At 49.9% G+C, this 70,605-nt stretch overlaps 1 protein-coding gene across 2 annotated transcripts; it reads left to right on the top strand.

Annotated features, from left to right (window-relative positions):
• The first annotated feature begins 7,023 nt into the window (after positions 1-7,023).
• On the top strand, positions 7,024-53,484 carry ST3GAL5 (ST3 beta-galactoside alpha-2,3-sialyltransferase 5). 2 transcript variants are annotated; one of them, XM_040993586.1, is made up of 7 exons: positions 7,024-7,153; positions 28,382-28,505; positions 31,457-31,568; positions 45,082-45,425; positions 50,356-50,542; positions 51,223-51,381; positions 52,336-53,484. In XM_040993586.1, exons 1-7 carry the CDS (start codon positions 7,063-7,065, stop codon positions 52,582-52,584), a joined length of 1,266 nt encoding a protein of 421 aa, XP_040849520.1. In that variant the 5' UTR covers positions 7,024-7,062; the 3' UTR covers positions 52,585-53,484. The 2 variants fall into 2 exon arrangements, with proteins under 2 accessions (XP_040849520.1, XP_040849521.1); XM_040993587.1 differs by lacking the exons at positions 7,024-7,153; positions 51,223-51,381 and having other exon boundaries at positions 28,210-28,505.
• The last annotated feature ends 17,121 nt before the right edge of the window (positions 53,485-70,605 follow it).

The following is a 70,605-nucleotide window of genomic DNA, read 5'->3' on the forward strand; positions in this document are numbered from 1 at the left end:
AGCGGGTGGTGTTACTGATCTTGTTCATGTGTTTTGTTTTAGGTTAGAACCTGTCTCTTTGGCCCTTCCTGGTGAGTGGCATGTCTTAGGGGGGCTCTGGAGTCTTTTCTGTGTCTTCCCCTCGAAACCCTGGACACATTCTTTAACCTCTAAGTCTCAGTTTCATTTACTAAAATATGTGGATAAAGAAATTGAGACGGGATCCCAAAATAGGCAGAGGACAGGCACTCAGCTAGTGTCAGTGCAATAAATACACTGGGATAGGGTGGACAGCACAAGAGGACTTGCTCAAATTATCCACTTTCAGGACTTGGCCTGCAAGGAACAGCTTCCTGGGCAGAGCCTTCCTCTGTCCACAGCCCCACCTTCCCAGGACATTTCTGAAGTCTCTTTCCTTCCTTTTTTCTATTTCAACTCCTGCCTCTCCCTTGATCACTTACAGGAAGCATTCCTAGAAAAAGCTCCAGGACATTGCTTTGTGCTTAGGGCAGCAAACAGCCTGTGCTGTTAACTATGCTGGGCTCAAGGTCCCTGGGGCCCTGGGGAAAGAACAGCAGGGGATCACCAGGATAGGCATCCAACAGACAGTGAAAGCTGACCAGGAGGGCAAGATGATGCCATACCCTCGTGCCCCCCATCATCCAGTGAAATTGAGATATGTTCTCCTTTTCCCCCCTCCTCCACTGACACCCTGGATTTGGCCTGCCTGTGGCGCTTTCCTACCTTCCTTTCTTCCTTTCCTTCCAGTCCCCTCCAAAACAGTCCCATCAGCACAGCCAAGAGGCTTCCAGGCCCTGTTGTGGTGTGGGCTGAAGGCCATGTGGCAGAGGGAAGAGAAGCAGACCATCTGGAAAAGCCACGGAGACTTCAGTAATCTGAGCCAGTGACTCCCCTTAGTTTTGCTTATTGCAAAAAACAACTTCATAACAACATTAAAGGAAATTTTTTAAAAGAAAAAAAAGAAAGAAATGACTCATAAATCCAGCACCACTCACACCACAACTGTTTGGTTTTTCCAACTTCTCTCCCAGGGGATTGCCCCAAGCTTTCAGCTGGCATAAAATTGGCATTCTCATTTTATGTTTTTGTCACTTAATATCTTAATCATTTTCAAGTATCAATGTCATCATCTTCACACTAGCCTTGTTTTTTAGTTATTCTCTTTTTTTTAAAAAAAAAAGATTTATTTATTTTTATTACAAAGTCAGATATACACAGAGGAGGAGAGACAGAGAGGAAGATCTTCCATCCAGTGATTCACTCCCCATGTGACCACAACGGCTGGTGCTGTGCCAACCCGAAGCCAGGATCCAGAAACTTCCTCCAGGTGTCCCAGGTGGGTGCAGAGTCCCAAGGTCCTCGACTGTCCTCGACTACTTTCCTAGGCCACAAGCAGGGAGTTGGATGGGAAGTGGAGCTGCTGGGATTAGAACTGGCATCCATATGGGATCCTGGCGCGTTCAAGGCAAGGACTTTAGTTGCTAGACCACTGCGCTGGGCCCAGTTATTTTTTTTTCAACTGCAAATATTTCAACCAATGTGATGCACAAGGAATGATTCTTTAGCCCTTGGGGGAATCTTGCTGATCCACTTGAATCTGTGAGATGGGATGTTGGCAAGACTGTGAAAGAAAGGACATTTGTATCTTAGGCCCATCTACAAATCTTACAGATCTTTTTTCCCCCTGCTACCAGTTTTAACTCAAGAGTTCTCTCTCTTTCAGAGAGAGTTACAGAGGGAATGGGAGAGCTACAGTGAAAAAGACAGATTTCTTCCATCTACTGGTTCACTTCTCAAACATTGCAGCAACCGAAAGCTAGGCCAGGCTGAAGTCAGCAGACTGGCACTCCATCCTTGTCTTCCACATGGGTGGCAGGGACTCAAGCATATGAGCCATCTTCTACTACCTTCCTACTGCCAACAGCAGGGAGCTGAATTGGAAAGAGCAGCTGAGATTTGAACTGGTATTCATATGGGATGCTGGCATTTCAGGCCACTGTACCACAATGCCAGCCTCACTCTTGCCGTATCCCAGTCTCTGGCCTGCTCTCTAAGATTGTGCCACCACTCTGCTATTAGAGAGATAAAACTATAGATTTTATTTTTTTTTCCTCAATGTGAAAGCAGCATACGTTCAAGGTGTCCAATTTGGAAAATACAGAAGAGCAAAAGAAAATTGAAATCTACTATATTTTTGCTATTCAAACTCATATGCCACTGTTTTTTGTTTAAGATTTATTTTTATTATTTTTTTTTTATTGGAAAGGCAGATATACAGAGAGGAGAGACAGAGAGGAAGATCTTCCGTCCGATGATTCACTCCCCAAGTGAGCGCAATGGCCAATACTATGCCGATCCGAAGCCAGGAGCCTCTTCCGGGTCTCCCATGCGGGTGCAGGGTCCCAAAGCTTTGGGCCGTCCTCGACTGCTTTCCCGGGCCACAGGCAGGGAGCTGGATGGGAAGCGGGGCTGCTGGGGATAGAACTGATGCCCATATGGGATCCCGGTGAGTTCAAGGCGAGGACCTTAACCACTGTGCCACCGCGCCGGGCCCCATTTCAAACTTTTTATACCACGTAAATTTATAGTTGAATTGTTTTCCATAAGATTTTTAAAATATTTATTTATTTTTATTGAAAGGCAGATTTAAGAGGGAAGGAGAGACGAAGAGAAAGCTCTCCTGTCTGCTGGTTCACTCCCCAAGTGGCTAAAATAGACAGGTAGGATGGTCTAAGGGCAGATTTGACAAGTGACTCAAAATGTCATAAAGAAAACAATTTCTCATCTTCTTAACTTCTCATGGCATTATTTCTTCCTAAAGTAAGCCCTATTCATAGTCCAAAATGGATTGCTGTCAGTGCCTGGCTCTTGTCTAACAAGAAAATGGAAGCAGCTCTCCTCCCTCACCCAATAAAATGCCCAAGGTTCCCTCTGATTATGATGGCTGGTTCCCGGGGCCACTGTGAGCTGGAGGCTGAGACTGCACGAGCAAGCTTCAACTGGCAAGCTCCCAGAAATTACTGAGGATGCCAAAGAACCTTTCATGTAGGGTCTATCTCTTGATCATTGTCAAATTATAATTCAAACTAAGACATCTTTAAGAGCTTTATTAACTCATAAATAATAACAAGTTTAATATTCTGACAAAAAAGAAAGTTTTCCAAAACAAACAAGATTGGTGAGAATAATGGTGTTTAATTTTTTTTTTTAAGTTTTATTTGAAAGGCAGATCCAGAGAAAGAGGGAGGGAGATCTTCCATTTGCTGGTTCATTTTTCCATTTTTCCAAATGGCCCCAAGGGCAGATATGGGCCTGTCCCAAATCAGGAGCTTCTTTGGGGTCTCTCACATGGGTACAGGGCCCCAAATGCTTGGGCCATCTTCTGCTGCTTTTCCAGGCCTGTTAGCAGGGAGCTGGATGGGAAGTGGAGCAGCCAGGACTTGAATTGGTGCTCCTATCAGCTACTGGTGCCACATGCCCACAATGTCACAGTGCCTACCCCTGAATGGTGCTTTAAAAACAAAACATCTTCCTCCAGTCTCTGAGTCTAGCTTAATATAACACAGCTACATTTTCATATCTGCTTCTGTATTTAATCTGTTGCAAATTGTTTTGGTTGAAGTATGCAAATGAAATCTAATCTCATATTGATACATAATTTAATGGGGAGTTTTTTTTAATAACAATCTCTAATGATAATTGTAGATTCTCTGACATGGCAGAGCTTCAAAAACTGTACATTTACTATAAAATTCAATAAGAGCTACCTTCTTGTTACCTTGTCAAATGTGAACTTCATCTATGAACTTCTCAAACTACTAAATTAAAATCCATGGCCTGTATGTAGTTTTTTTTAAATATTTATTTTTAACTTTTTATTTGAAAGACAGAGTTATACAGAGAGAAGGAGAGGCCAACAGAGGAATCTTCCATCTACTGGTTCACTCTCCAAATGGCCGCAACAGCCAGAGCTGGGCCGATCTGAAGACAGGAGCCGGAAGATTCTTCCCCATCTCCCACATGGGTACAGGGTCCCAACGACTGGAGCCATCATTTTGGCTTTCCCAGGCCACAAGCAGGGAGCTGGATTGGAAGTGGAGTAGCCAGAATGCAAACTGGTGCCCATATGGGATGCTGGCCCTACAGGTGGAGGTTTACCTATATTTCACAGCACTGGCCCCCTGTATGTACTTTCAGTGTGTTTTTATCAATGTGTAAGCATGATTGAGTAACATCAGGCACTAATCATTTACAAAGCAATGATTCACGGTAAACAGGCATTTCAATGTCAACACACTAGATATTATGCAACATCCAAAAATCCGTAATATTTAATAATGTCACTATTGATCTCATTGAGAAGCTGTCAAGCTTAAGGTAATGTCGTTTTCCAAAATCCTGTGTTTGTCTTCAAAGTTGATATTTTTCGGCACTGGCTACAGGCAATAGTTTCCCTGGAGACACAGGCTCTCTTAGTTCCTTTTCAGGAAACTGCCTGCCGAATATCCCAGTACAAATGACCATGGTCTGTCAGATGTGTCCCTGAATAAAAATGCATGAGGAAAAGCAGCGGGTACAGCTTGCAGTTCCAAAAACTGCGCATGCATTTTTCCTTATAAAGCGATCTGACCTCATCATCTCACATTGGCATGCAGCAAAAACACTTTTATGTGTGCTGTTTTGTTATGTAAAATATGAAAACTATGCTTATGAGAGATTTTGATGACTCGGGTGCCCTGACTGTGTAAAGGAGGGGGGCAACTGTTTTGTCCATCTTGCTACCATCAGTGTACCAGGGAATCTCTTAGATTATTACTAGATGGTTTTACCTCCAGATCCTTAGGAACTTTAAGAGAACTTTTTAAGAACCTCTGGCTTTGGCCAAGCACAGTCCCCTATACAGTAGGACAAAGGCTATGTCACCGGAAGCCAAGGTGGATGTTGGGAGCAACTACCATGTCTGCTATCAGACTGACAAAAGTAAGAAGCAGAAGAAATAAAGAATCATGACATCACAGTTGCTGTCCTAGATTTATAGGTAAAAGCAATGTCTAGAAGCTTGTCCCGGCCAGCAGAGCCGGTAGCATGGACACGGCGAGGGTCAGGGAATCAGACACCGACAGGAGACCAGTAGTGGTGGAAGAGGTCTCTCACTTTATTCACCCATATATACTTTCCCCCCCAAGCCTCTAGCAGAACAATCGGATGCTAATGAGTCTGACAGACCAGGTACCACTAGCCTTCAAGCCCATTTCCTGCAGGAGCCAAGTTTAACAAATGCTAATCAACTCCTTAGCCCACAACAGAAGCTTCTCTGATCCCAGCCTCCGAGTTCGAGACGTGCCAGGAAGGCTTTGTAATCTGGTGGCTGATCCTGTGTCCTATTTGAGGATCTCTGCCTGTACCCAGAGCAGCAGCTGAAGATAACTCTGGGGCTGGGAGACAGGAACTTTAGGGACAGAACTGCAACTCTCCTCCCATCCAGCCGGTGGAGTGAACCAGGTAGCAGGTGCTTAACACACGTTTCAGCCGTGAGACTGGGACATAAAGTAGCGATGCATTCGCCACCCTCCATCGCGCACCCACCTTTCCAAGCCAGGGTGCTGCTGACTTCCCTGGCAGGCAATTTATCAGGACCTGGCTCTAATCCCAGGGAGAGCCTGGGAGACACGCACAGGCGCAGCCGAGGCAAGGCGTGCTGAAGGAGCATCTGGCTGGTGTCCTGGAGAAGAGAGTGAAGTGCATCGCATGCTCTGCTTTGCAGCTGTCGCCACCCCAGGCAGCTGCTCTCCCTGGCTGACCTTGACAATCCACTGGATTCAGATCACCCAGGGAGGGCTTGTCCTTCAACCTCACAACATGCATCCAGTGGAATCATTTAGAATCACCTTGGAATCATTCAGAGTGTGTCAAAGCAGAGTTCCCTCACTCTTTCTCTTCCCAAGTTTCCCTCCTGACCTCCATTACCCAGACACTCCATTTCTTCCAGTACCACCCCTGCCCCATGGGTTGGGGGAGAGGTGCGCAGAGCTGAGGGGCTTGGAGGGGAGAGCAGAGATAGGCAAGCTACTGCAAAGAAGTCTGGTAAAGCTCTTTGGTTTGTGCAAATGTAATGGGCTTGGTGTCTAGGAAGTTCCCCGGCACAAGGCACCGATGCTCTGTGGCTGGTGGCCTCCAAGGATGTCTTGAACAATTTACCAGCTTCATTCAAGAGCCAACAAAATTTCAGGCACAAAAATGCTGCAGGCCGTTAGCTGGGTTACAGCAGTTAACAGGGTTCCAGAACCAAGGGAGGGGACTCTGAAAGCATGGCAGTGAGTACCCTGAGTCCAGGTTCTGATCCTGGCTCTGCCACCAAGCATGCTCAATGACCCAGGAAAACTCAGTTCTACTCTGGAGGCCTCAACCAACCGCACAGGTCAAGCTAGTGCATTGTCCGGCCATTAGCGCTCTCCTTTTCTCCTACACGTGGAACTCCAAAAAAAAAAAATATATATTGCAAGTTCCCAGACACACATAGCCGGCCCTCGTGGATGTCCTGCGGGGCCCCAACAATCTGCTGAGGAACAGGAGGCAGCTGGTAAGCAAAGCACGTGACTGTATAGAGTCTTCATTCACCTCCTCTGCACCTACCAGTCCTATGCGCAGCAGCGAGCCCATAACCCGTATCTTTTGTTTCCTTTGTGTCCTCACCCATGCAACCGCGTGCAGAGCGCAGGACGGCGGTGAGCGCCCGGGACCCCTGCCCCGACCCTGCCCGACCCGAGCCCGCGGCTCGCGGTGCGTTCCCGCTGGGGGCGCCCTGCTCCCCTCCAGCACCGCCGGGCGGATGGAGGGATGGCGGGGAGCCCAGCGGCCCGGGGGCGGAGCCGCCGCCGGAGCCCTCGAGCGCTCCGATTGGCCTCCTGCGCCCTCGTGACGCCCCGCCCCGCCTCCCGGCCCTCCTCCGCATCCGCGCGGGGCAGCGTTCGGCCCCGGGCTGAATGGGCGCGAGCGCGGCTCCGGGGGCAGGCGGGGGCTCGGGGCCCCTGGCTGGCGGCCGGCCGGCGCCCCCTGCCTAGTATGCGCGCGACGGCGGCGGGCTGCGTGGAGTGGCCTCCCCTGCGGTCGCGCAGCCAGGCGGCAGCGGCGGCGGCGGCACCTGCCGGCCGAGGTACGTGGCGCAGCCCCCTCCTCGGTGTAGCCGCGGCCCGCGGGCTAGGGGCGGCGGCCACCTGGACCCGTTCCTTTGCTCGCCAGGCTGGGCCCCGCGGCTCCGCCCCGGCCTCCGCGGGCAGCACCCAGGGCACGGCGCCCCGAGGCGCTTGTGGTAGGGGCGCGGGCAGAGGGGTCGCGCGCGTGGCCTGGGGCGGCGTGGTGGATCGGGTCCGGGGGCGACGCGGCCGGCGCAGGTGTGGACCGGCCGGAGGGAGGGCCAGGGCGAGCCGCCGGGCTGTCAGGTCCCTGTGTGCGGGTGGCCCCTTTCTCTCACCGCTTTGCGTAGCGGCCCGGGGTTTAATTCATTGCTGGACGCTTCCGAGCCTGCAGCGCCTGAGTTCAGCTGGTTTCTCTGGGACGGGCTTGGGGAACCTTCCTGTGCACCTCGCCGGCGGCTCCTGAAAACCGCCTTGCGCATCCAGGACGAGGGCGTGATGTGTGTGGTGTCTGCCGGTAGACATTCGCCAGTGACCTTCCCCGCCCCCTCTCTGCGGCCAGCCCTGCGGAGGAGAACGGGTTGGGGCGACCTTTGGGTGTCTCCGGCACCGTAAGCGGCGGCGCTGGCTCTTTGGGCAAGGCTGCCTGCTAGAGCATCGCTGCAGAAGCGCAGCGGAACAGAGAGGATCGCTGAGCCTGCCCCACTCCGGCTGCTGACCTTGGCAGACAGGATAGGCCCAGGGGGGCGCAGGGGTGGTGGGGAGGGGACTCAGGCTCCTGGTCCGTCCTTGGTGCGGGGAACTTCCCCTACTGACGGCCCATGACCCTTCTGGGACCCCGGTTTTGCAGTTCTGGCCTTGAGCAATATGCCCACGAGCAGAACTACTGACTCCCACAACACGTTATAGATTCCCGTTTTAATTCTTGGCGTGGTCTTTGCCTAATCAGGTGTTCGGTCGATTGAAAAGGAAGAAGGTTTTACCTGCGGGCTTTGTCTGAAACCTGTAGGTTCCTTGTTCCTGGAGTCTAGGTCTGTGCTGGGTGTTGGGACCACAAGGAAGAAGGAGGCTGGTCTCTTGCTAGTTAGGATGCAGCCCATCCTGGCGTTGGCTTAGGACTGCTAATCCTGTTCTGGGGCCTGAAACTGGGAGATAGACCCATCTCTCTGGGTCTCTTTGCTGGGTGCAAAGGTCCAGACGCAGACCCCCTCAGGTGGGGTTGTGGTTGGTGCCCTTGGGTAATCCTGAAGGCTTGGCAGCTCAGGATGGTGCCCAGCATTTCTGGTAGCAGAGCCAGAAATCACCTGAATTCCAACTGGTGCTAGCCCCAAGACAGTGAACTGTGAAAGTAAGTCATCGAAGCTGTGTGAGGTGGGTTTTTTTGTTTGTTTTTTGGTTTTTGTTTATTTGTTTGTTTTAAGGCATAGTCACATACATGAAAAGCCATCTTCCCATTGGTTGACTGTCCAAATACCCACAGCAGCTGAGGCTGGGCCAGGCTGAAGCCAGGAGTTGAGAAAACTCATCTAAATATTTGAACCATTACCTGTTACCTCCCACGTGCCCATTGGCAGGAAGCTGGAATCAGGGCAAGACTGGAACGCAGGCATTCCGGTCTAGGAGGCGGGCTTCGAACACCTGCTCATGTTGGGAGTCTTTTTCGGGTATGTCAAACATGGGGGAGCTGGAGCTTGCTGAAATGATCCTTGGGGTCTTGGTAATGACTGGGAGTGTTCCTTCCTCCAGGCAGGGAAAGAAATGGGTCAGATAAGAAGACTTACTGAGGCTTATGGAAAGAAAGTAAGAGAAGGATTTATGGGAGGTGGAATGTTCTCAAAGCTCATATCTACGACTGTTTTGAAAAAAACTTATAACTTTGGCACAAACTGCAGATTGCTCCATGTTATCAAAATAAATGGGCGGTGTAGTTTTAAGTTGTCTTCAAGGCAAAATAAGAACTTTGTCTTTGTTCTGTGGGCCTCTGCTTCCAGTTCCCCCTGGTTTTCCTGTGGGGCTGTTTGTAGCAGTGAGGAGATCTTGAACAGGTAGGATTTGGCAGCTGGCTGGGCAGTAAAGAACTTTATGTGAGGCACAGCAGGTGCTGGAGGCCAGGCTGGGTATGTTGGAGGTGGCAGTTCCTGGGAGAAGGACAATGCTGGTCTCCTCTGTACTTGTCGTTTCTGATAGTTAAGATTTAATCTGTGGAGGGCAGGTTCTGTGCTTTTGGTCTAGCCCAGAAGCTTTGGCAGAATAAAACAACTGGGAGCAGCCACACATTGATGGTAATACTAACTTCCTCAGTGCTGAGGGCAGAGAAACAAGGGCTGGCATCCCTTGCTTCCCAAGCAGATGGCATGAGTGAGGATATCAGCCCTGAAGGTACATCATAGTCCTGGTGTGGGAGGAAGCCATAAATATGGATGGTGACCTGCAGCTGTTCTTGGAAAGACCCCGCTTAGTCACATGTGATTTGGGGGGAGGGATGTGGTACAAAGGGGAATGTGTGTGGTACAGGAGAAAAGCAAGCCTGGACACTGGCCAGCCAAAGCTACTTTTTAAGGGTGCCGCAGATACTAGGCAGTGGACACTGCAGTCAAGTTTCTAAACTGAACATACTGGTACACTCAGATTAAGAACCAGAACATGGGAGGGCCTTCAGGGGCACTACACATGCTCCCTTCCAGGCGCTGCCTCCCTCAGGGGCACCCCTGCTCATCCCTCTGCCTTCTGCTGTGTGCTGGGTTTCTGAGAGGAGTCGTCTCCCCCACCCCACCCCCATGCTGACCGTGGCTAAGGCATGATCCTTGTTACTGCCCATGCACTGTCCGTGGACAGCACGACAGTTTTGTCTTTGGCTGTTGTTGTAGTGCTGCCTGGGAGCTCACAGAAGCCTGGATTTACTAACACCTGACTATGTGTTCCTGCTGGGTCCCTCCCCAAGAGTGGCACTGCCAGGTCACAGGTTTTATGTGTTGCTCATTTAGGGGAGCCACAAGTGGAATGACTTGGTTCTAGTTCCCAGCTCCTGCCTTCTGGAGGTAGGTAACCTTTGTGAGGAGTCGCTGGGAGAGTCAGGGTGAGGCTGTGGCCATGTGCGGGCTGGTCTTGGAAAGCACCCTCACCTGTGGCCCCTGCTATCCCCCAGTTCAGGTGGCAGGGCAGGCTGAACTGTGAGGAGCCATTTAGCTCTGTGAGCTCTTGATTTTGAGGGAGAATGTGATCAGACTGCCTGATCTGTCCCAGCTACTCACTCCTGCATGAGCCTTTATACCATGGAACTTTTTACACTTTGAATCTGTGTCTTACACCTGCTGCTTGCAATTTCTGCTACAGAATGCCCCAGAACCATGCGCAATGCACAAGCTCCTTTTTGGTTTGGGCTTTTGAGCCATAGAAGACTTCTTTGTTCTCCTATTCTCTAAGAAAGTATCTGACATTATTTTCAGGTGGTCTATAGGCTCAAGTGCCGTGCTTTCTCACACACACACACCCTTTTCTAAAATTTTTCTTTCAGTCTTTCACCTCTGGAATTATGTAGATTTGGTAGATTTGATATTAAAAAAAAAAAAGAAAAAGAAAATAACACAATCAAGGTCTATTTGGGACCATTAAGGCTATTAAAAACTGTGTGGCATTTTCCTAATTAAGTGGGTATTATGAATATTGAGTTCCTAGTAGCGGTAATTTTTCTGTTAGACATGTGGTTTTTCTTTCCCCAGCATTCCTCTCTCCTCAGCCTCTGCTCTTACATTTTCCTTGATCTTGCTTCTGCTTTTTACAAACATCTTGGTCTTTCTAACCTAGACTCGGCAATGATGTGACTTCAATGTTGCCTTCTCTCCAGTTGTCGTTTTTTGTATTCAAGTTCTTTGTCTCCTAGAGGTTAGTGGCTGTTTTGTGCTTAGCCTTATCCATCCACTGGAACTGTTACTTGAGCCACACTTGTAATTTAAAAACCTCTAGCAGTTATGTTAAAAAATTAAAGCAAAGAGTCAGGTTTTCCCAAGAAGATGAAAATCTTTGTTTTTTTGTTTTGTTTTGTTTAAAGATTTATTTGTTTTTACTGGAAAGGCAGATTAATAGAGGAGAGAGACAAAGATGTTGCATCCTCTGGTTCACTTCCCAAGTGACTGCAATGGCTGGAGGTGAGCCATTCTGAAGCCAGGAGCTTCTTCCGGGTCGCCCATGCACACGCATGTGTGTGTATGTATAGATGTTATAGATGCAAGTAATAGCTTCATTTTCACCATAGCACTCTGTGGCTGGGTACTGTTACTATCCCCATTTTTCACATAGGCGTATCGAGGCACAGAGATTGAGGGACTGAGCCAGTCTGGAGAGCCAAGCCAGGATTCAGGCTTAGGCAGTCCAGCCTGGGGGTGGTCTCTGGAGCAGTGGTAGTATGTCTTGGTGACTCATAGGACACTCCTACCTGATCAGGATAAGGAAGAGGATCTGAGTGGCTGAGATGCCCTGGTCCCTGGCCAGGTGTGCATGCCCAGGCACCACCCTCATGGCTCCCCTGGGTCTCTCCACAGCACCCTCCAAATAGGCCTTGCCTCACAGGAGGACTTGCCCACCTCAAAAGCAGCCTCAAAAGAGGTATTTCAAAATCCAGCTCTGCCATAAACCTGCCCCCCACTCCAGGTTGCATCTTTTTGTTCTTGGGATAGTGTGCCAACTCCCTAAGGCACGGGATTCTTGCTTTGTATGCCCTCAGTATATGGTGCCCTCTGGGGCTTGCCGCTTCATCTACACAATACTCAGAATTCTGCCATTGGGTGACACCTGCCTCTTCCATCCTATTGAGATTCTCATTCGGTTCCCAGCAGAAACCTTTCTTCCTCAAGGCATCACACACACACACACACACACACACACACACACACACTCCTCAAATCTGCTCAAACATAAAAAATGAAACTGAAAATAACACTCACTGGGGATTGAGCTACTTGTCTCTTTTGAAAATGAGATTGTGTAAGCTTTGTGAAGGAGGGACTTTGTCCAGTTGCTTCTTGCCGTGTCCCCATGCATGCACTCCATATTGGATGAGATATGGCTTGTATGATTTAAAAACTGGCATGTCTTGGGCCTGACATGGTAGCGTAGCGATTGAAGTACTCACTTTGCACGTGCCAGGATCCCATATGGGCGCCAGTTCTAATCCCGGCAGCCCCACTTCTCATCCAGCTCCCTGCCTGTGGCCTGGGAAAGCAGTTGAGGACGGCCCAGGGCCTTGGGACCCTGCATCCATGTGGGAGACTTGGAAGAGCTCTTGGCTCCTGGCTTCAGATTGGCTTAGCTCTAGCCATTGTGGCCACTTGGGGAGTGAATCGTCAGACGGAAGATCTTCCTCTCTGTCTCTCCTCTTCTCTGATAGCTGCCTTTCCAATAAAAATAAATAAATCTTTAAAAAGAAAAAAACTGGCATGTCTCTTCTCCAGCCTGTCCAAATGCTGGTTTCCCAAATTTGGAGAGAGGAATGTCTGATTGACATCTAAAAGAAAAGCATGTGTCTCCGCCGTGGCTCCTGCAAACCTAAATATATTTTGCTGGTTTTAGGCATTTGAACATGTTTAACTTGTTCTGATTTCAAAGTGGCCCAAAGTCTTTTATTTCCTCTACCAAGTCTTTATTTTCCTCTTAACCCTCAATTGCCAAATGCTGTCAAACTCCAGGTTGTCCTCAGCCACTGTCCCTGCAGCTCCTTTCCTGGGTCATCACTGCCTTGACTCCAGGCTGTGTGTGACTAGTCTGATCCTATGGGACCAGTTGGATAACTAAATACCACAGCTTACCATCAGTGCTGCCTAGCAACTCACACACCGTCCAGTCCCCTTCCTCACCCACTGGCCAGTTGCTGCCCAAGAACGTTTTTCCAGGATTGGCACAGTAACATTCCAGAACCTTAGAAACTGTCACTCTTCATCTTGCAGAGATAGCTAGTCTTGGCTGTTTTAGGATTTGCTGGCAGATTTCCCCTATCATCTTACCCCCTGTTTGCTAATCAAGTTTCAGGAAAGGTCCTGTGTCTGAGGCTGTTCAGACCAGGACCTTGGATTGTTTTTTTTCAGCTGTCAGTTTCACTGACTTGCTCTTTCTTCCATCAGGTGTCCTCTAGTGTACCCAATGACTTCTTTAGGTAATGGGGGAAATCATTGTGTCAAGTCCAGCTTCCAGATCTTGCTTGTATTTGCGACATCCATAGGGTTGCCATCATCTCCTGTGTGCTGTCACATGGGTCCCCATCTGAGAGCTGTCACGTGAGCTCCAGGCTCTGGAGGGGGCAGCTTCCTCCCTTTGTTCCCAAAGCAAATCTTGCTCCCTCTGGTCTTTTTCTCTTTGGGGGCTGCTCTCACCTCTGTCCTGAATTCGTCACAAGGACACCCAGCGTTTGGAGCCTTCTTGGATGACCCCCGCAACTCTCACCATGAGCAACCTGAATGTGTTAAGCAGGCCAGATCTCCACTGGCCTAGCACGTAAAGCACCTCCTCGCTCAGCTTCTGTGACATCCATCTCTACCCCTGGTCGCCTCTTCGGGACTTATTGGCTTTGCTTGGCCCAGTGTGGTCTCACCACTCTCCCTATGAACTGTTTACCTCCACCTGCCCCCCACTCAGGAGGGTCTAGTTTCCCTTAGTGCCTTCTGTCCGCCCTTGTCCTAGGCCCTCTGCGATCTGGCCTCTGCAAACACCCACCTTTTCCCTTTGCAAACCCTTCCTGCCATCTGGAACAGCTGCTCCTCTTTTCCTATCTCTGGTGTGTTACCCATCCTGCAAGGACCCATGTACACATCACCTCCTCAGGGAGACTCTGTGATGGAGCCCATGGGTACCTATCCAGGAAGGTCAGGCAGATGGTGATGACTCTGGCATAATATCGTTTGGTATTTTTGAACATTTGACTAATCTCACTATTCCTCCTAGATTTTTCATTTAAAGAGGAAAGGTACTGTCATCTTTATGTCCCCAGTGCCTGACTCCAGGGCTGTGGAGAAGGTTCCCATTCAGTGTTTGTTTAAAGGATTATCAGGTGAACAGAACAAATTCTAGAACAGACCAGCTTCTCAATGGAGGCTCTGTGAGAGGCTCAAGCCCTGACACTCTAAGGCAGGAGCAGGGAACCCTCACCCAGTGGGTGGTATAAGGCCTGCAGTATGACTTGGTCTGGCCCTGCCAAGGCAGCTGCAGCTAGGACTGTCTCTAGCAGGTTAATCTTTAAGTTGAGAATGTTGTACAGCCTGCAAATAATATCATAAATACCCAAATGGTCCTTGGCAGAAGAAAGTTTCCCCCTTTGTTCTAAAGCAACCATTGTGTATGGTGAAATTACTTATCCCTAGTGATATTGGAGTAATTCTGGTTATAAACCATTCTTGGGACAATCAAGAAAACTAGGCAGTCCAGTCCTTTGTTGTAGGACTTCATTCCTGTTGGAGCCCACCTTAGCACCTGGAGCAGGAAGCCTGGGCCCCCTCCTGAGGACGTAGAAGGTGCCTAGAGCGGGGCTGATAGACCATAGACCAGAGCGTTCATGGTGAGTGTCACTGGATGGTCAGATAGCAGTGGTTTCTGAACCTTATTTCTGCATTTCTGTGTTTTCCGTATTGTCCAGCTTTATGATAACAGAGTTTAACAATGTTTCTTGGATAAGGCACCTTAGAGTTCCTAAGGTTAGTTGTGTCAGGCTGAGGCAGTAGAGTTGAGTTGTTTTTTGGCTTTCATTTTGACTGATTTATTCAAATGGCTGAAGTAGAGAAAGAGAGGGAGCGAGTGCCCCCTGTCCTCTGGTGTACTCTCCAAATAGCAGCAGTGACTGGGCTGGGCTGGGTCCAAAACTGGGAGCTCACACCTTAATTAATCACACATGGGCAGCAGGGACTCAGTCCCTGGAACCCTTGTCACTGCGGGCCAGAGAGCCAGCTATCAGAGCCAGGTATTCTGGTGTGGGACTTGGGCACCTTAACTGGCATCTTGCTTGCTAGGCCAAGTGTGTGCCCATATTCTGTGTTTGAATGTGGTTGCCTGTACTGCACCACAGTGGATTAGGAGTTCCTGAGTATAGCCCTCCGCTCCCCTACACAGCACTGCAGCTGCTGCTGGGATCTACAAATGGAATGGCAAAGTTTCTAGAAGGTAGAGCAGACCAAGAAAGAAACTGGCATCCTCTCACTCCTACATACTCTTCAAAACAGGTTGTGAGGGTGTGTGTGTGTGTCTTAATAGCAAAGAGTGAACATTAGTTGAGATTTTTTGGATGAAATCTGATGAGAATCTCACATGTTCATTCTTGTTCTCCAGCTGCTTTTGTATCCAGCTCTCGTTTTATTCCTGAGGTTTGAATGTTTTTGATCACACACACAATTTTATTCTTCTCCCTTAAGAATCCATCAGTCAAGACTGAAGCATGTATGTAGACCTGATGAAAGTCAGGCTCTTGCTAATTTCTCAGTCTCTCCCATCAAGGTTTTTTATAAATTTCCAAGGGAATATAGCAACTTACAGTGGAGTAACCTGCCTTACTCCACTTAATCAATCAGTCACTTGAACAGCCCTGTGTTGAGACAAATCAACATCACATCCTCCTGAGAAATGCTTCAAGAAGAGCACATATTCCAGCTCCCCCTCGGAAAAAAAAAAAAAAGGCAGCAGCATGACTAGACTGTAATCATGGAGAACCTTAGACAAACCCTAACCTAAGGACATTGTGCAGATCCATCACCCTGTGCTTTCCAAAAATGCAGAGGTCATGGAAGATCAAGGAACTCGTTCAGATTTAAGGCAGCTAAAGGGACCTGCCAGTAAATTCCACATGTGATCAGGGGCTGAACTACTCTGGAACAGAAACAATGTTTTTGTTTTTTTGTTCCAAGACCATCACTGAGACTACTAGAGACATATGTACAGGGTCTCTAGATTCAATACCAATATCCAAGGAATGTTAATTTTCTGATTTCTGTCATTATGCTGTGGTTATATAAAGGTGTGTCTTTAAACTAGGAGTAAGTGTCAGCATATTCCATTTTCAGAGGCTAATAGAAAGAGAGCACACGTGTTAACAGACAGGGATTTTAGATACAGAGTAGCAGGGGCTGTCCTTGTTCTTCGGAAGTCTGAATTTAAGATGATTTCAGAAACAAAAGGTGAAAGGCTGCCACCCCGAGGTCCCGTGGTCGTAGTAAGGCAAGCATTTGAAGCCTTGACCAGGTGTCCCAGTGTCTGCCCTTGCTGTGGTCATCACTGGAGTCATTTCCTTTGTCACTGAACGCTCTTTAGGATTTGTTTGGTTTCCTCCAGCATCCACAGACAGCCAGGCAACCACTAGTAATGTGGCTTCTCCAAGACAGAAAATTTCCTTCCCCATCCACCTGTTCCTAGAAGTTTTACTGCTGTGGCTGTCCTGAGCCATCTGGTCAACCAGCTCCAACCCAGTACTCCCTGGTGTAGGTCAGACCCACAACTGCCTCTGATGGAGACTTCCCACATGGAGCAGGGTAGCAGTGGAGGGGGTGTATGCACAGTGTTTCAGGGTGCATCTCCAAGGGACTTTGGCCAAGCACCTGCAAAGCTTCAGCATTTGCCAGCAGAAGAAGGGCCTCCCTGCCTGGCACAACAGACTGTGTGTTTCCATAGAACATTCGGCATGAGAAAGGGGTCCCTTTCCCAGCCCTCACTTATTTAATCCTGCCTTGTTTCTGGCTGGCATCCCTCCCAGGAGCAGGATTGGTGTCAGGCAGGTGGCAGGGAGAGTACTTGGCTGTGGAGAAGGATCTGTAGTGGGGAATTTGGACAGATGTGCGTGTTGGGGTATCGGGTGCAGGGGAGGGGACGTGGATCTGCTGATGAGAATTTAGGCCTCTGACCCTCCTTAAGCTTGGAGGGATGGGGTATGATGTGGGATTTCTGTTCCTTTTCCTTCCCATTTCTTACTCTATTTTCTTTGCCTTTTGCTCCTGCATATTTCCTTTCCCTTTTATAATCTGAAACCAGTCTTCTCCCACTTCCTCCAGCTTTCTCTTTATCTCCCCCTAACAGGCTGTCAGGTGTTTGCAAAAGCTAAGCTTTATGCTTCCTGATGTGACACTGAGAAGTAGTTGAGAACCGTAACCTTGTTACAGAAGAATGAGCAGTAGCTGTGTCCTTGCCCAACCTGCTTTTTACTGACTAGCAAATGTGGTCAGTAGTGACTTGGCTGCTGGTGACAGCTGAACCGTTAAGTGTTTGATCTTTGTCTCCCTTTCTGCTCCTCGTTCTTTGTTCCCCTGGGTGGGACAGGCTCTGGATCCTGTTTGTGCGCTTCCTCTCCTGAGTGCACCTGGTAGGTGTTGTGTGCAAAGGGATCCTGGCCCGGCCTCCGTGTGCCTGACTTGCACACCTGCACATCTGGCTTCTTGTCAGGACAATAGTGAGTTTGGATGAACTTAAAAAGAAAAAAAAAACTTTTATTTGCCTAATTTTTATTTGTTTGAAAGTGGAGAGACAGAGAGATCTTTTTTCCATTGGTTCATTCTCCAAATGTTTTTAAAAGCCAGGCCAAAGCTGGGAACCAGAAACTCCATTCATTTTTCCCATGTGGGTGGCAGGCACCCAAGCTCTTGGGCCATCGCCTGCTGCTTCCCAGGATCTATCAGTGGGAAGCTGGACCACACATGGAGTAGCCAGGACTCAAACTGGCACTCCAGTACGGGATGAAGGCAGCTCATGCAGCAGCTTAATTTGCTGCACAACAAAACCCATCCCACTTTGATAGTTTTAAATTGTAAAAAGCAGGTAGTGCTATGTTGGTATATGATACACAGAGAATTCAGAAAATATGTGGGGACTGGCATTTGTCTAGCTGTTCCAAACGCCAGTTGGGACACTCACGTCCTTCTTGGTGTCTGGGTTCGAGTCCTGGCTCCCCTCCCAGTTCCAGCTTCCTGCTGATACATGCCATGGGAGGCAGTAGATGATGGCAGTCACTTGTTTGATTTTCTTGGCTCCTGAGTTCAGCCCCACCCAGTGCTGGCTGTACGGTGAATTTCAGGGGAGGTAAACCAGGAATTAAAATATAAGTCAAGGGGTGGGCATTTCTTGGAGAGAAAACCTCTGTCTCTGTACCTTTCAAATAAGCACAAAACAAAAATTTGAGAAATGTATCCCCAGAATAACAGATGTGCTTGTCTCTTGGTGGGCAGAGGTAACGCAGTATTTTGGAAGAGAGTTCTCATAACTTCTTCCGTGAGTAGGAGCATCTGAAACTCTCTGGGCTGAAATCTGCGGATAATTCCATGCTCTTTTCCCTAACTATGAGAGATCTACTTGCTGGTGAGCAGGATTTGTCAAAGTGCCATGTAGGTAGTTGAAGAAGCATTTTGAAATGGTCCTCTCCTGGGGCATTGGCATATGAAGGTGTGGGAAAGTGCATGCTTCCCAGCCTCCCACAGGGCTTCTTGTCTGCACTTTGGTTACTGGCAGCAACAGTAGCAAAGGCGTTGCTAATTTAGAAGGAGCAGATGTTCTAGACTCCTAGCTGGTCGGTCAACCTCAGCACCTGTGTTCTCAGCAGCACCCTCTCTGCAGCTTTGTGAAATTTCACACTTCTGAAAGACAAAGGAAGCGGTTTCACCCTACAAAAGCAAGAAAGCACTGCCTAGGGGGTGTTCCCTGCTGGGTCATGGGGAGGAGTGCCATGGGGAGGAGTGCCAGCTAAGGCTTGAAGGGTGTGGAGGCAGGAATGGATACCTTCCTCCCATCCTCCCACTCCCTCCCCTCTCCCTACCTCCCCAACCCACTCCTACCCCCCACTTCCAGCCCCCACCCCACTCCCCGAACACACACCTGTGCAGCTGCCTCAGCCAGCAGTGGATGTGTAAATTCAAGTTTCATGTGTATCTGTTGGCACCTGCACCCTTATAGTTGGGACTGCTTATCTTGATCAGTCAAGAGGTTTTTTTTTTTATTATTATTATTGGAAAGGCAGATATACAGTGAGGAGAGACAGAGGAAGATCTTCCGTCCGATGATTCACTCCCCAAGTGAGCTCAACAGCCAATACTATGCCGATCCAAAGCCAGGAGCCTCTTCCGGGCCTCCCACGCGGGCGCAGGGTCCCAAAGCTTTGGGCCGTCCTCGACTGCTTTCCCGGGCAACAGGCAGGGAGCTGGAAGGGAAGCGGGGCTGCCAGGATAGAACCGGCACCCATATGGGATCCCGGGCGTGCAAGGTGAGGACCTTAACCACTGTGCCACTGCGCCGGGCCCAGTCAAGAGTTTTTGCAGAAAAAAAAGTTCTTGAAATTGTGCAACCCCCCAAAAAAATGAGAAAAAAAATCCCACAACGGTTAGGTACTGAAAGGCAAGTATCATCAAGTTTAGCCCACGGTTCTTGGTTTTGGTTTTTGCATTAAGAAATTACTCCAATTGATTTTGAAAAAAAAAAAGGCATTTAAAATTTTAATATACATGATCAGTTTACACCAGTAGTTAAGGCCAGAGGTGATCCTGTCTAGCCATGGATATTCTTGTAATGTTTGGAGATGTTTTTGGTTAGCATAACTGGAGTGCAGGGGAAGACCAGAAAAGTTGTTGGTATCTAGTGGGCACAGGCCAGGGACACTGTGGAACATTCCACGGTGTAGGACACAGTCTTTCACCACAATGAGTCACTCTAACACAAGTGTCAGCAGTGCTGAAGTTAAAATACAAAAATGCAAAAGATTGAGTAACCTGTGTCTTTGTGGACTCTAAATGAACTTTCATATAGAAAGCAGTTCCAGGGGCTGATGCTGTGTCAGCTGGAGCTGCGCTGTGGCAGGGGCTGACGCTGTGGCAGATGAAGCTGCCACTGGGAAGGAAGTTGAGGATGGCCCAGGACATTGGGACCCTGCACCCGTGTGGGAGACCTGGAGGAGGCTCCTGGCTCCTGGCTTTGGATTGGTTCAGCTCTGGCCATTGCGGCCGCTTGGGGAGTGAATCAGCAGATGGCAGATCTTCTTCTCTGTCTCTCCTCCTCTCAGTATATCTGACTTTTCAATGAAAATAGCTAAGTCAAAAAAAAAAAAAAAAAGTTGAGTCTCAGCTGCTCCATTTCTGAACTTCTGATCCAGCTCCCTGCTGATGTGCTTGGGAAAGCAGAGGAGGAGTATGGTTCAAGTGCCAAGGTCCATGTGGGTGACCTGGAAGAGGCTCTGGCTTCAGACTGGCCCAGCCTGGGCCGTTACAGCCATCTGGGGAGTAAACCAACAGAATTCCCCCTCCCTGCCCCGTAACTCTGCTGATCATATCAACCTTTTTGAAAAATTCTGCTAGAGCTAGTTAGCAGTTATGACTGTATGAGGATGTCATGGTAGTCTGTGTGGGTAAACAGGAGGGGGCAGACTTCTAGAATTGAGAGAGAAGTGACACGTCAGCCAGGGTTCCACAAGCTGCAGGGGAGACCTGGGTGCTGTGTGCCGGGTCCTTTTACTGTGGTTGTTTGTGTTGCATTCCAGCACAGTGGAATGGGATCCACTCTTGTCATTTCCTGACCTTGGATTTCCAGAGAATAGACATGCCATCTCTCCTTTTGTCCTTTACATTCTCATGTGGAATTCTGAAGGAGTCAGTGAAACAGACTATGAGAAATCACTTACTTGTTGATGTTGCATACTGAAAGAACCCATATTATTTTTTTGGATTAAAGCAATTTAAAATGCATTTTGTTTTGAAACTATGGCACTGCTTCCTTCAATATTTAGAATCTTACCTGGTTCTGAAGCCTAAGTTGCCATGGCCCTGTCAGAGCCACTGATTTGCTTGTTTTTCTTTCTCCCCAGTGCCTTCAAGATAGATTTTTCTTGAAGGGGAAGATAGATCTATACTGTACTTCCTCCTCCCCTTTCTCCTCTTGGGTTCCCAAATGCCCACAACAGCCAGGGCTGGACCAGCTGAAGGCAAGAGCTGGAACTCACATGGGTCTCCCACGTGTATCCCAGGGATCCAAGCAACTGGAGTCACTCCCTGCTGCCTCCCAGGGCACGTTTGCAGAAAGGCCAATTGGAGAGCGGAGCCAGGACTCCGTGGCAGACACTCCGATGTGGGATGTGGGTGTTCCCTATGGCATCTGAGCTTGCACCAAATGCACACTCCTGCACTTTGTCCTGCTTAGGAATCCTACCCCTGCAGAGTAGAGAGCCTTGGCTGTCTTTATCCAGGAAGCCCCTGCTCTCCAGCCACGGCAGACCTCAACACTGCGCGCTCAGGACCCCCGCTCTGCCTCTCTTACAGGCAGACCCCTTTCATTTGGGGAAGCAGGCTGCCCCTCTTAGAAAACACCCCCAGGCAGCTTTGCCGTGGAGGTTGGCCGTAGGAGGGAGTCTGGTCTCAGAGCTTTCTAGAAGCCTGGCAGTAGGTCTCAGAAACAGGCTCTGCCCTTTCCTTCCGGTCTTTCCCTTCCTGCCAGGAAGACAGAGCAGGGGTGGGCCGTATGCTGATGCCGGAAGGGCAGATGACAGGGATAGGGCCACTTGTGCTGTCACACAGATGAGCTCATCTCCAGACTTCCTGTTCTGCGAGAACCTTCAGGTGTCTGTTAACACACCGCCACCAGTGGCCCCTGCCCCTGTCCTCCTGAGGGCTGCAAGTCTGGGCTTTCTGCTCTCCAGAGGTACTGGGGACCCAGCAGTGGTGAAGGGAGACTCAGCACGACCTCTGTGCCCCGTTCCATCTTTCTGTCCTGCCTTCTTGCTTCATCCCAGGCACCTCCAGCCCTGGGCAGAATGCAGCTCACATTCATCAAAGGCTCGGTGCCATCCTGGACCTCCTCCACCCTTCCACACTTCAAGCTGCTGCCCTAGCAGAGGAGCCTGTAATATAACTGGGCTTTGGGCACTCCTGTTGTCTTGAGGGAGCCCCTGAGGTATGAAGGGGGAGGGGAGGAGCAGAGCCAACCAAGTCTCAGCTGACCCCCTCCCCCACACACACACACTGCCAGAAGACATGAGCAGAATTTGATCTTGTAGATGGTCACATGTTGCTGGAAGCAGAGGGCAGATTCACGAAGAAGGGACCAGCAGAGGCTGTCAGCAGCCAATGTCCAGCAGCCACTTGCAGGACTGCAGACCACCTGTAGCCACCGCCTACACATTGCTCACCAGCGCTGTGCTGTCTTGGTCATGGCTGGTCATTTGCTTTTCTGTTGCCTTTTTCTTCGCTTGGCCCCTTCTTCCTTCCACCTGCTCCAAGACACTTCCCTCCTCACCCAGGCTCCTTTGGATTTCCCCGTTTTCCTGCTGCAGCTGGAGCCAGGACTTCTTGTATGCATCCAGTGCTGTTCTCTTACTGACTTTCTGCCTTCTCTTCTCCTTATCAGCTGGAGTTCTTCCCCCTCAAACACAAAGCTTGGGACCAGTGTTGTTGTACAGTACGTTAAGCCACTGCTTGCTACACTACCAACCTGTAAAGAAGAGTCAGTTCAAGTCCCAGCTACTCTGCTTCTGATCCAGCTCCCTCCCTGCTAATAATGCACCCAGGAGGCAGCAGAGGGTGACCCCAGTTCTTGGGTCCCTGTCACTCGTGGGAGAGACCAGGTTGAGGCCCTGGCCTAGCCCCAGGCTGTTGCAGGGATTTGGGAAATGAACAAGCAGACGAAGATCTCAATATCTCTATGTCTCTGTGTTGCTGTGCCTTTCAAATTAATAAATATATATATTTTTAAATTAATGAGTGAAACATGAAACTCCCAAAATGATGTCAGCCGCTGTTTTTCTTCTCCCGTGGCAGGGGTTAGCTGGCACCATTCTCCTGCACAGAGCACTTCATTTGTTCCCAATTATTTGGGATGCTGAGAAGGCCTGGTGGGGCAGCCACCTGTTGCACCCCAGCTCGCATTTCCAGCTGCCTCCTGGACCTTTTCATCTTACTTATCAGCCCCAAGTGGTTGTCATCATGTGGAAGGGTCTTTGCAGGCCTCCTCCTATCTCCACCTGTAGATCTCCACCATTGCCCCTTCCTCTTTGCCCTCCCCCTGGGTGGTCCTCAGGACCCATTGCATCTGGGACACAGCAGCCAGCACCTGAGACCATGCCCAGCCATGCATAGGCAGCCTCTGCTCATGCAGTGTGGTCCTGCAACCTTATAGACTCCGAGCTATGGCATGTGCACTCCCAGATGTGCCATTCACCTCCCAGTCGCTCGGCTGTAGCCATAGTGGTATATGCACTGCTCTCACAACCTGATGTTGCTGTTTGTAAACATGTGTGCTTTGACATGACTTCATTATTTGAAAAACAAACAAAATGCACATCTCCCATCAAGAGTTTGAGGCTTTTGTGTCTGCATGGATTATCTTTTTTTTTTAAAGATTTATTTTTATTATTTTTTCATTGGAAAGGCGGATATACAGCGAGGAAAGACAGAGAGGAAGATCTTCCGTCCGATGATTCACTCCCCAAGTGAGCGCAACGGGCCGATACCATGCCGATCCGAAGCCAGGAGCCTCTTCCGGGTCTCCCACGCGGGTGCAGGGTCCCAAAGCTTTGGGCCGTCCTCGACTGCTTTCCCAGGCCACAGGCAGGGAGCTGGAAGGGAAGCGGGGCTGCCGGGATTAGAACCGGCGCCCATATGGGATCCCGGGCGTGAAAGGCGAGGACCTTTAACCACTTGCGCCACCGCGCCGGGCCCTGCATGGATTATCTTTTAAAACCTTGCATCGGGCCCGGCGCGATGGCATAGTGGTTAAGATCCTCACCCTGCACGCCCGGGATCCCATATGGGCGCCGGTTCTAATCCCGGCAGCCCCGCTTCCCATCCAGCTCCCTGCCTGTGGCCCGGGAAAGCAGCAGGGGACGGCCCAAAGCTTTGGGACCCTGCGCCCGCGTGGGAGACCCAGAAGAGGCTCTTGGCTTTGGATCGGCATAGTATTGGCCGTTGAGCTCACTTGGGGAGTGAATCATCGGACGGAAGATCTTCCTCTCTGTCTTTCCTCGCTGTATATCCGCCTTTCCAATAAAAATAAATCTTAAAAAAAAAATACAAAAGAAAGCACCTTGCATCAAAACAAACATACTTTAATTTTTAAAAAAAGGTTTTTAAAAAATTATTTGGAAGGTAAAATCCCAACAAGAGAAAAAGGCAAGAAAGAAAATCTTGCATTTGTTGGCTCACTCTCCGAGTGGCTGCCAATAGCCAGGGCTGGGCCAAGCCTAAGCCAGGATGCTAGGCCGTCTTCTTTCTATTGCTTTTCCAGGCACTCGAGCAGGGGACTGGATTGCAAGCAGAGCAGCCAGGACTCAAACTGGCACCTATATGGGTCGCTAGCCATGCTGCAATGCTGGTGGGGGATATTCAGCCTGGAAACTCAGGCTTCTGTTTCATCACTCCTACATGCTTGGCTTGACCCAGGTTTCCTGAAACTGTGTTCCTTTGGATGATTTTCCAGCTCCTTTCCTAGCTTAAAGGTTAGGTGTTGGTGTTTTAGAAACAAAGTGAGGAATGTGCATGAGAGTTGAGGCAGTGTAAAAAAGGAAGGCAGCAAGAGAAAGGAACTCACCACCGTTGTACCACCTGTCGGTAGCAGATAGAGGTCTCCTCTTCCAGTTCTTATTCACACGACCCAGTGTAGATGCAGGAATGTCCTTCCCCTGTGTTCTGATTCTTTTTGTTCATTACAAGTGAAGTTACTGTTGAAGTTTATGGCCGAGGGATACTCAGTTAACCAGTTAACCAAGCAGGCTGGGATTCAGCATCTGCATAATTGAACCTATAATGGCAGCCTTTCCTCCACTGGAGGGAGTGTTAAAGACGGAAGGATGGGAGCAGTGCAGAGGGACAAGAAGTGATCAGAAGATTCAGCTGCAGCAGCACAATGGGCTGTCCCATGGGGAGCTGCTTTTCTGTATTTGGAGGTACAGTGAGCCTGGGCACCTGCACCTCCCCTCTGTGTGATGACACAGAGCAGCAGCTACCCTTTCCGCTTGCCGAGCAAGGTCAGCCACAGTTCGTAGCGCTTGTCTTGGGGTGTCACGGGCATTCCTGTTATTAACTCCAGGATGTGATAGGATTATACCCACTTTACAGATGAGGAAGCCTGGCTCCACATACCTCCCCCTCAACTTCATCATGGCAGATGGAGGTGCTAAGCCCCAGTGCCACGCTAGAGGTGCTGTGCTTTGTACTCCTGAGAGCCTGTCCAGGGTGACTGAAGCGTAAAGCAGCTCACTGCCCTGCAGCAGGGACAGTGAAAGGAAGTGAACCCCTGCAGTCTCCCAGAGCCACTCCTTTCCCTGCCTGATGCCACTGCCTTGAAAGTGGCAGAAAAGAACTATGTGGTATCACAGTCAGTGTCCAGCCGGCAGACAGAAGCCACTGTAGCGATCCAAGCAGGAGGGTTGATGACAACAATGCTGGCAGGCTGGAAGCCATCCCTCCCCGCCTGCCAAGTGAGAAGCTGGTGTCAGCCAGAGAGCCGGAAGCCACCATCCTGCATGGGCTGCAGCTTGGGCTTGTCACAGAGCTGCTGGAGGTGCCATGGCTGCTGATGGAGTCACACGTACACACCCCTGTGTTGTCTGCCACCACTGCAGCCTCCCTCTGAAGGATTAAAATGATGTTGGCTCCTTGCCTGTCCTCTAGTCTTCCACTGACACATGCATGATCGCAAGTTAACTGAGAGGCCAGGGAGGGGGAGCGAGTCTGAGGCTGTAGCCCCAAGGAGTAGAGTTGTGATCCAACAGCGTGGGCAGCATGCCCGGTTCCTCCGCTGTGGTCAGCTCTGTTCCTTGGTGTAAGGCATGAGCCAGTCTGACATGACCTGGCTGCAGAGAGTCTGCAGTAGGCTAACCACACACAGAAAGCTGCTCAGGGTCTCAGCTGTCTTCATCACTCATTTATTAATTCAGGAGATCATTGAGGGCAGGTTTCCTAATAAGGTCCTTGGCAGTCGTTTTTGGAAACAACCTGAAGAGAAAGGCAGGTGATGAGACTTCCGCTCTCAAATCGATGCAGTTCCTACTATGCAGCTGGGAGAGATTGCTTTTAGTAGAAGGAAAAAGCATGTCAGTTTAGTTTACTGTTCCCCCTACTTGTCACGTGTAGTTCTATCACTTTCCAGCAAGCAAGAGACTTGCACGATCTGCTTTTCGATGCTTTATTCTTATACAAACAACAGACAAATTCAAACTCTTACAGTCACCTAACTCACATGCTAATTCCCACATCCACCTTCAGTACTAAGTCTTTTATCAGCTCCCTAACTTGGAGGGGATGTCCTGAGGCTGTTGTGCTAACTTGGTCCCTGGAACAGAGAAAGGTGAAGGAGAGGCAAGGGTGGTGTTAGAGCAGGGCCGGGTTCTCTCTTCGGCTTGAATTCAGAGCACATGAGACAGGGTCTCGTGTCTCAACAAGCAGTTTGCCTGCTCAGCTGAGCTCTTTTTTATAAGACTTATTTACTTTTTGGGCATGGCGCAATAGCGTAGGCCTCGCCTTGAACACGCTGGGATCCCATATAGGCATTGGTTCTAATTGCACGAGTTCCACTTCCCATCCAGCTCCCTGCTTGTGACCTGGGAAAGCAGTTGAGGACAGCCCATAGGCCTTGGGACCCTGTAGTTGTGGGAGACGCGGAAGAGCTCTTGGCTCTTGGCTCCTGGCTTCGGATCGGCGCAGCACCGGCCATGGCGGTCACTTGGGAAGTGACTCATCGGACAGAAGATCTTTGTCTCTCCTCCTTTCTGTATATCTGCCTTTCCAAAAATAAATCCACCAAAAAAAAAAAAAAAGAAAGGAAAAAAGAAAGGCAGACACACAGAGAGGAGGAGGAAAGATGGATAGATACAGAGGAAGATCCTTCGTCTGATGAGTCACTCCCCAAGTGGCCATGATGACTAGATCTGAACCAACCTGAAGCCCGGAGCCGGGAGCCTCCTCCTGCTACCCACCCTCCTCCTGGTGGGTACAGGTTCCCAAGGCCTTAGGCAGTCCTCAGGTGCTCTCCTTCCCAGGCCACAAGCAGGGAGCAGGATGGAAAGCAGAGCAGCTGGAATTAGAACCGGTGCCCATATGGGATCCCTGCACGTGCAAGGCAATGACTTGAGGTTCCTTTTTATATTCACTGGGGCTCCATCTCTCGTCAGCTTCTCTTGTATCTCCCCCTTACAGACTGGTGAGAGGGGACTAGACGTTATCTTGTTTTACACTCCTTACAGGCTAGTCCCATTCCACAGACAAGTCCTGACATGCCTCTCGGTACTGCTCCTCACGCTAAGTTACACACAGTTACATCTCTTTAACTAACGTTTCACACATTTCGTGTGCAAGTGGAACATTATGTCAGGTAGTATTCCAAATATTTCACATTTTGAGGTGATGGCTATATACAAAGATATTTTAAAGTACATATTGTTATGCTTATCACACCCCCCCCCAAAGAAAATAGCAAAATTCTAATGGGGGGAAATAAAGTGAATAGGAGGTAAGACTTCTTAATGGAAAGAGTAAATATAATAAGAACATCATTTCTTTGATTAACATGTAAATTTAGCATGACCATCACAGGCATCTGTATTCATTGAGACAAACTTTTGCCTTTAATCACGCGTAGTGAATGGTACTCCTCTAGTGATGGTCTTGGAGTGTTAACAGGCTTATCTGGGGACCCAGGCTCCCTCTCCATATACAATGGCCAGGGCTGGGCTGGGCCAAACTGAGGTCAGGAGCTTCTTCCAGTTCTGCCACATGGTTGCAGGGGCCCAAGCCGTTCTCGGCTACTTTCCCAGGCACATTAGCAACGAGCCAGATCAGAAGTAGAGAAACCAGGATTTGAACCCTTGGTGGTTTAGTGTACTGTGTCACAATGCCAGCACCCCTCGCCCCATATGCTCTTGCTCAGTTCCTCCAGTGGTGACACTTTGTGATACCGTAGTAGTGTGTCACACCTGGGACATTGACAGGGAGATGCCAAACGTGCCCAGCAGCACAAGCATCCATTGTGTTTCCTCGTTGCACCTGCCTCTTCCCTCCATAATCCTTGACACCCATGTAGCTCTTCTCCCCTCCCGTAACTTGGTCATTATAAGAATGGGAGCAATCATGCAGTGAATAGCGATCTAGTGTTGGCTCATCATAACCTCATGGGTTCATCCAAACTGTTACATGTGTCAGTCATTCATTCCTTGTTGTCGCTGCCTAGTAGTCTGTTGTGGAGCCACCATGGAAAGCCCTCAGAAAAGTGTAATCTGCCTCACCCTTCCCTCTTCCTTTTCCGCACTGTCCATTTCCCTCTCTTGACAGCAATGCCAAGTGAGCACAACTGTGTGAAACTGAGAAGTGACTGCTCCAGGCCCCCTCTGCAATGGTACCCTCGAGCTCAGAGTAAAATGAGAAGACCCAGCTTGTTGATAAAGGACATCTTCAAGTAAGTGCCTCCCTGGGCCCCCCATTTCTGGGCCTGATAATGTAGAACTGGGAGAGAGATCTCGCCTTTCCTGACAGCTGATGTTGGAGATGCGCCCTGGGTCAGAGGCCTGGCAGAATGCACCTGTGATGGCTGACTCAGCGCACAGATGGAAGGAAAGTGCAGAGAGCCACTCTCACCCACATGCCGCTCTCCTTGCTGTTATTTTTTAACAAAAAAGGGCTTTTCCCCCAGAGCTATTTTAAGTTCATCTAAAGCATAGTTAATTACAGTTCCCTAAAGGCACTTGAATATCATTAAGTCTGGAATCTTGAAAAGGACAAGTGTTGCAGCCTGGTCATTCTTAGATCCCATTCAGTGGGGTGGTTAATGAAGAAGGAAGTTGGCAGGTTTTTTTCATTGGGAGTAGCCAAAGCAGTCTTGGAATGACTCCTTTCTGTAATAAGAGAATCACAAGCAAATAGCCCAGTATATACTGCGATTTTTTTCCCTGTATTAAGAATGTATTCACATTTTTGAAAGGGAGAGGGACAGAGACACAGAGAGAAAGATTTTCCAACCACTAGTTCACTCCCCAGATGCCCACAACAGCTTAGGGCTAGGGCAGGCCACAGACAGAAGCCTGGAATTCCATCCAAACGCCCATGTGGGTGGTAGGGCACAGGGCACTTGGGTCATCTTCCGCTGGCTTCTCGGGCAGTTCAGCAGGGAGCTGGACTTGATCTGCAGCTCCAGTATAGGATGCGGGTTTCCCAAGGGGGTGGCTGAGCCCACTGTGCCACAACAGTTAGTTTAGACAAGTGGGCCTTTAAGGGGGTTGAGATCTAGGAGGTGTACGGTAGTGCCGCGTATTCAAGGGGATGGAGACCTGGGTCAGCAGTCATTCAAGGCATTCAGGGTGGACACAGTCCGGGAAGGTAGGGTCAGTCTGGGGTCACTCTTTGAGTCACCCCTTACAACAATGGCAACTCCCATTAGGGTTTTGGTTTTTTTTTTTTTTTTTGCTATAAACTCTTTTGATAAAGTTTATGGACTAGGCACTCTGAGAGATGCACAGCAACAAATAATGATAAAGTGGAAATTGATGGCCATGGACTGGACTGTCCAAAAAAAAATTATTTCGAATTTAGGGATTTTTTTTTCAGTATTTTCCAGCCAATATTTTTGGACTGCAGTTGACCACAGGTAACTGAAACTGTGGAAAGCAAAACCGCAGACAAGGGGGCTTATTGTATTACACACCCGCATACTGACACCTCTGCAGTGCTGGAAAGAGGAACAGGTGTGTTCACGAGGTTCCAAGTCTAAAAGTGAGGCGGCTCCGCCCCCTTTCCCCTTGCCCTCCCTCCCCATGTGAGGTGTGAGCTGCCGTGGGCAGGTGCCCCCTCCCTGGTTAGCATGCATTTTTACACCAATGGTAGAGGTAGTGTCCTGCTGCCTTCATAGTAGGGGAGGCTTGGGGGTTTGACTGAATTTTCACAAGAAGCTGAAATGAGAAGTTTGAAATCTTGAGAACACTCCACCCAGCATACTTCCTTCATGTTCTTCTTCATGGCTTTGGAAATATTTAGCACCTCTTATGTGTATTCTAGTATGTGGGTACTGTGTTGTCAAACCAACCATTTCTTTAGAAAATGGATTTGTTTTCCCCTCAAAATGTTCCTTGACATAAAAAAAATTTTTTTTTAAGATTTATTTATTTTTATTTGAAAGGCAGATTTACAGAGAGAAGGGGAGACAGAGATCCTCCATGTGCTGGCTCATTCCCCAAATGGCCTTCAAGGCCGGAGCTGAGCCAATCAGAAGCCAGGAGTCAGGAACCTCTTCCAGGTCTCCCACATGGGTGCAGGTTCCCAAGGCTTTGAACAGTCCTCGACTACTTTCCCAGGCCACAAGCAGGGAGTTGGATGGGAAGTAGAACAGCTAGGACATGAACCGGCACCCATATGAGATGCTGGCACTTGCAGATGGAGGATTAGCCAGTGGCACCATTGTGCCAGCGCCCCTAGTTTTGTGATCTTTAAAAAGCATAGATTTGTTTTAAGCAGTGTTTCTTAAACTTTGAGGCTTTTGTTTTGTTTTCTTGGTTGCTTGCTTGTTTTAGATTTATTTATTTACATTGAAAGGCAGCATTTGAAGAGAGGGAGGAACAGAGAGAGAAAGAAAGAGATCTTCCATCCACTGATTCACTTCCCAAATGACCACAACATCCAGAGCTGAGCTGATCTAAAACTAGGAGCCAGCAGCGTCTTCCTGGTCTCTGATCATCTGCTGCTGCTGTCCCAGAAGAAGGATTAGTAGGGAACAAGATTGGAAATGGAACAGCTGGGACATGAGCCAGTGCCCATATGGGATCCTACCCACTATGCCAAAACCCCTGAACTCTGTTTTTGGCCAGCCTCTAAACTCTCTTTAACTTTGTTTTTGTTGATGTTGACTGGAAAGCTCATTGAAAGTGAGATCTTTAGAATCAAGACTAGCCTTGGTTCTTTTCAATACCCAGTGTGTGTTAGACTGTGTATCCATGCAAATTCAGCAGAGTTTGAACAGCAGTGCTTGTCAATGGTGGGAGGGGTCAGTAGTGGTGTTGTTAGTCTCACGTCTGGTAGGATTCAAGCATTGTGAGTTTTTTGGGGGTTGTGATTTTTTTTAAAAGCACCGGAAGTATTTTAAATGAGCCAAAAGTTGAAGGTGAGCTTCTTAAATTCCAGTTTCTTACTTGTTTTCTTCAGCCCAGTAATCATCATGATTGAAATTATAATATGAAGCTCTTGTTTTTGTATTTGCCTGTGTTAAGCCATTGGTCAGGGAGCTAGGAAATGATACTTCCTTCCCACCCACCCACCCCAGCCAGCTGCTGCAATGTGGCTGGCTGTTGTGCGTGGGTCGTGCTCTGTCTGCAGGTTTGCACAGAGCTGCATCCTCTCACCTGTCTGATTGTTTCTTTGCAGGTGCTCATTGCTTGTGTTTGGCGTGTGGATCCTTTATATCCTCAAGGTGAATTATTCCACTGAAGAATGTGACACAAGAAAGGCGCATTATGTGGACCCCGAGCGCGTGAAGGTTAGAGCTGGCCTGGGTGTGGTGTCAGTGCAAACACGCTTGAGGATTCCCACAGGCTGGACCCTCATCCTCATCCCCGTGTGGAGGTTACTACTCAAAGCTGGAAAGGCAGGGAAACCCTGAATCTCAGCCCTTCTAAACCAGAACCAAACACAACACTCCCTGACCAAGAAAAAAAAAAAACAACCAGCTAGCTTAACCCAGCCAGTCCAGCCTAGAGAGTTCTCCCGCTGGCTGGAGTGGGCACTATTCATTACGCCCCTGGGTACTGAGAGTTCATTTTCCTCCGAGCTGTCTCTGTGTGTGCTTTAAGTTGTTTATTTGTTTTGCTTTTTGCTTGAAAGAGTTACAAGACAAGGAGAGAGAGAAACAGAGAAAGATCTTCTATTCACTGATTTAACTCCCCAAATGGTTATAATGGCCAGAGCTGAGCTGGTCCCAAGCTGGAAGCCAAGAACTTCTTCCAGGTCTCCCATATGTGTCCATATGGACCCAAGCTCTTGAGCCATCCTCCATTGCTTTTCCAGGCCATAAGCAGAGAGCTGGATCAGAAATGGAGTAGCCGGGACCAGAAATGGTACCCAGATGGGATGCTGGCAGGTGGCAGGTCGGTTTGCTGCACTATCGTGCCAGCCTTGTGTACATTTTTTTTGTTTTTGTTTCTTAAAGATTTATTTATTTTTATTACAAAGTCAGACATACAGAGAGACAGAGAGGAAGATCTTCTGTCCGATGATTCACTCCCCAAGTGACCGCAATGGCCGGTGCTGCGCCAATCTGAAGCCAGGAGCCAGGAACTTCTTCCACATCTCCCACGCAGATGCAAGGTCCCAAGGCTTTGGGCTGTCCTTGACTGCCTTCCCAGGACACAGGCAGAGAGCTGGATGAGAAGTGGGGCTGCTGGCAGTAGAACCAGCGCCCATATGGATCCTGGCATGTTTAAGGTGAGGACTTTAGCTGTTAGGCCACCACACCAGGCCCCTGTGTACATTCTTAAAGGAGATGACAAAGAAACCCTCTCAGCATCAACTGTCATTTCTTCATTTGATTTGAATCACTTCACATTGAATTTCTTTTTTTTTTTTAAAGATTTATTTTTATTATTTTTTTATTGGAAAGGCGGATATACAGAGAGGAGAGACAGAGAGGAAGATCTTCCGTCCGATGATTCACTCCCCAAGTGAGCGCAACGGGCCGATGCTATGCCGGTCCGAACCTAGGAGCCTCTTCCGGGTCTCCCACGCGGGTGCAGGGTCCCAAAGCTTTGGGCCGTCCTCGACTGCTTTCCAGGGCCACAGGCAGGGAGCTGGATGGGAAGTGGGGCTGCCGGGATTAGAACCAGCGCCCATATGGGATCCTGGGCGTGCAAGGCGAGGACCTTAACCACTGCGCCACCACGCCGGGCCCCACATTGAATTTCAGAATGCTTCCCTCCAAGTAGTATTTTTTTTCCCAAATCTGTTGACATGTTACATACAGATTTCACTGACAGTTGTGACAAAACCAGCCCAGCAAGGAAGAAGGTAGCCAGGTAGAAACAGTGGCTGACACATGAAGATGCTTGCCATGCATTATTCCTTTTACTTGCTGTCCAGACTGTATCATCCCAGTCTCACCTCCATACTGCAGGTTAAGCTGTTCATCAGGTCCACGTCAAGGTCAGTGAAGTAATTCAGTCAGTCTCATTTGGCGCTTACTGTGTGCCAAGAACTGTTCTGCAAATGCATTAACAATATTGATTAATTTAACTTTTTTTTTTTCAAAGATTTGTTTATTTGAAAGACAAGTGGGGAAGAGAGAGAGAGAAAGCATCTTTCATATGCTGGTTCATTCCCCGCAGGCCGAGGCAGGAGCTCCTCCTGGGTCTCCCACATGGGTGGCAGGGGCCCAGGCTCTGCCACGTGCGTTAGCAGGGAGCTGGGTCAGGATGGAGCAGTTACCACTTGAATTGACACTCTGACAGAGGATGCCAGCATCTCAGGCAGGTGGCTGAACCTGCTGCTGCTTAACACCAGGCCCTCACCTAGCTCTCATCACTGTCTGGGAGGGCGGGGTGCAGGGACTCTGGTCCTCCCGATCTCACAGCTGAGGAAACTCAGGGCAAAGGAAGGGAGGAACCTGCCCAGGAGCACTTCAGCTGCTGAGTTGGGGACTGGGGCTTCATCTCAGGCCCGTGGCTTCAGGGTCAGGGCCACGGGCCACTCTGCTCTGCCCAGCTGCGGAGTTGCAGAGAAGCTAGGAGTTAAAGCCAGGCAGTTTCTCCCCAGATGCTAACCTGCCTGTCACTGGGTGAGGCTAAGACCCCCTCCCCTGTGCCCACTGTTAGAAGTCGTAGTTTCTCAGCTGTGAAATGTATCTATGCAAGAGGCTTGTTGATAAGGACTATAAATTTATAGAGAATTCTTTCCTGATTTGGATGCAGATCTTTCTGCTTTAATCTGTGAGTATTTGGGATGCAGGACACATAGACAGCCTTAAGCAGGAAATAAGCAGGAAATAAAGAAGTGAAGAACGTAATTCACAGTGCATGGCCTGGCACCACGAAGATGTTGGGTCACAGGGGTCTTGCTGGCCCGCCTCTCCTTGTTCAGAGTTCATGGGCTCATTTCATTTCATCGTCACTGGTCGGCTTCAGTGGCATGGGCCGTGTCTGGTACCCTCCGCTTGAGGTTTTTCTCCTGCTGATCCATCTGGCCTCGCCCCCAGCTCCCTTCTGATTCCCAGGCCTCTCGGCTCTCACGCGTAGTTTGCAGGCATCCTGTTTGTGGGCATGTCTGTTGTCTCCTGGGAGAGGCCTGTCATGCGCTTAGTACGATTCGATTTGCATGATGTGCTGGGAATTCACCCCTTGGTGTCTTTGCTGCACTGTTATATTCGTTCTCTCCTTCTGGTGTGTTGTGAAGTACCATCCAGCCAGCTGGATTGAGGAGGAGGGGGATTGTGCAAGGGCCAGGCATACCGTTTCCCCAGCGCCAGGAGGAGGTGTGTTTTCCCATCCTCCTGGGTGGAACCAGCTCAGCAACTTCAGCGCCCTAACTCGTTGCACTCAGCCTCCACTGGGCTGCATTAATAGACAAGGGGTAAGCTTCTTGTCCCTACCGTGGTCAGGCAACTGCTCTGAGTATTTTGACCATTCTGCTCTTTGAACACAAATTATTTATTCAAAAGAGTTACAGAGAGAGCTTTCATCCACCAGTTCACTCTCCAAACAGCCACAATGGCTGGGGTCACGCCAGGCCCAAGTCAGGAGCCTGGAGCCCCATCTGGGTTTCCCATGTGAGTGGCAGAAACCCAATCACTTGTTATTGTTCACTGCTTTCCCAGGTGCATTAGCAGGGAGCTGGATTGAAAGTGGCACATCCGGGTCTCAAAGCAGTGCTCTCAGATGGGATGCAGGCAAGGAGTAGTTTAACTTGCTGTGCCACAACACCCGGCCTTGTCCTTTCTATAATTTAAGCTTTCCCCTAAGGAATTCAAGTATCTCTTGAAAATTACTGGAGAGGGAACTCAAGACCACATCCTGGGGAGCCATGAAAGGGGAAGGAACTTCCATGGAATCAGTAGGAATCCAGGGCATGTGGTTGCCAGTATCAGCGAGCCAAAGACGCCACCCATGCCGGGCTGGGCCTGTTCTGGTGGCCATCATGGCACAGATATGGATCAAAGAAGGCAGCCCTGCTCAAGGGAGAGGGGCTTACTGGTGTGAAGGGTGCACGGTCAGATGTGTGAGCTGTCATTTGTAGTGTCCCCTGGGAGGGGTCCTGTAGGGAGCATTCGGGCATCTGACATGCAGGTGGCTTTGCAGTCTTTTGGATCCCCTCCAACCCTGTAGTTCTATGGCTCTCTGCCATTTGCCAGGACCTGACTTGCAAATATAGGCTAGTTTCATAACCAATTTTGTAACCCAGGACTTTCCCTGTTCTGAATTCTGGGTGGAGTCATCTCAACTGGAAAGCTCCACAGGACACTTGCTCTCAAGGCCACCTGTCACCAGGGGCGCCCTGTGCTTGCCTGACCACAGCCGGTGGGGTCTTCGTTTGTGGAAGCAGTGTGTCATTCTGTGTGAAAGGCATTGCTTAAAGCAGGGACCCTGCTTATGAGAACATGCAGCTTGTGAGATTGCACAAAAAGTAGTAGTGAGCCAAGATGGCTCTTGAGGATGCCCTGTTCTTGCCTCCCGCCATGTTCCACCCCGACCTGCCTTTCTGTAGGCAGGCAACCTCCACTGTGGCCATGGTCTTGTTGCTGAACATGTGACCTGCTTCCCTGCTTAACATTGGTTTCTCCCCAGCACCTGCAGGAGGACATTCCCCGGCCTAGTCTGGCCGCTCAGACTATGCCGGACTTGGTTCCTGCCTGTCTCTCCCCAGCACTGCCTCTCAGGTCCTCGGTGGAGCTTCCGTCATTCCCAGCACGCTGCTGGGACTTGGTTCTCCTACCACTGGGCTCACCCACTGAAGGCACGTGACGCAATGGTGTTTGCAGAGCCAAGCCCCATGGCTGCAATCTGAATTGAGAACATTTGTATCACCCTCGAGAACCTGTTTCCCTGCTCCTCTGAGTTTTAGGCAGTCACACATCTGCTTGCTGTCTCTGTGGGTTGGCCCATTTGGGACAGAATTCCTACAAGCAAGGCTATATACGGGAGGCTCCTTCCTTCACGTAGCACAGTGTTAATGGGTTTCATCCATGCTGTAGCATGGATCAGTACTTTTTATTCCCTTTTTAAAAATTATTTATTTATTTGAAAGAGTTATACAGAGAGAGAGACAAAGAGAAATTCTACCCGTTGGGTTCCTCCACAAATGGCTGGAACAGCCAGGGCTGGGCCAGGCTGGAGCCAGGGGCCAAGAACTCTGGGTTGGTCTCCCATGGGGGCGGCAAAGACCATCTGCAGCTGCTTTCACAGGAGCGGGGAGCAGGAAGCTAAATCAGAAGTGAAATAGGCAGGACGAGAACCTGGGCTCCCAGGGTTGCAGGCAGTGACTTAACCTGTTGGGCCACAATACCAGCCACTCTTTTTTTTTTTTTAATTCCTTCTGTTTTTGGATAATATTCCAGCCTGTAGATGGACCACATTTTGTTGTGATCCATTCATCAGTTAATGGCCATTTTGGCTGTTTCTGCTTTGGACTGTTGGAACTGCAGCACTGCAGACAGGCGTATGACAGTATTTGTTTGAGAACGCGTTTCCAGCTCTTGTAGATTTATTCCTAGGAGTCTCATTGCTGGCTCATACAGGAACGCTGTGTTTTAACTTTCTGGAGAGCTGCCAAGCTGTTTTTCTGAAGTGGTGACATCATTTTCCATTCCTGCAAGCCCCAAGCGGGCCTTGCAGCTTCTCTGATGTTCTCACTGACACTTGAATCTTCCTCTAATCTGTCCTTTTTGATCGTAGTGATCCTGGTAGATAAGAAGCAGTGTCTCATTGTGGCTTTGATTTGCATTTCCCTGAGAGCTTCTGATGTTGAACAACTTTTTATGTGCTCCTGGACCGTATGTGTACCTTCTCAGGGGGACACATTTATTCACATCCTTCACTCACCTTTTTCTTTCTTTCTTTCTTTCTTTTTTTTTTTTTAAAGATTTTACGGGCTGGTGGCATGGCCTAGCGGTTAAAGTCCTCACCTTGAACCCCCCGGGATCCCATATGGGTGTCAGGCCCAGGTGACTGCTGGTTGAGTTGTTACTGTTGAACCACAGTCACCTCACACCCAACCACATTGGTGCTTTCTGTAATTTCAGTTATTGGCAGTCTAGAGTGTTCTGGAAAATTCCAGAAATAAATTCTAGCAGCTCCACTTCCCATCCAGCTCCCTGCTTGTGGCCCAGGAAAGCAGTCGAGAACGGCCCAAAGCTTTGGGACCCTGCACCCGCGTGTGGGATGCCCGGAAGAAGTTCCTGGATCCTGGATTTGGATCGCATAGCATCAGCTGTTGTGCTCACTTGGGGAATGAATCATTGGACGGAAGATCTTCCTCTCTGTCTCTCCTCCTCTCTGTATATCTGACTTTGTAATAAAAATAAATAAATCTTAAAAACAAAAGATTTTATCCATTTTTATTTGAAAGGCAGATTTAGAGAGAAGGAGAAACAAAGATAGAAAGAGATCTTTCATCCACTTGTTCTTTCCCCAAACCAGCCACAAGGCCAGAGCTGATTTGAAACCAAGGCGTTGGGCCATCCTTGACTGCTTTCCCAAGCCACAGGCAGGGAGCTGGAAGGGAAGCAGGACTGCTGGAATACAAACCAGCACCCATATGGGATGCTGGCACATGCAAGGTGAGGACTTGCCTGAAATGCCTTTTTCAATAGTGAACTCTAGGGGGAGGGGTGTGTGATGTGGGCTTTGTTATCTTTGAGCCCCAGAGAGTACAGGAGACCCATGGTTATTCAGTAGCAGCTGTTGATTTGAGCACATTCAGTCACAGATGTCAGGTTAATCTCCCACCAAGGAGTAGGACTGTTACTTCCTGCCCCAACATTTCTTTGGGAAACAGGAAGGCATGGGGGAGGGAGCCAGCCTATCAGTCAAACATATTTCTGTGTGTGTCCACTCAGAAATCAATGAAGGAAGGCTAAAGTCTGTGGGAACCTAAGTGGAGTCAAGTGTGGCTTTTGTTTGTTTTTAATTTTATTTTTATTGGAAGGTCAGATATACAGAGAGGAAGAGAGACAGACAGGAAGATCTACCATCTGTTGATTCACTCCCCAAGTGGCTGTAATGACCAGAGTTGAGCTGATCCGAAACTAGGAACCCAGAGCCACTTCCGGGTCTCCCACGCGGGTGCAGGGTCCCAAGGTTTTAGGCCGTTCTTGGCTGCTTTCCCAGACCACAAGCAGGGAGCTGGATGGGAAGCAGGACTGCTGGGATTAGAACTAGCATCCATCTCGGATTCGGGTGTGTGCAAGTTGAAGACTTTAGCCACTAGACTACTGCACCGGGCCTGTGGCTTTTGTTTTAAAAGTGACTTTGTAACACTTTGGACCCTGTCAGAATGCCTGTTTCCCTGAACATTCCTGAGACAAACGTCCTGCTGCCTTCTGGTACAGAAGCACAGGCCACAGAGTCCACACCTTACCCTGTGACAGCATTCCTCCCGTGTGGCTGGTTGGGTGCCACTGGCTTCAGCCAACACCGCTACCTTGTCTGCTCCCCAATTCTGCAGGCCTCCCGTCCCGTGTGCACAGCCAGCAGAGCCACTGGCCAAGCCTCTCAGCGGGCCCCTGGGTCCTTCTAATCCTACCCGTTCTCTCTCCCTGGTGCTGCTCCATTCCTCCAGGACCTTGCTACAGCATCTTGGTTCTTGGTCTAGGGTTTGGCGCTTTAACCAATAAGGCACCTGCTAGCCAAACAGATCTACAGCGGTCCAGGCTCCAGGCCTTTCTGTGAAATGAGAAATGCAGCATCTCTGAGGAGTTACCCCTTAGCAGGCTATGCCATGAGGAGTGTTACTTAATATGGAAAGTCCAGCTTCTTCAGGGTATTTCTGTCACCCCGTTTAGTTCCGCTGAGCCCTCTGTGGTCAGTTCCTACTTGCAGCCACATCCTCAGGCCCAGGTGACTGCTGGTTGAGTTGTTACTGTTGAACCACAGTCACCTCACACCCAACCACATTGGTGCTTTCTGTAATTTCAGTTATTGGCAGTCTAGAGTGTTCTGGAAAATTCCAGAAATAAATTATTCATAAGTCTTAAATAACTCTTAGGAGAGCCTATTGTTACAACTGCTCTATTTCATTAGGAATTGTTTATCTCCTGCTGTGCCTAGCTTATAAATTGAATTTTGACAGAGGTGTGCACAGGGCTTAGTACCACCTGTAGTCTCACACTGTCCCCCACCCCCGGGACCTGAAATATATCCCCAGGGATGAGAAGAGACCACCATGTTCTTGCCATAACTTTGTTATTTAAATGGTTTCCGCTCCTAACCATGTAAAGGCAGTAGATAGAGTGACATTAGTGGTTTGGGACCTTCCCCTGCTCCTAGGGGACCTGCCTCCTTGTAGTAGGGTACCATGCTGATCTCCACAGGGCCCAGGCACTGGGCAGGATGCATGGGCACTGCAGCGACCTGTCAGACCCCACAGATGAGGGGACAAGCATTTCAGCTTGCCATTACGATGTCAAAATATAAGGATACTTTAAAAAAAAAATGCTGGAAAAATGGAGTTAGAAAGCTTTAGGACAGGTGTCTGGCATAGGTGCTGCTTGGGGTGCCCACAGCCCATACGGGAGTGCCAGGTTTGAATCCCAGCTCCTCTGCTTGCATTTCATCTGCTCTCTGATACATACCCTGGGGGTCAACAAATAATGTCTCAAGGATTTATGTCCCTGTCGCCCTTGTGGATACCTACATTGAGTTCTGGGCTCGCAGCCTTGGCCAGACCTAGCCCTGGCTGTTGTAGACATTTGGGGAGTGAACCAGCTAAATGGAAAATCTTGCTGTGTCTCTACCTTTGAAATAAATAAAAATTAGGTTTTTTTTTAAATAAGTATTTTGGTGCTAAAAGAACTTGGGCTTCATGCATGGTGTTTTCATAGTATGTGTCTCCGTGGGCTTCGTGAATATCACTCATACTTGAGGCAGTCCAGCTTTACAAAGGAAAGAGGTTTATTTATTTTGACTCACAGTTCAGCAAGTTACCAAACTAGGGGTGGGGACTGTTGGTTTGGCCTGCAGCGACAGTGTTCTTGCTGACGCAGGACACCCCAGAGAGAGAGATAGGAAGGGTGTGCATCCGCCTTTATCTCTCTCTCTCCTTTTAAAGCTGCTGGAAACCACTTCAGGGCCCAATAGCCTCATCCAGTCTGATCCCCCATCAAGGACCCTGCCACTAAGCACCATAGTTAGATTATGTTTCCACCCTCTTGGCACCATTAGCAAGACCTCTGGGACTAACATGCAAAAGTTCACAGGATTAGAGACTTGGATCATAGCTGATGACCCTGTCACATAGGTGAGGCAGAGCCCGGCTCTGTCCCACCCTTAGCTTTGTCCTTACCTGGGTTCTTTCACTAAGAGACACCAACTATAATGTTAAGTCTCACTAGGAGTTTACCTCTTGCCTCTGTTTCTGAGAAAAGGATGACTCTCAGCATTTCGGAGTAGGAAACGAAGCAGGCAGAGGGAGCTGACTTTGATGATTTTAATATCCTCCAGCGACTTTGCACATTGTGGTTTTCTGTGGCAGGGTGCCACGTCACTGACCAGTGGAACTACCGGATGTCTATTAATTCTTAATTGTGGGCATCCTGCAAGCCTAGCCTGGAAGGCTGTTAAAAGCTGGAAGTTGTATTTCCAGGACAGGTTCTTGTGTCTTGGAAGGAGTCTCCAGCTTCCTGCTTCCCAGGGAGCGTTGAGGCTGGATCGCGCCCAGCACCCCTTGCCTGAACCAAGCCAGTGCCTTTGCTTGCAGCATCCCAGCCATCTGCAAAGGAGCAGGGATTGCAGGTCCATGCCTTCACTGTCAGTGTAGCTCCTTTGGAGAGGGCGTCCTCCTTGGGCCTTGTGCTTTCACGCTTGAACCTCAGAGAGGTGGAGAAGAGAGGGTGACTGTGACAGACTCCAGAGAGAAGCCAGCATCCACGGGTGATTTCTCGAGCCAGTCCCCCCATCTTTATGGAAACAGCACTGTGCCATGGCCTCGAGGACTGCGGTGTCAGCTGCAGCGGCAGAGGGAGGAGCAGGAGGTGGTTCCTGGGCCTCGTGAGCTGCTGGCAGTCTGGAAAATTGAATTTGAAGCCTGACATTGAATCCTTTGCCAGAATGGAAATGGAATGAAATTTCACTCCTTTCCAGATGATGTCTTCTAAAGAGGTGATGTGGCTGCCCCAAATTTTCTGGCAACGCCCCCCTTGCCCGGGTGCCTCTTCTGAGTCCCCTTGGGATCCTTTCTGCCATGAGGTGCTGTTAAGCCGCATGTTCCCCCTAGGTCATGCCCTAGTGAAGAATTAGGTTTCTTCTGTCTGCAAAATGCTGCTGACCTTGAACGCTGCAGCCTAGAAATGAGAGTGCCTGTAATACAGGCGGCCCCTATGTCTGCCCTGCAGTCAGTGCCTGCTGCTTGCAGACAGGGTATGGCAGGGCAAGCCCCTCCCACATCAGGGCCCTGCTCATGGCTAAATCACTCATCCACACTCAAGTGGCTGGTCCCAGTGATGCCATCGCTCACCTGTTGTTTTGGGGCCAGGGAGGTAGCCAGGCCGGGTCTGAGCACAGGCCCAGACCCCTCATGGGCTATGCCACATTTGAGCCCACCAAGTGAGGAAACCCATGACTGTCTCGTAAGGTGCCACAGGTGTGGTGAGGGCGCCCCACTGAGGCTGCAAGTGTACCCACTGTCTGTGACAGTCTCTGAGAGTTCAAGAACTCCATTCTCCCCTTCCAGAAATAGGGCCACATCTTTGGACACAGACAGGGCACTCTTCAAAGTGCTAGCTGCAGAGCTGTGATCTTGTTTGTTTTTGTTTTAGTGTTTCTGTCTAATAAGACAGATGTGTTCCTAAAAATAGACATTAAACAAAAAGCAGACAACAAAAACAGCAAGGACTTTGGAGAAAAACATAGTTGTGGTCAGCATTCAAAAGTCTACAACTTCTGCGGGAGTTGCATCAGGACACGGTGGGCTGAGCTGCAGCTAATGGTACTGGTATTCTATTTGAACGTGTTTTCTAGTCCTGGCTGCATCACTTCCGATCCAGCTCCCTGCTTATGGCCTGGGAAAGCCATGAAGGATGGCCCAAGTGCTTGAACCCCTGTACCCATGTGGGAGCTGTGGGAGAAGCTCCTGGCTCCTATTCTGGCTTGGCCAAGCCTCAGCCATTCGGATCATTTGAGGAGTAAACCAGCAGGTGGATGGCAAGTGGTGGAGACTGGCCCAAGTACTTGAGTACCTGGAACCCTTGTGGGAGACCCAGATGGATTTCTTGGCTCCTGACTTCAGCCTGGACCAGCCCCACCCTCTGTGGCTGGCCATTTGAGGCATGGCTCAATGGATGGAAGATCTTCTTTTCGATCATTCTGCCTTTCAAATAAATAAATAAGACGTTTAAAGTAAATGGAGTTTACAGCCTTGGAGTGGGCATGTAGCCTGCAGATGAGTTACCTGTGTCCCACATCTCAGACCTGGATTCAGTTCTCAGCTTGCTGCTAATGCAGATGCTGGGAAGCAGCCGTGGTCAGTTTCCTGAGACCCACGTGAGGCACCTGGATTGCATTTGCTGCTCCCAGTCCCTGGCTCTAGCCCCAGGCCAGGCCAATGTAGGCATCTGAGGCGTGAACCAGCAGATAGGGGAGAGTTCTCTCTCTCTCTCAAAATTTATTTTTTTGTTGTTTTTTTTCTCTCTCTCAAAATTTAAAAAAAAAATGATAGTCCTCATAGTAATGATACTGATGGAGTTCAAAAAAATGTGTTTTATTCCTGCAGCTCAAATCCTGACAGACACAGGACTCCACAGACACATGTGTGTGCACAGGGAGCTCCCTGGGCGGAGATGTGTGTTGGTAGGCTCAGGCCTGCAGAATGCACTGATCAGAGCGAAAAGGCTGGGGAGAGCTAACTGCTCAGCAGTTCCCAGACAGCATCAGACCAGATGGACTCTGGGGAAACAGGGTTCCGTTCTTCTCCTTCCACTGCCTTCAGCTTGTCCTTGTGTGTTTGACGCTGACCACCTGTTCCTTCAACAGCAGCATGCTGGGAAGACGCACATGAAGCACATGCAGTTTCTAGGCTAACAGGACAGGGGCTGGTGCTGTGGCATAGTGACTAAAGCTGCTGCCTGCGGTGCTAGCATTCCATATGGGTTCTGGTTCATGTCTTAATTGGTCCACTTCCGATCCAGCTCCCTGCTTATGGCCTGGGAAAGCCATGAAGGATGGCCCAAGTGCTTGAACCCCTGTACCCATGTGGGAGCTGTGGGAGAAGCTCCTGGCTCCTATTCTGGCTTGGCCAAGCCTCAGCCATTCGGATCATTTGAGGAATAAACCAGCAGGTGGATGGCCTGTCTGTGTAAATGCTGCCTTTCAAAAAAGAACATTGATTGCATTCAAAGGGATTTGCCTTCCAGATACCCCAACTGACAAATAAGCCTGTGCTCATCCTGCTGACTGGGAGCCTAAAATAGGAGACATTGGTTTTTGTGTGTAGAGTTTGTGTATATGTGTATTGGAACCATAACATAAAATTTACCATCATAGGGCCAGGCTAGTGGCTAACGTCCTCGCCTTGCATGCACCAGGATCCCATATGGACAACAGTTCTACTTCCGGCTGCTCCACTTCCCATCCAGCTCCCTGCCTGTGGCCTGGGAAAGCAGTCAAGGACAGCCCAAAGCCTTGGAACCCTGCACCCAAATAGGAGACCTGGAAGAGGCTCTGGGCTCCTGGCTTCAGATCGGCTCAGCTACTTGCACTTGGGTCAGTGGATGGAGGATCTTCCTCTCTGTCTCTCTTCTCTGTATATCTGACTTCCCAATAAAAATTAATATATCTAAAAAAATAATTTGCCATCCTAGCCACTTTTAAATGCACAATTCTGCTGTATTAAGTATATCCACCTCATGAAACAGACTTGCAGAACTTTCTCATCTCAGAAAAAACTTTGTACCTATTGGACCTGGGTTCTCCTCTCCACCTTGGCCCCCAGTGTCTGCCCCCTCAGGAGAAGGGCTCCTTGTTCAGGAATCGGACTACTGCAAAGCTGTGTGTCAGGGAAGCCACGCAGCCCTTCGCTTCCTAGGCCTGAACTACTGCACAGAACCCAACATTCTGAGTTCATTCATGGCATAGCATGCCTCCAAATCTTATTTAAGTCTCAGACCCCTCAAAGGAAGCCTTGTTGGCTCCAGGTTTACCTGGACAATATTGGGTATGGGGGTTAGGTTGCAGGGTGGCAGGCCTGCAAAGAAAGAAAGACCCTTTTTGTGCTGCTCGACTTCTTGTCATGTGACTCTCCCAGGTTGTTTCTGGAAGTTTCTGAGCTTGAATTAACTGCAGATGGCAAAGACTCCAGGTCAGGCAACATTACTCAACAAGGAAGCCATGCCACCTCTCCCAGGAATGTGTTTCTTTGTTAGAATTCTTTCTTTCTCTCTCTCTCTCTCTCTCCCTCTCCCTCTCTCCTTTCCTCCCTCCCTCCTTTCCTTCCTTCCTTTCTTTCCTTTTTTTTTCTCTAAGATTTATTTTTATTGAAAATTCAGACTTACCAGAGAGGAGAGACAAAGATCTTCCATCCATTAGTTCACTCCCCAAATGGCTGCAATGGCCAGAGCTGAGCCAATCCAAAACCAGGAGCAAGGAGCTGCTTTTTCCATGCAGATGCAGGGTTCCAAGGCTTTAGGCCACAAACCTGGAGCTGGATGGAAAGCGGAGCAGCTGGTACACAAACCAACAGCCATATGGAACGTCACGCTTGAAGGTGGAGAATCAGCCAGTTGAGGTATCACGCCTGCCTAGGAGCACATTCTAATACTGCAGAGTCTTTGAAACTCACGTTGCCATCTTCTGTTCCAGAGAGCTCAGGCCTACGCTCAGCAGGTCTTACAAAAGGAATGCCGTCCCAAGTTCGCCAAGACATCTATGGCCCTGTTATTTGAGCACGGGTACAGCGTGGACCTGCCGCCTTTCGTGCAGGAGACTCCGCAGGAGAATGAAGCTATATACAAGTTCGATCCTCCTTTCGGATTCCGAAAGTTCTCCAGCAAAGTCAAGGACCTTCTAGAACTCCTGCCCGAGCACAACTTCCCTGAGCACTTGAAAGCCAAGCGTTGCAGGCGGTGTGTGGTAATTGGAAGTGGCGGGATACTGCATGGACTAGCGCTGGGCCATGCCCTGAACCAGTTTGATGTTGTGATAAGGTGAGTACCTTGCTGCCTTCCTCTTGTAGAATCTGGTTCACCGCTAGGGGTCAGGACTGCTCTGGGGGACAGGAACACAAGGAAACTTCTTGGCTCCTGCCTTCCAGGAACCTACTGTTGGATAAATTCAAAACAAAATGCTTGGATGCCCCAAACCCTGTGTTAGATTTGAGGAGCAGGTGCAAATGGACTGTTGTAACAGGTAGACCCTTTTCGGGGGATGGCAGGTTTAGAAGGAGGGATAGATTGAAGGAGCCAGTGAATGTGGTTGGTGAGCTCAGCAGGGACATGCTGACTTGCTGGAAAACCAAACCGAGGAGGATGCCAAGCTATTGGAGGGCAGGGGCTGAGCGCTGCTTTGCACACTGACTTTATTCACTGTTCCGGTGAGAATTTCGTAAGTTACCATCCCTGGGACTGCTGGGCACCCAGGATGTGTCGCATGTTTTTTATTTGTGTGAAATGCTTTGCGTTTTCTCATTCACATAATTTTCTGTACCTCTCCGATCATCTCGTTGGAACGTTCCTGAGAATAGAAAGGACTGTTGGCTTCGGGTTATCTGGATGCTTTTTGGGAACTTGATACATGGACATAAATCCCATCTCTGTGTCGAGATGTGCGAGCCAGGAACGTGGGACAGCTGTGTCTTGGCTCAGTTTGGCTGGCTGTAGCATGTGGGTTGATTGAAGGCAGGAAGGAGTAGGGGCGGGTCCTGGGCTTTCACAGGATGTTGTGATCAGGGCATGGTGTGTGGGCCTGTGGCTGACCCAGAAAGTGAAACCTCAGAGGGCTGATAACAGGAGTCAGGAGGCCCCAGGATTGCTAGTCTGGGTGCAAGGCCCTATTCAAACAGCTGCTGGAAATGAGTGACAGAGAAAACTCTCTAGTTAGCAAGGGAAGTCACAGGACCTGCTGAAACACCCTGAGCTTGAACATGACAGTTTGTTCACCTAGTGCTTCTGTCCCCAGTAACTGGGATGTGGAGCATGTTTTGTCCTGCACCTGTTTTCCTCCTCTGTAAAGTGGAAGCAGTAACAGTACATCCCTCCCAGGTTCCCTGTGAGTTCACCAGCTGCCAAGCACTGAGATAGGTCAGGATGATAATAGAGGCTCAGCAGGTACCCATGACTGTTTCTGGAGGAGATACCGGAAGCCAGGGATACGATACGAGAGTGACAGAGGATGTAGCTGTTTTCAGGAGAACCAGGCTTTTGTAAGGTGCGTACTATAGAACAGGTGAGAATGCTGCGTGCATGTGGTGAGCCGTCCCCGGGCTGCCTGGGCTCCAGGGGCTGCTCCCTTAGGGATGAGTACACCGAGGGGGAAGGTCTCGGGGGCCTGGGCAGGGCCCACCTGCCGCCACCATTGGGCGAGGGATAGTATTGGGGAGGGCGCGACCTTGGGCCCGGGGCTTGAAACTTCCGGCAGTCTGCTGGCTGCTGGTCAGTGCCAGGCCAGGGCGTCTCATGCTCGGATCCCTGATTCCAGCCACCATGTACATGCGGTAAGCTGTGCCCGGGCGGCATGCACCATTTGGTGCCAGGCTCCGCCTGCTGGCCGCCCAGCCAATAGCTCTGGGGTTTTGGTTCTTTGAATCGCTGCTTAGGTAGCTCCACGTTGAACCCACTGTGCTTCTCGGATGTGAATCAATCCTAAAGATTCCTAATGACAGAGTAACTTTTCCTTTGAAGAACTTGTAATCACTGAACAATGCTGACCACCGAACACCAATCCATGCAAAACCAAAGACTAGGGCTTGTCTTACAGGATCATATCCTATTACCTGACATGATGGTGGATCAGGGGATGGGTCACATTAGGCAGGGCCACGACATTAACCAGCACGCCAGAGAACCACATCCAGGGGTAGATTCTGTGGGGGATGTGTGGGCCAAACCCTGTGGAAATTCTAGCCCCGCTGGTTAGTTCAAGAGATGGTGTGGTGAAGGACTAAGCTAGGTGTGACCAAGGAGCCTACCATCAATCATAGGTTAAGGAACTGACTACAGTCTGGACTGGTCAAGGCAGCAGCACCCGAATGTGCAACCTGAATAAGGTCTGGGGTGAGCTGGGCTGCAATATTTACCAGCTCATACAAGGCCAAATAGAAGGCCAGACTGTGCCGGGCACTGGCCTAAAATGCAATGGCATGTATGTAAACTGGGTCTGGGAGTGGATCGAGTGGAGGAACTTGGGAAACTCCCCTGGCGGGTCATAGCTCTTGCTGGTGAACATGTGGCCCAGACCTGGGGGTCAGACAAGCTGGGCAAAGTAGCTCCAACAGCTGGCCAATGTGTGAATTGGTAATGGAACAGGATGTACCAGGCAGGACTGAGCACACAAACCTTAGCTCACAAGCAAAAATAGAAACCAGGATGGAGCATAGATCATGCCGAGCTAGGCTCTTGCACCTACTGGTCTGCGTGAGCCAGGGATGCTAAGCCACAGCATCTAAGGCAGGAGACGGGACAGGTGAGGGGCTGTGCCAAGTTGAGTCAGCAACCACTGGCATGCGCATGATCTATGGCTGGGAACAGGCTCGGTTGGGAAGCAAAGGCGACACCCTAACTGGGTTAAGGTTCCCACCAAGGGGCTCATGGGCTGGAATGGGGGCTGCGTTCCAATCAGGATATAGTTGTAGTCTCCCTTGGCACAAGTATGGACTGGAACTGAACACACCAAGCCAGGCCAGACTCCAACACGTTCTGGTGTTCTGGAGGACAAGAGTAGATGTGGGACTGACTAGGCTAGGTCTCAACCCCTACTGAGCCATGTATGAGCTGTATGTGGGTATGCACGAGCCGTGGCTGGGCTTAAACATCCAACAGTAAGAACCAGATTGGGCTGAAGGCCAGTCAGGAAAAGCCACTGTTCCTGCTAGGACAGGAGGTGAACTGAGTAGGGCTGGCTCATGGAGCCCCTGGTATGCACAAAATCTGGCATTGGGAGAGGTTCTGATGGAGGAGCCTGGGCAACTCCTCTGGCAGGACACAGACCTGGCAGGTAAACGCAAGAAGCATGATAGGAAACAGCCCGGAACAGGCCATGGAAAGTTTCCCACTGACATACATTTGGCATGGCTTGGGGGCAGACCAGGCTGAATCAGTTCACATCATCCACTGGTGAATCTGAGCACCAGAACAGAGTGTGGGTTGAGCCAGGTTCGGTCGTGACAAAAATCAGTGCACAATACTGAATGCCAAGGTGAGGCTACCTGTACTGGTTGTGACTGCAGCGCCCAACCAGCACAGAACCAGAAAAGGAGGGGAAAGGAGCCAGCAAGGGGAATGTGGGGGGGGTTCCCTTGCTGAACAGCTACTCCCACTGGAGAATGTGAGCTGGGATGGGGGCAGACCAGACTAGGCAGGGCTATAACACCTGTGGGCCTCATGTGGACTAGATCAGGGAAAAGCCAGGCTGGGCTGATTGTTCCTACTGGTGCAAGCATAAATTAGGGTGAGGGTTGTGTGGACTTAGCCGCAGCATCAGCTGGCAGAAGCTGGCACTGGGGGCTAATTCTGTAAAGTCAAACCACAGAACCACCTGGAGAGTGCATAATCCAGGAGTGGGAGTGGCCTAGGAGGGAAATAGTGGGCTCCTCCCTCCTGGGTTACCACTCCCACTGGAGGGCAGGAAAACTAGGACAGGGGCTGGGGTGGTTAGACAGAGAGGCACCCAACAACATCCGTGAGGGCTGGATAATTGAGCTGGTTAGATGGAACTAAGCTTTAATACCATTGACATGTATGAGAGCAGAAGGGGATGTGGGACAGACTGCACTAGTCTGCTACACATACTGGCAAACCAGGGTAGGGGGCAGGCCTGGTGGGGGTTATTGTGGGTCACTCCGACTAGGTTGTAGCTCCCACTGGTTTATGTGAGGGCCAAGTATGTGCTGGGCAGAACCAGGCTGGACTGCAGCACCCATTGGTTCCAATGGAAGATGGGGCTGAAAACAGAACCAAAGCAGCAATTGCAACCACCAGCTGATCAGGGCAATGGACTGGGCCGGGCCCTTTGCTTGCTAGTACATACAGGAATCTGGTCTGGGAACACCTCAGACAAAGTTTCTTTGGGGATCCCCCCAATAGAACTGCTGGACTCAGAACCCTAACCATGAAAAGACAACCACCTCAGCTATATGTTGGCAGCAAAATACTGGACAAATGGAGACTCTATGAAGGACTATGTTAATCAGTGGATTCTCCAACAGCCTCATCATGCTTGGAGTGGAGAGATTGGCAGCAATTCGTAACTGTTGAACTATCAAAACCGCTTGAGCAAGACCCTTGGAGCATAACCCACATCAGGGATCTGGGGTGGGTGGGGGACTGGGTGGGGCTTCTCCCTTAAAATCCTCTTTTGCCTCAGATATATGAGGGAAACAATATGGAGATAATAGTCTTACCCATTTTCCTGTAGCCCTTGAACCTTTTTACCCTAATTAACTATGTAAAGATTGTCAAAAATATAATTTAAAAAATGGAAAAAGTTAAAAAAAAAAAGAACAGGTGAGAATGGAGTTTGATGGCAGAAAGGGTGCAGGGATGGGGGTGGGGGTGGGGTTGGTATGGGGGATTGGGATTTAAGGGGTCACCAAGATCGGAGTGGTGGGGATTTGGCAGCTGCCTTTCACTGGGTGTTCTTAGAGAATCCCCAAAGGTTACTGTACAAGGGAGGACTGACTTGTATCAGGACCAGGCGAAATTGCCTTGGCATTCAGGGAGCACGTGTGGGCATCATCCATCATGTAAATTGCATTCCTTGAACACCTGGAAAGGACAGAGCTGTGTGGGGCAGTAAGATTGCGAGTCATGGGCTGGCCCGCACCACAGCCTCCTGCTCACTTCTAGTCCTAGAGGATGTAGGACGGAGCGTGCTGTGACGCCTGCCCTGTCAGCCTGTCCTTTGTGCTTTCTTTCTGAATAGACTGAACAGTGCACCCGTGGAGGGATATTCTGAGCATGTTGGAAATAAAACTACCATCAGGATGACCTACCCAGAGGGCGCACCGCTGTCCGACCTTGAATATTATTCCAACGACTTGTTTGTTGCTGTTCTGTTTAAGAGTGTTGACTTCAACTGGCTTCAAGCAATGGTGAAAAATGAGACCCTGGTAAGCACTGGAAATTCATGCAGGAATGAGTCTCAGTACAAAGTGACAGAATCCACACTTACTGTCTTTAATTTCTAGAGATTTCAGCTTTGTGTTTGAAATGGCCACTACTGACTTTGTACAAACCCCTCAGCAGCGCTTGCTTTGTGGCTTTCGAAGCCTGATTGTAAGTCACGAGAGAAAGTAGTAATGGCGACTGCCTGGAAATAGCAAGCTTGGGAGCTTTTTTATCACCCAGGTTTGATTCTGTCTGGGTTATCAGGGACTTCCGGACTGTCAGAGAGAAGTTCCCTTAGGAAAAAAGCAGCACACAGGGACAGACGTGGATAGAGGATGCACAACCAGGGCTGGGTGGGGTTTCCTCAGCACTTCAGTACCCTTGAATAGACCCATGCACATGGTCAGCCCTGAACAAAATGGTGGCTGTGGATCCTAGCAAAGTTCCCACCGTTCCTCTCCTTGTTCAGGGCTGCTTTTGTAAATTGGATCTCTCACCATTGCTCTTTGGAGTTAAGGTCAAGGATTTACATAGCTTCTGCGTGATGCTGATTTAGCTGCAGAGCACAAGGCCGCATAGGATGATGTTTATAATCTGGGCCTGATCGGTAGGGAGTACTTTAGGACCCTCTGCTGGTAACTCTATTAAATAACCCTAATGATGGTTTGCCTTCTTTGCTTAGCCATTTTGGATACGAATCTTCTTTTGGAAACAAGTGGCAGAAAAAATCCCACTGCAGCCAAAACATTTCAGGATTTTGAATCCCGTGATCATCAAAGAGACTGCGTTTGACATCCTTCAGTACTCAGAGCCTAAATCCTGGTTCTGGGGCCAAGATAAGGTAGTTCTGTTGCTACTGGAAGGTAGCTCTTGTTCTCTGTGCTGGAAGGGAGCTGTGCGCGAATGTGACTCAAACCCTGCTGTGTATGCAGGAGACCTAGTCGTGACTAGATGCTGCGTGTGTGGGTACCACTGTGCACCCCAGCTGTTCACACAACCTTATTGGATTCTGTATTGCCATCAGCATGTTGACACTTATGCCCTTGAGATATTATTTAAGACAGTCTTACTCCAGTTTAACTGCAGGACACTTGTGGTCTGAAAAGCTCTTTACCTTTGAACCCGATAGGTGGTTTGAATGAGAATTAATGCACATCACCTCTTTGTAGATGATATTAAACAAAGTCAACAAGGCTGTTCAGTTGATGCCTGTGTACTGATTTAGTTGGTTTGTGCTTTAGAGTTTTTCAAAACTCCCTGAGTGATTTTATTTTGCAGTCTAATTTTTAAAAAGCATGTTGCAGGTGTTCATTGCTAGAAAAGCAAATGGGGCGGGGGGGGGGGAGACCTTAAGTGGATCATAGCTGCTGGTGGGGAGCAGGGGTCCTGTACCTGAGGATGCTGTATTCCCAGGTGGGGATGGGTTCCAGAAACCGGATATGGCCACTTGTCCCAGACCTCAGGGCCATCTGACACAGGAGGTGGGGGCAGCAGGCTGGTGACTGCCTATCCTGGGTAGGACCAGTGGGTGGAAAGTTTCAAAGAATCACCTGTCGGTTGGGTACAGGAAGAACCGTCAGGCTGCCTCTTAAGGGTGCGCTTAAAGCATCCATATGCCAGACTGTGTGCCAGAACTCTAAATGCACGTCCCCCATGGAGAGTTAGGGCCTGCAGAAAACCACAGCCCCAGGGCAGCCTTGGTGACTGCTCGGTGCAGATGGTCCTCACAAAGCAGTGAATCATGCTCAGCCATCTCTCTCTCTCTCTCTCTCTGGCCTCTCTCTCCTGCCATCAGAACATCCCGACGATCGGTGTGATTGCCGTGGTCCTAGCCACCCACCTGTGTGATGAAGTCAGCCTAGCAGGTTTCGGCTACGACCTCAGCCGGCCCCAGGCACCCCTGCACTACTTCGACAGTCAGTGCATGGCTGCCATGAACGGGCAGAGGATGCATAACGTGACCACAGAAACCAAGTTCCTGATGAAGTTGATCAAAGAGGGCGTGGTGACAGACCTCAGCGGGGGCATCCACTGTGAATTCTGAACACACTCAAACACACGACCAACCTCACTTGGAAACGCAGCCCGGGCCCAGGCTGTCCTCAATAACCTTTCTCCTTTCTCCTTGCATTTCATCCTGCAAACACTTGAAAGTGCAGCTGGTGTTTTTAAACTTGGAGTTAAGGCAGAAAGCATTTAGCTCTTCCTGCTTTTTTTTTTCTTTTTTACTATTTATTGGAGGTCAGTGTTGTTTTTTTGCACAACATTTTGTAAATTAAGAATGGAATTGAAAAGACATCCAAGAGAATTGTGTGGGGTACAGTTCTCTTGTATTTTAAGAGAGTAATTTAATTTGTTAAAAAAAAAAAAAAGAGAGAGAGACCCATATACACTGCACACCCACTACCAGGTGGCTAAGGGGAGCAAGGCAGGGCGTTCCTCCTGTGCTGACAGAGCCGATTGTGCAGTTCTGGATCCCTGCCACTCTCGCTGTTGGAACCCACGGAAGCCCTTTTAAAAAGGAAGATATGACTAAGCCACCGGCAGCTGTGATGGGGCCTGAGCCCATCAGACAAGTTCATGGCCCCTCTCTGGCTCTGCTGGCCAACTCCGGCGGTCGGCTGGGGAAGCCTTCCTGGAGGGACACAGAAGACACCCCGAGTGCTGTGAAGCTGCCCCGAGTGGCAGCAGCCCCCGTCTTCCCAGCAATGATGCCAACTCTGAAATTCGTTGGTGAATTTTTTTTTTCTGCCCTCGCAAAGCACTTGAGTGTTGGTGAAGGTGTTTAAATGTTGGATGTGTGATTCGAAAGACGAAGACTCAACTTCAGTTATGCAGAATCACGGCAGCAATTTTGTTTTTCCCCAGGGAAAATGGTCACATTTACTGAAACACCGAAATGAAATTATGCCCATGTTACAAATTGCCTATTTAAAGTGAAAAAGTTGTGTGTTTTTTTTTATTTTTTAATATCTGCCTGGCAGTGTGTACCAGGCAGTGTGTCCATTGGGAAAAAAGTAAAAAAAAAAAAAAAAAAAAAAAAAATAAGGAAAAAGAAATAAAAGCTTTGGAGGAATCTTACCGTCTGGTTTGTTGAGTACTTGTTGATTGATTTAAGGAAAAAGATCCACCTGACTGTCCTTTGGTGCGGCATTCTGACACCTCACTGTGGGTGCCAGCAGTGAGCGACACCTTGTCCAGCAGCGATTCCTGGTCCTGCCAGCTGCTGAATCCACTGCTGTGGGCAGCGGTGCTCTCCGCAGGGCACTCTGTCTGCTCTGAGTGTCTATGCCCCATGATGTCCCCAGCTCAGTCCCTCCTCCCTACATGGTCCTGCCTGTCCTTGCTCTCCTGGCCCCACCTGCACGCCTCGTGGCCCGCATCCCCACCCCCACCCCATGCTGCCTGTGAGCTGATCCCCCAGCCCACTCAGTCTCAACCCCTCTGCTTCATCCTCAGCACTGGCAGGATGAAGAGCCAGGTCCTGGCGGTCAGCACAGCAGCTCTCCCACCTCCCAGGACTTGGGGTCCTGCTCAAGAGTATTTCTCCAGTATGGCGTCTTTTCCTAAAATTCTCTGTGAATTCTGCCTTCTCCCCTCTAAAATACTGTTTGTTCAGGAAAAGACTGAAAATCTTCAGCAAGTGAATGATTTCGTTTTGATGAAGGAAACTCAGGAAGATGGTCCACGTCTCCCTCCCCGCCCCGGTGGCTTGGGGCACACAGGCAGCTGCTTGCTGCAGGGGGCGCTCCTCACTGGCCCCATGGACAGGTCCCATCTGCCTGGGATGATTGCTGGGGTGTGTGGGGACAGCAGCACCCCCACCAGCTCAACGTCCAGCAGCCCCGCCCCTCTCCAGCCCAGCCCCTTGCCTTACATGTCCTTTTGTCCTTTCTGTGGTTCGGCCTCTGTTGCTTGAAATGTTCCGGAAGCTAGGATGCAGACATCAGGATGTGGCACCCATCAGGTTGTGGCAGTCATGAGGAGCCCTGAGCAAACACCAAGGTGTACACTTTTTATACCCTAAAGCAGTCCAGCAGTGGGCATTTTACGTTCAATCGTTGGCAGTTTCTTCTTTGCTTCAGAGTTGTTCACTCTAGTAACACCTGCAGCTCTAAGAAAATAGAACCTCTCTCACAGCTTGGTATAGGTCCTAGGGCACACACGGCCTTTCTTCTGGTCTCTAATCTTTTTTTTAAGATTTTTATTTATTTATTGGAAAGTCAGATATACAGAGAGGAGAGACAGAGAGGAAGATCTTCCGTCCGATGATTCACTCCCCAAGTGAGCGCAACGGCCGATGCTATGCAGATCCGAAGCCAGGAGCCAGGAACTTCTTCCGGGTATCCCACATGGGTGCAGGGTCCCAAGGCTTTGGGCCGTCCTCGACTGCTTTCCCAGGCTACAAGCAGGGAGCTGGATGGGAAGCGGAGCTGCTGGGATTAGAACAGGCGCCCATATGGGATCCCAGGAGTGCGTTCAAGGTGAGGATTTTAGCCGTTAGGCCACGCCACCAGGCCCTAATCTCTCTCTCTCTTTTTTTTTTTTTTGAAAAGGCAGATATACAGAGAGAAAGGAAGATCTTTCACCCACTGATTCACTCCCCAAGCGGCTGCAACAGCCAGAGGCTACGCTGATCCAAGGCCAGGAGCCAGGAACCTCCTCCAAGTCTCACAGGTGCAGGGTCCCAAAACCTTGGACCATCCTCAACTGCTTTCCCAGGCTACAAACAGGGAGCTGGATGGAAAGTGGGGCCGCCGGGACATGAACCAGCATCCATATGGGATCCTAGTGTGTGCATGGCGAGGACTTTAGCCACTAGGCTATTGTGTTGGGCCCCTGGTCTTTAATCTTGAGACGTCTTAGGAGGCAGAGTCTGTGCTTTAATGTCCTTGTAAAATCTCAAGTCAGGTTTTGTTTTGGTTTTTTGTTGTTTTCGGACAGAGGCCGTGTCTTATCCAGAAACTTGGGCTGGCTTTAGGAAAGTGTTCCGGAAGCTAGGATGTGGACATCCCATGTTTTTTCACAGAGCCGAGCTGTGATCTTAGGAAACAACTTGTGTATTCTAGGCATTCCCTGGCTTGTTTTCTTCATGGTGTCTTTTTTCCCAAGAATATACGGATAAGGCACTGGCAGTGCTGTTTCCACAAGCCAGGGTGGGGTGGGCGGAGGGAGGAAGGTGTCTTGGCCTTCATTGGACCCACTAATTCAAGAGCTGTCAAACCAGTTTGTTTTCTTTCTCTTGATTGAAGAGGCAGAGAAACAGGCTGACAGAACTCCCATCTGCTGGTTCACTGTGCAAGACACAGCCCAGGAACTCTGCACAGTTCTCCTGTGCAAGTGGCAGGGACCCAAGTACTTGAGCCAAGATCTGCATTGGCAGGAAGCTGGAATTGGGAGCTGAGGACTGAAACCCAGGCCTTCCCATATGGGCATCCCTGGCTGGGCCCTAACTACCAGGCCGAACACCTTGCCCATCCAGTCAGTTTTTGCCTGAACAACTCTGTTCAGTAAGAACCCATTGGTCACCGGTAGTTTATGTGGGAGATATGGCCTTGGTTATAACTGAAAAAAAAGAAGCAAGGTTCCTAACAGTCTAGGTTATTATAGATTGTTTAAAAATTCATTTATTTAGTTTACTTGAGAGATACACAGGAGAGACCGAGATCTCCCACCTGCTGGGCCAATCAGAAGCCGAGAAGCAGAACTCTCCGCGTCTTCCTTGTGGATTCAAGCAGCATCCTCTGCTGCTTTCCCAGGCCCCTGGCAGGGTGTTACATGGGGAAGTGGCACATTCTCACGTGGAAGAAAGGGCACAGGTGCTTCCTCAGGTCCCTCTTAAATAGATCCCTTCGTGGGGATGCCCCCTCATGACATCATCGCCTCCCCAAAGCCTTAGTCCTCACAGCGTCCCACTGGGCATTAGCATTCCAACAGCTGGAGAGGGGAAGCACTCAGACCAGATCTACCTAGAGTCACGGCCCCAGCATGTTAGCGCCTTTCCTGTCCATCTTTTGCCTGCAGCTCCTCTACAGCACTGAGGTCTGTCAGCTTGCCCAAGGCTAAGAGCACTTGTGCTTGGTGATGTCAGAGGGTCAGTGGAAGAGAGGGGATGTCCCTTGGTCCTCTTGCTAAAATCTCCAGCTCTCCTGACACGGACACGGCCACGGCCAGTCACCCGGAAGGCTGGGGGGATGGGGAGACCATCTGGGCCAACCTCTCGCTTCTCTGTCAGGTTTGTGCACTTGAGCCCGGCTCCTCTTATCTGGACAGAATGGGCAGCCTCAGCTACAACCAGACTGCCCGACTTTAGCCTCCAGATACTGTGATCACTACACTCGTGGCTTTATGTATGAGGACACTTCAACGGTTTTGGAGAGTAGAATTAAAAACTATGCCTGGGGGCCCAGTGCAGTGGCATAGCAGGTTAATACTCTGCCTGAGGTGTTGGCATCTCATATGGGCACCGGTTCAAGTCCTGGCTACTCCACTTCCAATGCATCTCCTTGCTGCTAATGGCCTGGGAAAGCAGTGGCAGATGGCTCAAGTCCTTGGACCTCTGCACCTACATGGGAAACCCAGAAGAAGTTCCTGGTCCCAGCTCCAGCCTTTGCAGCCCTGTGGGGAGGGATCCAGCAGAGTTCCCTTTGCTCTCTATAACTCTTGCAAGTTAAATAAATAAACCCTAAAAAGAAGATAAGCTCATTGTGCTTTCAGAAGTTTTGGAATCCGTGTGGAGTTTCTGGCATCCAGGGATTTCAAAATATGTTTGCACCAAAACAAACTGGTCTTTAAATGCCATTCCCCATGAATCCAGCCTCAGTGCCCTGTTTGATGTGTTTAACAAATATTTATTCCAAGGTCTTCAGAATCCCTTTCAGAAGGGGCTCTCCTGAACACGCCCATCTCTGCCTGGAGCTGTTCCCCAGTGCCCCGGGGTCCTCCCCAGTCTCCACCCCCTGCCCTGCCCCTTCTCTCTGTCCTCCCCCTCCCTTGCTCACAGTTCTGTCCGGTGGGTTAATCCCCCGCCAACTGGAAGAATCCCTCATCTTCAGGAAGAAAGCTCAGTGAAGGCCGGGGTGTTAAGGGTGTTAAGGATGCTGTTGGGGCAGGGAACGGGGCTGGTGGCGCAGGACTCAGAGCACACACCGGCCTCGTTCCTGTTGGTCGTTCCTGTTCGTCGGAGTCAGAACCGCCCGTGGAAGTGAACGGCCGTGGCCCGGATTAGGGGTTGTGAGCGCTCCTGGGAAAAGCCCTCCGCGGTAAGCACCACTTCATCCCTCCAGTGGGCCAGAAACAAGAGAAGCTCTCGGGGACACCATCAGGTTTCATTGTTTTGGCCTTTGGTGCAGCTTCGTGTGAGATGGGAGACTTCCCTTGTGTGACAAATTGTGTGACACCTGGCCTTTGGGGAAATTCAGGGCCCCTGCCGCTACCCGCCGTGGCACGCTGGCCTGGCGATCCCATGCTGCTTCGTCCACAACAGTGGCCTGCTGGCTGCTTGCCACCCCACACTGTGGGGAGGCCTTCTCAGACATGGTCACAGGGTCAAGGGTCTTTCGGAGGGTCCTGGCTGTGTCATATCTCTTTCTCCGCTGCAGGTTCACCCCTTCATGTCTCAAATCTGGGAACTCAAGCTGAGCTTAGTGAGTTCTTGATTTTCACACACTGATATACACCAGGCTCTGGAACATGGATGCAAGGCTGAGAGGGTGGCTCAGTTTGCCAGCTCTGCCTGACCGGCCTGCTCAGCGTCATTAGTGCAGGCAGGAGAGCAGCTACTGCTTGGGAACACCCCTACCTGCCTGGGCCTGGCTCCAGGCAGACCATGATGACTGCTAGGGGTACCTGATGGTGCTCCTGGCGCCAGCGCCTTCCTGTTCTGCCAGCATGGGCCCTCAGAGAACCCTGGCTGGACCCCAAGCCATAGGTGGTATGCGCTCTGTCCCTCCCCCCGCCCTTCCCCTCCATACCACTGCCATGTGTGTCTTCTGTCGACAAGGTGGGTGTAGGGGCGAAGGTCAAGAACAGAGCGCAGCACACACAGAGCGGAGTCTGAGGGACTGCTGGGGGCCAGGGAGGGATGTGGGTCCCTGAGTGAGCAGGACACGGAGCTCCAACACAAACCTCACAGTTCATTGTGGCTGCAGCTGTGGCTTCTGAGGGGGTGCAGTAGGCTGGAGATCCGACCTTCACGGCCAAAAGTTATTGCTGTCACTGAGTGTCGAGTGGGGGGAGTGGGGTTGGGGGCCTGTGCCCAGGGAAGCTCTGGCCTGCAGGCAGACTTCTGACTTGGGCGTTGAGGCTGCCTGGGAAGGAGAGCCAGGGAAAGGAGCCAGGAGATGGGGAGACAGCTCTGGGATAAGTCACAGCCCCTCCTGGCGGCTTCCTGTCGAACAGCGCTGGCATGTCACCTGGAGTGAAAAGCCAGCGGGTATTGGCATGGTCCACAGCGCCACCTAGCGTCGCGAGGCTGTGCACACGGTGACACACCTGTCGTGCAGATTCAGGCTCTGCACCCTGAAGAAGGCGGCGCGGAACCAGGTGAGGGTGTCTGCACCCACGACTGCTCTCCAGCACCGGGCTGTAGAGTGCAGTGGGCTGGGCGAAGCCCACCCGACCGGAAGGGAAGGCGCACAGCTGCCTCCTTGTATAAATAATCTCAGTGTGCCACCTTGAGGATCTCAAGGAACCCACTACCAAGGGTTTAATGAATCAATGGGCTCAGCAGATTTGCAGGCCACAAGGCCGAAGTCTGAAAGATCGATTGTATTTCTGAATACTAGCTATGACAGAACCAAAAAAAGGAAATCGAGAAAACCATTCCTTGTACAACCACTTTGGGAAGAGGATAAAATGCTTATAAATAGGATGAATGAGGGAAGCACAAATTCCCCCCAAATTCCACAATGCCCCTTAAAATCTTAAAAAGATGTAAAGAAGTGGAGAGATATCAGTGTTCATTGACCAAAAAATTAAACCTTATTAAGATGACGGTTCTCTCAGAACCATCTACAGACTCGGTGCAATCCTTGTCAAAATTCCACCTGCCAGTTGGTTTTGTAGCAGTGGGCAAGCTGCTCCTAAAATGTTTCTGTAAATGCAAGAAAATGAACAGAGCCAAAGCAACACTGAGGAAGAAAAAGCTGGAGACTTCACACTGCAGCAGTGCCAAAAGCTACTACCCGGTGACAATAATCAAGAGTGTGGCAATAGACAGACACTGACGGAATTGAATTGGGAGTCCAGCTATAAAACCACGCATCTCAACTTACTGATTTCCAGCAAAGGTGCCAAGACTGTTCTGTGAGGAAATAGGTTCCCACACCAGGCTTCCCATGTGTAAAAGAGTCCTTCTCTCCCAATATCTCCAAAAGCCAATTAAAAAATGAATCAGGGCAGGGCGTGATAGACTAGCAGCTAAAGTCCTCACCTTGCACGTGCAGGGATCCCATATGGGCGCCAGTTGTAATTCCAGCGGCCCCACTTCCCATCCAGCTCCCTGCTTGTGACCTGGGAAAGCAGTCGAGGACAGCCCAAAGCCTTGGAACCCTGTACCCCTGTGGGAGACCTGGAGGAGTTTCCTGGCTCCTGGCTTCGGATTGGCTCAGCTCCAGCCATTGCAACTGCTTGGGGAGTGAATCAACGGGAGGAAGATCTTCCTCTCTGTCTCTCCTCTTCTCTGTATATCTGCCTTTCCAATTTTGAAAAAAAAAAAAAAAGAATCAAAGATCTAGGACATAACACTGTCAGGCTACTGAAAGAAAGCCCAGGGCAAATTTCCTGGGCCTTAGATTTGGAATTACCATTCTTGACTATGGCCTTGCAGGGCAGGCATCTGGGGCAGCTGTGAAGACAGCGCTGGAGAGCATCTGCATCCCATGACCAAGTGTCTGGGTTCAAATCCCAGCTCCACTTCTGAAACAGCTTCCTGCCAAGCAGGCCAGAGGAGGCAGTAAGTGACGGTCAGCTGCGTGGGTTGCTGCCATCCAGCGCGGGCGGTGTGGGTGGAGTTCTGAGCTCCGTTCTTTAGCTCAGCCCAGCCCCCAGTGTTGTTGGGGAGTCAACTAGGAGGTGGACAATCCTCTCCCCTCTCTTCCCCCTTTTTGTTTGTTTTTCAAATCATAAATAAGCCTAAAAAATGATCAAGCAGCTCACAGGGAGATACCGCATCTGCCAGGATAGCTTTAGAAAAAGAAAACAAAACAATAGCAAGTGTAAATGAGATTATGCAGGATTCGGGACAGCCATTCACCACTGACAGAGTCACTTTGCAAAACAGCCTCACAATCCTTCAGTGGGTCACTCTTCTGCTACCATACGACTCAGCAAGAGGAAAAAAAAGTTTCCACGCTTGTACTTGATTGTTTATAGCAGCAAGATTAGTGATAGCCACGTGAAAAAAAAAATCAACTGGCATATAAAAGAATGCCAGTTAAACTCACAGGAGACCTCTCGTACAGCAGGGGAAGGAGAAATAGAAAGAAACTCTCCAAAGGGCCACAGAGCCAAGCTAATCTGAATCTGGGAGCCAAGAGTTTCTTCTGGGTCTCCCAAGGACTTGGGCCATCCTGCACTCTGCTTTTCCAGTCCTTAACCAGAGAGCTGGATTAAAAGTAGAGCAGCTGTGACATGAAGCTGTGCCCATATGGGATGACAGTGCTAGCTGGTAGAGGATTAGCATGCTATGCTACCGCACCAGCCCTTCCAACTGGTTTTCATGTGGTGCATTTTGACCTTTCTCTCTTAATGATGATTTGAAATAGTTGCCTTTCAAATAAACAGACACATTCAGAAAGAAGTGTGTATATACAGCAAATGAGGAGTGATTAAGAAATCTGACCATAAACATCTGAAAGTGAGAGCGCTTCCCTTCCAGAGTTACAACATCACCAGTGCCTGGGTTGGGGGAGCACCCCTCCTGTTGAGGCCTCACACTCAAGATGCTGGCATCTAGAGATGCGGTCCCCGGGTGGTTCTGAGATGGTGAGGTTGGAGCTTGCAGAGCGACCCCCTCTAACTCAGGAGATGCGACAGCAGCTGCCATCTGAGAGGAAGTGTGTCCTGGCCAGAGCCTTGATGTTGGACCTCCCAGCTGCCACACCTGTGAGAAAGAAATTTCCATCATACAGAAACCACAGAGCAGCCTGGATGGAACAGAACACATGGCCATCCTAAACTCCTCCCAGTAACACTGTGAGAGAAGTACTGGTCCATTTTACAGATGCAGCAACAGAAGTGTAGAGACCAGGCACCTTGACAGCAATTTCTGCCAGAGTTCTAGTAAAAGTACAGGGACAGTCTGCTAATATTCTGAACTTCCACAGCATATATGATGTTGTGTGGTATTATTAGATTAAAAAAAAAAATCCTGAATCTTTGGAGCTGGTGCAATCACTTAACTGGCTAATTCTCTATCTGCCAGCACCAGTATCACATATGGATGCTGGTTCATGTCTCACTACTCCGCTTCCTATCCAGTTCCCTGCTCATGGCCCAGGAAAGCAGTAGAGGACGGCCCAAAGCCTTAGACCCTGTGCCCACATAGAAGACCTAGAAGAAGCTCCTGGCTCCTGACTTCAGATCAGCTCAGCTCCGGCCATTTGGGAAGTGAACCAGCAGATGGAAGATGTTTCTCTCTGTTTTTTTCTTCTCTCTGTAAATCTGCCTTTCCAATAAAAGTAAATAAATCTGGGCCTGGCGCAATGGCGCAGGGGTTAAGGTCCTCGCCTTGCATCCCGGGATCCCATAAGGGTAGCAGTTCTAATCCCGGCAGCCCCGCTTCCCATCCAGCTCCCTGCCTGTGGCCCGGGAAAGCAGTCGAGGACGGCCCAAAGCTTTGGGACCCTGCACCCGTGTGGGAGACCCGGAAGAGGCTCCTGGCTTCGGATCGGCATGGTATCGGCCCGTTGTGCTCACTTGGGGAGTGAATCATCAGACGGAAGATCTTCCTCTCTGTCTCTCCTCTCTGTATATCCGCCTTTCCAATAATAAAAAAAAAAAAAGTAAATAAATCTTTAGAAAAAATTCTGAACCTTCTTGTGACATTAAGACACAGCAAATCATAATCATAAATAAAAAGGAAGTGACCTAAGCTTTCAGCCACGACAGCCGATGTTCACGATGCTGTATTTCAGGCAGCGGTCCAAGCGACACATGTACATCGCCACACCTCGTTCTCGTAACCTTCTAAGCTGTCAGGAACCATTATCAGGCCCATTTTACAAATGCAAACACTGAGGCCCGGTCACTACCCTAAGGTCACACAGGCTGAAAGGAGGGGCTGGGATATGTAGTCAGTCCATGAGTAGTTATCCTAAGCATGGCTTCATTAATCAATTATAGTTTGCATCTCACCTTAAAAAAAATTTTCCCCAGCTGAAACTAAATTTTTGTCATTCATATATAGAATGGGATCCAGCTATGGAGCAGTAGACATAGCATCGTGTGCAGGGGGAGGGACGGCTGTTCGGGAGGACAATCTTAGGGTTCAGCCAAATAGGGTGTGGACTGATTGATGCCTCATGACAAAGCCATTTCACTCCTGATACATGCTTTGACCCCGGAGACATTCCCCCACAGGTCCCTAAAGAAGATATACGTAAAGATATTTACCATGGGCCTGGCACAGTAGCCTTAGCAGCTAAACTCCTCACTTTGCATGCACCAGGATCCCGTATGGGTAACAATTCGTGCCCCAGAGGTCCTGCTTCCCATCCAGCTCCCTGACTGTGCCCTGGGAAAGCAGTTGAGGATGGCCCAAGGTCTTGAGACCCTGCACCCATGTGGGAGACCTGGAGCAGACTCCTGGCTTCTGACTTCAGATCGGCTTAGCTCTGGCCATTGGGACCAGTGAATCATTGGATAGAAGATCTTCCTCTCTGTCTCTCCGCCTCTCTGTATATCTGACTTTGCAATACAAATAAGTAAATCTTAAAAAAGAGAGAGATTTGTCACAGCAAGTTGAGTGACAGATATTTAAGTGACCAACCCCTGAGGGAGGGAAGGCACTGTGGCCCTGGGAGCCAACATAGGTACTATGCAGCAGGCTAGGGGTCCACACTGCAGGAGGCACCTGTCTTAATACTGAAGCATTTTTTAAGATTTTATTTATTGGGCCCGGCATGGTGGCGCAGTGGTTAAGCTCCTCACCTTGCACGCCTGGGATCCTATATGGGCGCCTGTTCTAATCCCAGCAGCCCCGCTTCCCTTCCAGCTCCCTGCCTGTGGCCCGGGAAAGCAGTCGAGGTCGGCCCAAAGCTTTGGGACCCTGCACCCTCGTGGGAGACCCAGAAGAGGCTCCTGACTTCGGATCGGCATAGCATCGGCCGTTGCGGCTCACTTGGGGAGTGAATCATCGGATGGAAGATCTTCCTCTCTGTCTCTCCTCTCTGTATATCCGCCTTTCCAATAAAAAAATAATAAAAAAATAAATCTTTAAAGATTTTATTTATTTATTTATTTATTTTTTTATTTTTTTATTTATTCACTTATTTGAAAGAACAAGAAAAAGGTAGAGACAGCCCATGTGACCATAAAGTAGTGTTTGCATTAGTAAAATGGGCAAAGAATGTTATAAGAATGAAACGTGATCATGTACAGGTATGGCTCGGACTACGTCTGGGATACAGCATCTCATGAGCGTCGGCTGTCATTGCTGGTTTACTCCCCGAGGCCCACGGTGGCCAGGGCTGGGCCAAGCAGAAGCCAGAGCCAAATGCGATGAGCAAACAAGAGCCTGAAGCCTGTTTTCAGTCAGTGTCCAATCAGCAGCATGGGAAGCCAACCCACAGGAGGACGTGGGAACTGCCGTGAGAAGACAAGCAGAAGGCAGGACCATCCAGAGCTTTCCGAAAGAGGAACCTGGGAGTTCACCTTCTCCACCTGCTGCGGTTACTGTCAGGTGCCCCAACCCCACACAAAAGGCTTCTGCCATCTTCCACTCTCCTCTCTGGCCTCCTGTGAGCAGAAGCTAATGGGTAGAAAGATTGGACAACACTGGGATACAACTCCCAGGCTTCCAGCCACAGCAGTGGGCAGGCTGGTGTAGATGGCAAAGAGAGACAGAATCCAGCCCAGCCCAGCCCCTGGCTGCCCAGCGACCACACAGCCCGTATCTGAACTCCCACCAGAAAACAATAACTGTGACCCACACTGCCGTCCATGGGACATAATCATTCCCCATACAAACTAACACATGGTCAAACCGCTCACCGAATACAGCACCAAGTCCCACTGCTCAGCACCTCCTGCTCTAGACCACACGAACCCCTCTTATGGTTCAGTTGGCAGCCCCACCCTGGACTTCCTACAACCCAGCCCTCCGGGCTGACCATCGATTAATTATTATTATCAGGGCATTACATTATTAGGGCAAGTGGCTGGTGCACACCACCAAGAAGAAGCCACGTGTGACTCCTGTGGTGTTCAGCTGCAGCTGGCCAGATGTCTGTGCCTGTGGGGCACCCCCACGGGTGACAGTTCTACCTGTGGTGCTTTGGGAATTCAGCTCCAGGCGTCCCGGATCCTGCCCGGATCCTGTCAGCCGGATCCGTGGCTGAGCAGGTAGGAAGCAGCATTCCCCGGTCCAGCTCAGCACTCCTCTCTCCAAGTTCTATACTTACAGATTCAACCAGCCTGGACTGAAAATAATAAGTTTTCCAGATCGTCCCACAAAGCTCCAAACTTGCAGCATGCCCTATATCCTCATAAATGAAGGGCTGCGGAGGCACGTCGTGCTGCAGGCTCCCCCTCTGCACAGCTGCTGCGTCTCCCCAGCACTGTCCCCGTCCCCTCTCTTGTCTGTGTGCTGCAATAGCTAGGCCTGGGATGGCTGTGTCTGAAGTGAACACATACAGATATGTTTTCGTCATCATTCCCCGAACACCACAATACAAAAACTTTTTAAAAAAAAAAGTTGTATTAATTTTTATCAGAAAGGTAGATTTACAGAGAGACAGAGAGAAAGATCTTTCATCTGCTCGTTCACTCCCCAAATGATCACAATGGCCGGAGCTGAGTCAATCCAAAGCTAGGAACCCGGAGCTTCTTCCGGGTCTCCAGTACAGGTGCAGGGTCCCAAGGATGTGGGCCATCCTCCACTGCTTTCCCAGGACACAAGCAGGGAGCTGCATGGGAAACGGAGTGGCTGGGACTAGAACTGGCACCCATATGGGATGTTGGTGCTTGGAAGTGGAGGATTAGCCAATTGAGCCATGGCACTGTCCCCAGTATGACAATTCTTGAGGAAGTGTTCACATCACACCTAGCAGTCTGAGTGATCTAAGGAGTACTTAGGTAGCTGGGAGCGTGTGCACATGTTGTGAATATATGCAGATGTTGTACCATCCTACATAAGGGGCTCAAGCCCACTTAGACTTTGGTATCCCAGGGGTCCTGGAATGCACACCCCTCCTTGATAAATGGCCAGAGGCCAGGTCTCCAAGGACCTGGAAGCTCCAGGGTGCAAATGTCATTCAACACTGTAGTTAAGCATGCAACCTCCGGGACCAACATGATAGAGTGGGTTAAGCTGTTGCCTGCAAAGCCAGCATCCAATATTGGGCTTTGATTCAAGTCCTCACTTCCCTTCCCATGTGGCTTAGAAAAAAACAGAAGATGGCTCTGGTTGCTTGGGCCCATGAACCCATGTGTGAGACCAGGACGAAGTTCCAGGCTCCTGGTTTCATCCTGACCCAGATCAGGCTGTTTGTGGCCATTTGGGGAATAAGCCAGCAGATGGAAGATCTCTCTGTGTCTCTCGCTTCCTCTCTCAGTCATTCTGCCTTTTAAGTAAATAAACAAATTGTAAACACACGCGCACGCAAACACGCAGGACGGCCTCTGGGAGCAGGTGCTTGGCCTAGAGGCTAAGACACTTCTGGGGGTGACTGCAGCCCATATGGGAGTGCTGGGTTTACGTCCTGGCTCTATTTCTGATGCCAGCTGCCTGCCCATGCACGCCCTGGGAGGTGGCATGTGGTGGCTCAAGTACTTTTATCCCAGGCACCCACACGATGGAGACGCAGATGGAGTTCCTGGCTTCTGGCCCCAGCTGTCGTGGGCACTTGGAGGAATGAGTCAGCAGATGGAAGATCTCTCTGTGTCTGTATCCACCCCACAAAAAGACACATGCTCGCCTCTGGGCCGGGCTGAACCTGCTTCCTCCGCATGGGACCTTGAGCCTCGGCCTCCCCGTGCCTCTCCTCCGTGGAGAGGGATTCCCTGGGACTGGCAGTGGGAAACACACACAAATGACAGAGGTCCGGATTCCTAACTGTCACTGGGAATTATGTGTGCGTGTTTGAAGACAGTCCAGAAAACACTATTTACAGCTACATGGGCTTTAAATGAATATTTCTTTCATTAAATAGACATAACCTAGTTATCCTTAAGCTTTTAGGTTCAGTCCACAACTCTTGTGATTCTGGACAGGGCGAGATAAGAAGGCTGATCTTCAATTTTCTCTGCCTAATGAGCTATTAATTCAACCAGAAGATACTAACTTCCTTCAAAACCATCTGCAAATTTAATTAAGTTCCCTTAAACACTTTGAAGTGCATTGTAAATGTAACAGATTGCATTTCCTTAGTAGGCACTTCAAGATGCTGAGCTGGGGCAAACCATCTTCAAGTAATAAATTCTTACAAACCTAGGAGATAAGTTTTACTAGTTTACCACCAGTTTTTTTTTTTTATTTTAAGATTTATTGATTTTTATTTAAAAGTTCAATTTACAGGGCCTGGCGCGGTGGCGCAAGTGGTTAAAGGTCCTCACCTTGCACGCCCGGGATCCCATATGGGCGCCGGTTCTAATCCCGGCAGCCCCGCTTCCCTTCCAGCTCCCTGCCTGTGGCCTGGGAAAGCAGTTGAGGACAGCCCAAAGCTTTGGGAACCTGCACCCGCGTGGGAGACCCGGAAGAGGCTCCTGGCTTCGGATCGGCATAGTATCGGCCCGTTGCGCTCACTTGGGGAGTGAATCATCGGACGGAAGATCTTCCTCTCTGTCTCTCCTCTCTGTATATCTGCCTTTCCAATAAAAAAATAATAAAAATAAATCTTTAAAAAAAAACAAATGCGGACTTTAAAAAAAAAAAAAAAGTTCAATTTACAGAGAGACGGAGAGAAAGAGTGCACATGTGAGAGAGATGATCAATCTACTGGTTCACTCCCCAAATGGCCACACTGGCCAGAGCTGAGCTGATCTGAAACCAGGAGCCAGGAGCTTCCTCTGGATCTCTTGTATGGATGCAGGACCCCAAGGCTTTGAGCCATCCTCCACTGCTTTTCCCAGGCCACAAACAGGAAGCTGAATGAGAAGTGGAACAGCTGGGACACGAACCAGCGCCCATATGTGATCTTGGCACTTAAAGGGGGAGTATTAGTCTGTTGAGCCATAATGCCAGCCCCAGCACCTGTTTTCTTTAAAATCCCATTAATATTCACAAAAAGTAGAATAAATTTTCTTTCTATTACCAACTTAAAATCACTCATCTAGGGAGGGGCCAGAACAGTGGCACACAGACTAATCATTCACCTGTGGCACCAGCATCCCTGAGAGGCACCAGTTCAAATCCCAACTGCTGCACTTCCCATCCAGCTTCCTGCTCACAGACTGGGAAGGCACCAGAGGATGGCTCCTTCACCTACACGAGAGACCCAGAAGAAGCTCCTGGCTCCTGGCTTCAGATTGGTTCAGCTCTTGCTGCTGCAGCCATTTTAGGGGAGTGAACCAGCAGATGGAAGAGCTCGCTCTCCCTCTGTAAGTCTGAGTTTTAAATAAAAATAAACAAATCTTTTTTTAAAAATAAAGAAAGCAAAACAACAACAACAAAAGAAAAAAAGAAAGAAAGGAAAGGCTCTTCAAGCAGCAGGTGGCCAACGTCTCCAGCAGGCTACCACGCTCCAGGGCACAGGGACTCCAAGCTGGACCACTGCAGTCATTGTGAGGAGGCCTTGGGTTCTCAGTGGAGAGTCTGGGGTTGCCATACGGTCCAGAGAGCAGCCTTAAACTCATCAGACCCTGTTGACAACTGCAATGGCCACAGAGGACTCCAAGGTCATTCTCTCTGGATAGAACCAGCTAGGGCCGAGGCTGCCCAGACACTTCACTCCTCACTCAATTTCCCGCATCCCCGTTGAACTCTGATCCCACGGGGCGCTGCCATGACGCAGTCTTTGTGGTCCTTCCTGTGCCCCAGGTGCTGCAGATTCTCAGCCAACCTGCTCCCTGCTGAGTCGTGTCTTGTTGGCCTCAGCTTTGGCACCAAGTTCACTCCAACGTCACAGCAATTTCCCAGAGGTGCTAAGTTGCCTCCTTACCCTGGCAGAAGTTAGAGGGGGCAGAAGGCTGAGATAATCTTTTGCCTTTTGTTCTGGAAATATTTCCCCTTTCCTATTCAACCTACCTTTCCTGCCTTTCTTTCTTTCTTTTTTTTAGCTCTTGAATAGTTTCAGGGGGATAGGCTGAGGGTGAGGGGAGGAGACAGAGGCTTGGGTTGGGAGGAGGGGTTAGACAGCACCCACCAGCTGTGAGCAGTGCCTGCCAGGGCAAGCAGGCATCAGGAAGGGAGTGGGTTGGCCCCCAGACTCTGGGCTGCTGATCTTGGCGGGGAAGGACAACAGCAGCCCCCGGACTTGGACACGAGGCTCACAGTGGCTGGGACACAAGCTGACTCAACCACTGCTCCTCAAGTCCCACGTTTAGCATCATATTGGGCTCCTGGGTTCCTGCCCAAGTTGAGGAATGAGGCATCTCCATTCCTGCCTCTAAAAACAAGAAATGAACTTTTCTGCAATCTCTGGCTGTGGTGGCTTGAGATTTAATTTGGCTTTGATACATGTAAAGAAGGATGTTTGCAGCACCCGTGAGTCCAGCTATATGCATATAAAGTGATTTTATCTGGGGTGGAAGGAGGAGTGCAACCGGCTCAGCCACCGGAGAGCTGTGAGAGGCTTAGCGACTGTTTTCAACCTCTTTGCCCTTCAGTTCCTCAGCGGCTTGAGCTTTCCACCTGCCATAGTCGCCCGTGGATGTATGTACACGCAAGGCTCAGGCTGTTAGGATCACCCGGGTCCTGCCGGCGCTTGCACGTCCTGGCCAGCAGAGGGCGCTGCCACGCCGTGCAGATCGTCCTACCCTTGTGCTGCGCCAGAGCAGTGCGAGGTGTTGGCATCTGTCAGGCTCCTTTCCCAGGGAGCTGTCCACACTCCCCCGGCCTCAGGTCCACCAATTCGAAGGCAGAGGTGACCCAACTCCACGTCCAGACTCACATCGTACACTCGGGCGGCCCATAATTAGTCTGCACCCAGTGGACACCACAGCCCTGCACTCTTGTGTGCACCACCTGGCACCCAGATTCCCAGCAGGCACCAGGCATGAGCTCCTCCCCCAAGGATCCCCACTGTGAGGGTGGGGCACTCAGCTCGGGTCAGAGCAGGGTCACCAGCCTCCCCTTCTCCAATCCCCGCCTCCTTATGATTTGTTACGCAGGACACGGACCCCCAGTACTGCCCCTGTCCAGTGCCCAGCCCCTGGAGAGGCTAGGTCACTGCAAAGATGATTTCCACTGCCACAAACTAGCACTGCCCCGCCAACTGCCAACTCTGCTGGGCTGCTCTCCTGGCCCCGAGGAATAAAGGTAGACAAGATCTTCCATGCTGGAAAACCAGCACAGGGGCCTAAAACGTGAAGTGCCTTGCCTGAGATCTCATGGGACTACAATGTTAGGCCCTGCACCCACAGCCCTGGTCCCGCGGGTGTGTTGCTTCACCATGCCACAGCCAGGACTTATAGATGTAGGCACTGGGGTCAGGGCTGTCTGGGGCAAATAGAGAGGTGGATTTAGCTGCCAGCAGAAGCCCTGGGAGATCTACGGTGTCACAGCCCAACCTAAGGTCGGTGCTGTAGGGGTCATGGGCAGAATCAGAACCCTTTGCTTCTAGAACCAATGTCCTTACAAGAGAGCTCAGATAACCTGGGAGCTGTCTGCCCTTCCCTGAGACTGGGTGGGCACAGGCTCTTGGGCAGCCTTGATGAGGGGGTGCAGCAGGGGTAAGAAGCAGGG

This window comes from Ochotona curzoniae, unplaced genomic scaffold (assembly GCF_017591425.1).
Source record: "Ochotona curzoniae isolate NIBS_2020 unplaced genomic scaffold, NIBS_Ocur_1.0 contig_883, whole genome shotgun sequence".
Lineage (NCBI taxonomy): Eukaryota > Metazoa > Chordata > Mammalia > Lagomorpha > Ochotonidae > Ochotona > Ochotona curzoniae.

Coding starts and splice junctions, on each gene's coding strand:
- ST3GAL5 (XM_040993586.1), top strand. CDS start 7,063: ATGCGCGCGACGGCGGCGGGCTGCGTGGAGTGGCCTCCCCTGCGGTCG. Junction 28,506..31,456: donor TTGATAAAGGACATCTTCAA/GTAAGTGCCTCC, acceptor GTTTCTTTGCAG/GTGCTCATTGCTTGTGTTTG. Junction 45,426..50,355: donor CAGTTTGATGTTGTGATAAG/GTGAGTACCTTG, acceptor CTTTCTGAATAG/ACTGAACAGTGCACCCGTGG.